This window comes from Ambystoma mexicanum, chromosome 8 (assembly GCF_040938575.1).
Source record: "Ambystoma mexicanum isolate Mex_15411 chromosome 8, UKY_AmexF1_1, whole genome shotgun sequence".
In the NCBI taxonomy this organism is placed as follows: Eukaryota; Metazoa; Chordata; class Amphibia; order Caudata; family Ambystomatidae; genus Ambystoma; species Ambystoma mexicanum.
This window is the reverse complement of record NC_090929.1, coordinates 1,085,673,724-1,085,745,812: the sequence shown is the minus strand read 5'-3', so window position 1 is coordinate 1,085,745,812 and position 72,089 is coordinate 1,085,673,724.

Sequence of the window (72,089 nt, the reverse complement as noted above, 5' to 3'; positions counted from 1 at the left end):
CTACACAACGCTTTAAATTTACCCCAGTGTCGCCCCAAGAAGTGCAGAAAATCATAGCCTCACTCAAACCATCCAATTGCAAGGTGATCCCTGCCCTGTCACCATCGTAAAGGAAGCTGCAAGCATACTAGCTACCTACATCTCTTCGCTAATCAATGCCTCCTTCCACACATGTACTGTACTTACTATCTTGAAGAATTCCTGGGTACTCCCTCTCTTAAAAAAACATCCCTGGACCCTAGCATATCTACCAATTTTAGGCCTATTACAACATACTTGCCAACATTCTGTGACCAAAAAGATGTAGGATTTTTGAAGTTTCAAAAATAATAATTCCCATAACAATGACATCACACGAAAATACAAAACATACTTTGTTGGTACCATTTGAAGCATTCTAAAATACACAACCCATCAAACAGCACAATATGGAAAGATGTTCAAATGTTAATGTATAATTCTGAATGGTAACCTAACACTAAATTCAATTACCTGACATCACAGAAGTTAATTACACAAAGCTGGTAGGCAACGTTTGCAACTGCTCTGTTCCAGCAGCCCAGGCAGTACATATTTATTGCAAGTTGAACACTGAATGACATGGTGACTGATACCCCCTTTAGTCTGATGATCAGATGCTGTGTGATGGTGTTACACTCTGCCACTTGCCTTCGAGTGCAGATCAGAGTCAAGTAGCTGTCAGGTCAGTGGATTGGTTTGATCCCCAATCAGAGTAATCACCTACCAGTCCACTGTACAGACCGACTAATTAATGTGTTGCATGCTTTGTCCTGGAGCCTGCCTACTTGGATCTGTCACTGAAATCTGTAGCCGGGAGGACTGCTTAAAGAGCAGTAGCCTACTGCCTAAATCTGTAGGGTTGGCAAGTATGTTACAACCGTACCCTTCTTACTAATGATTATCGACAAAGCCGCCTACAATCAGATACAAACTTACCTGGAAAATAAACTACTTGGACTTCGTCAATCTGGCTTCAGGCCCCAGCACAGCACTGAAACTGCCCTGATTGACCTAAACATCCAGATTTAAGATCTAAAAGATAAAGGGAAACCAGCCCTCTTGCTTCTGTTAGATCTGCCGGCTGCCTTTGATGTGGTTGATCATGAGGTGCTGTGTAAACACCTCCCTACCGCGGCACATTTCTCAACAGAAGCAACAACCTGGATTCAATCCTTCCTTAACAATAAATCCATGAGGGTCTTCTCCACATCAGCAGCAGCCGACCCTATCCCCATATCCTGTGGAGTCCCACAGGGTTCATGTGTACCCCCACTGTGTATAATGCATTTACTAAACCACTGTTTGACGATTTAGACCATCTGGGTGTCACCTACACGAATTATGCAGATGATACCCAGATCCTCATACCTCTAACTGGCGATTATGACAAAGACCTAGCCCTCATAAACAAAATCTACCTCATCATTCAGGCATGGATGGCAACTCATGGCTTGTGCTTGAATGATGACAAGACCGAACTTCTCCTTTTAGCGACTCCCTTCAACATGAAGAAACTGAATAATCAATACCGCTACATACCCTTAAGAAGCTCCAGATCTTGCAGAAAAATGCACTCAGAACCGCCCTGAGTATATACCTCACAGACAGCATATCTCTACAAAAAGATGCAACATCAACTGGCTCTCCATTAAGGAGAGAATACACCTTAAAACAGCACCCCTGACGCACAAATGTCTCTGCAATGCAGCCCTGCAATACCTTATTGAAAAATGTACCAAATATAACCATGCCCGAACTACAAGATCCTCCAACTCTGGGTGCCTCAAAGTACCGAGGTACAAACTCAAAAAAGCCGGCGGCAGCAGCTTCCCAGTTAGGCCGCTCAAATGTGGAACTCCTTACCCTCCACATTAAGAGATGCCCAGTCCTTCTACAAATTCAAGAAAGACATAAAAAATTGGCTCATTGCCAATGACACACCCTACTAGACCTACCCAGCACCCCTTAACCATATCCACGCATTTCCCTATGGTGGTACTCAATGATCCTGTTATGTTTAAGTTCATCTATTTCCTCTTGCATTTTATGCCCTGCCCATTTGTATATTGCCCATTATATAATTTTGCCTATTTTGTTAATATTGATTACTGTATGCTCATGTAATTATGTAAAGTATTCTCCCCTTCCTCACTGTACTTTTCCCCTGTGTGTAACGAAGATAATGCATATCCTTGTAATGCACCCAGTTACCCCCGGGTTGGGAGCGCAATATAAATAAATAAACAAACAAACAAACTGAAAAGCCCTAAGCAAAGACCTCCAATCCACCACCAATCATACACAGAAACATTTCAACATTGTCAAGTCCCTCTCCAAACCACGAGCCACACCTTCCACATCCAATTCAATTCAGTATGCAACTCCCTCATAGACTACTTCACTTCTAAAATACACAATATTAAACAAGTCCTCACTTCTGCTGTACCACTCCCACCCCCACTCCGCAACATACCAGCACACCGGATTACATGGGACCTTTCACCCCATTAACAGAGGCACCCTCATCACGCCCACTGCCAAGAAAAACCTTTGCACTTCCTTGATGGTGCATGCCCCCCTCAAGCCACATCCAATTGCATCACCACCCTCACTCCACAATGGCCCACCATCACCAACTTCTGAGTCTCACATGGTACTATCCCCTCCACACTCAAAACTGGACAAATCTCTGTCTCCCCAAAAACCATCCCTAGATCCCACACTCCCAGAAAACTACTGCCCCATCACCATCGCGCAATAGCGCAGCAGAATCATGGAACACTCTATCACAACCCAACTGCAACATCACAAAAAACCTCCTCAACCCCTTCCAATGTGGATTACGACCTGGACAAGCAAAACAAAAGAGGTGATGGCTGGAAAGTTCACAATTAATCTTAACCTATGGCAGCTCTGGGCAACCCTCCAGACTATTGTTCTTCACATGCCAAGCCATTACAGAAGGGGAACGACCATATGCAAATCAGGCATGGTCCCACCCCAAAAAGGGTAGTCCAGCCAGAACTGCTAGGCAGTGGTCAAAGTGGGTGGGAGCGGTCGGGGTCGGTGCTCCTCTACTTCTTTTAATTTATTCTTACTGTTCCTATACTTTTATTTAAAAAAGAAACCGTTCCGGAACAGTTTAGTTTTAAAATAAAAGTGGAGGAAGAAGTTGAAATTTGCACTTTCAGAGCAGGCACTTGTGTTTTTGGGGTTTTTATTGTGCATGGTAGGGGGCGCGGCGTTGGGGTCTGTGGGGAGCGGTGCAGGCCAGTAGGGAACATATAGTTCCACTACTTCTTTTCGTACACTTTGACCACTGCTGCCAGGTCAGCTCCCTTCGCACACTCTCTGATTCCAAGCCACGTCCCAGGAGAGTGGAATCTCTCCTGCTCGTTCTGCTGTCACCTCTCTGCAGCTGATTCTCATATTCATTTTTAAAGATCCCGCTCAGGTGCCTCTTAGCAAAACAACTAGACCACAGGTTTTTTCCAATGGTATTTCCAATCCTCATTGACTCTTGGGCCCTCTTCCTCGTTGCAGTACCCCAAGCATTATGGATCCTGAAGTCCCTAATGGGTTTAAGTCTTTTAGATTAATTTAAGATAGTAGTTACATTCATTTCTTTCACTTTGCAATATTCCATCATGGTTTCAGTGAAAATAAGGGAGTTAACAGAGATCATCAATTCCCCTTGATATGTGTCTCCTCCCATGTAACCCTCCCTCATACTACTACCCCCAGTGTCAGGATCAGGTAACAGCTGCCTTCCCCTGGCCACATGCGAGGAAGCCCATACCGGGTTCTCAGTGAGGATCTCACTAGATTCATCACACAACCCACACACATCCTACTCCACACCTGTAAAATCCCTTTGCTTCACCATCGATCCCAACCTTTCCTGCACAAACCACATAGCTGCTCTCATGAAAAAATGCACTTTACAACTGCACCTCCTGTTCAAGATAAGAAACATCCTTCCGCTGACGACTTCCACACTGCAGTCCTAGCACTGATTTTGTTCAAGTTGGACTATGTTAACACTCTCCTCAATGGACTCCCCAATATCACCCTTGGGCCCTTACAACCCATACAAAATGCAGCAGTGAGACTCATTCTCCACCTACCCAAACACACATTACCCCAGTTATTGCCCATCTCCACTGTGAGCCTTTACTTCAGATAATTTCCTTCAAAGAACTATGCATTGTATTCAAAGCCATCCACCCCAACACTCCATCTTACCTTCACGACAAACTGAAAGCCATCACCCACACAATCTCCAGAGAAGCAGGACAGCAACTTGTACATATTCCACTCTGCAAACTAAAATGCACACAAAAACAAGCATTTACCCAGTGGGCACTCAGAGCATGGAAAACCCTACCACTTCATTTCTGCACTGAACCCCCATCACAAGTTTCCAAAAAAGCCTCAAAACATACTTGTTTCCCCACACATAATCAAACCCCTCCAACTGCCCTGCTACCACTTGACTATCCTAATCTTCCTATCCTATCTTGAAACATTTTGTAACTTCTGTTTGACCTCCCACCTTTTGAACATTTGATGATTGTTAGGTGCACCGAGACCCAGTGGGTAGCGTTGTCACAGAACAAAAATGTAAATAAAATAATTAAAAATGACACTGGTAGTCGTGTTCTTTAATGTATCGCAATATTTGTCTAGGTCTTTAAATTCCATGATGGAAAAGTCAGTATTGCTCAGTTCAGTACAACTTTAGTAGGTAAAACATTCTCATTAAAGTACATTTAAAAAACAAGCAAACAGATCGTACAATGAAAGGTATATAAAATCATTTCATATGAATAAAATACCAACAAACGGTTAATTGATTATACATTTTCTAACTTTCCCAATCCAGGGTATATCCCTGCTCTGTTCCCTCCCCCATATATCTTTCAGAAACATCTGAGTTAAAACTCATCTTCTGTTGGAAATAAAAATTAAAAAACAAACTAACAGGGGCTAAAGTAATAAAGAACTTCAATATAATCCAAATGATTGGTTACACAGCCAGTTAGGCGATGAATCTGTCAATATGACAAAATAGAAAATAGGCACTAAAATGCAAGCTTGGCAAGCGCAAAGTCCAACTTATTTTTTTTTTCTTAATATGTATACAGTTCTCACGAACTTTTACATACATTAAATACCGTCATATGAAAGAAAATAACTCAATACATTATCTTACAATTCATTGCATCATAATACAGATAAAGAGAACATTCAATTATCATATAAACAAAATTTTTGCATACATTGAAATTCATTAAATAAGCACAGTATATTATGCTAAAAGATTATTAGTAAAAAAATAGTAAAAATACTGATGTTTCACGAAGCTGCTTATTTTTTAATCTAATTTCCTTGTACCCCTCACACCAGTCCAAACTTGATAAAGTGCTATATTCAGTTTTGTATTATCAGTATTTAGACAATAACACCGAAATGAGTCACTTTTTATGCTGTCTACGTTTGCTACAAAAGGACCTAGAAACCTGAGTTAAAGGGGACAATGCTGGCAACATTCTGTGAGAACGTGATGAGCTGATTCAATTTTCCCACCAATGCTACATAGGCGACAGATCCTGTGTCCCTTAGCGATGTTCATTTCAGGGCCAATAGACGTCAGGACTGGGAATTTGTTCAACCTAAGCAAAATAAGAAATCGGCACAATGTGGCCGATGGATATATTCTCTGGTAATTTTGTGGGCATTTATATTTATGTACAGGATTCGTCATGATGGAACTATAACTGCCCAACGTTGCCATGTGGGCGTAGCTTATGATCCAATCCCAGTGTTTAAGTTTTAATACAAAGTTATTTTTGAATGTAAAGTAATTTCGTTCCAGTCAGGCCACCGATCTATTTCCACAAAAGTCTTGTTCACTAAAGAAGTACATTTGTTGCCACTATTAGTGCCAGTTTCTTTCCTCAACTATTTTAATAATGGGCAAAGTGGGGCAGGTCTGGATTTAATGTACTTAAAGCCCCGCCTTTTGAAGACCATGGTAATGAGGTAAGGCCCATTTCCAGCCCGATTATTTCAATCGGAACACTGAGGCCCAATTAAAGCTAGTCTAGGGAGGATAGCTCAGGGGCAACATGCTCGTCTTGGAAGCAAGACAACGCAGAGCACCACAGGTTCGATCCCTAGGTCCGCGCTTAGATACCTCTGGGTATTAAGCACTTTATAAATAACCAATCATCATCATCAAACATTCTCCTACAGAATTTCCCCTCAATTGTTTTTATTCAGGTTAGGCCATCTAGACATAATGCTTCCAGCCCGTACAAAATAGATGGGCAAAAGCTTTTTTGTATAGAGCTAGGATTCCATGTAGGCTATAGCCAGAGGCTTCTTTAATGCACTTAGATATCATATAGGTCAAGGCGATTGCTTTACGCTTTTTTGCAGCAATTACAGCTGCGTAATTGCCTTCAGTCATTAATTCACATCCCAAGTATGTAAAGTGGTCAACATACTGAATATCTTCCTGCCATCTACATCCTAGGATTAGATGTGGGCGTGTCAATGAAGTGCATTAATTTAGTCTTATAATAATGTATTTTTAGCCCATGATCCTCGGAATAAATCTATAATGCATTCAATGATCTTTTTAGACCTGAAAAGATATGGTCACTTAAAATGAAATCGTCTGCATAAATCCGACAGATAATCTTTTCACCTACTATATTCGGGGAACAAGAGTTAACGCTATTCAGATAGGCCAGTCAAATAAATGTTAAAAAGTAGGGCGGCCAGCACACAGCCCTGTTTCACTCCCCTCCAAGTTTCAATTGGGTGGGTGATAGGCTCTCTACTATCCAGCCTGACCTGAACTGTAGTTCTCTTATACATACCCTCCAGAGCAGCCAACAAGTCTTTGGAGCAGCCAAAACATTCCATCTTAGCTCACAGTTTCTTTCTATAAAAGGTATTGAACGCAGCCTGAAAACCTATCCTAGCAATGTATAAGAACGGATAACCTTTGGTTTTAGCTGTCCTGATGAGAGTATCCATTAACCATAAACAACGAATCATACATGAGCCCTTCCTGAATCTCATCTGAAATGTGCCTAATAAATTTGTCGTATGTATCCACTTATCCAGAGCATACAATATCAGAGAGGCAAAGATTTTGCCCGAGACTTTCAGCATTGCTAATAGCCTCAAGTTCTCAGGCAAAGATCTCTTACCCTTCTTATAGATAGGAACTAAGATGGAGCTTCACCAGGAAGAGGGAATTTCCTCCTCTTCACATACTTTGGTATAAAGTATATACAGCAATTCTTCCCAGAAGTCGGGGGCACTTTTCAAGACAGCATTCGAAAGGCCATAGGGGCCCAGGGCTCTGGATTCCTTTAAGCTACACATTTTTGCTAAAATGTCATCATGATCGAAGTCTAAGTTAAATCTTACTTTAGAATGGTTTCCTTCTATCCTCGGATGTTTAGGAGCTGTAAATATTTCACCAATGTAGTTTATCCATGTGTGCTCCCCTATACCACAGGTGACTTGCTTAGCTTTAGGGGAATTAAATAAATGTCCTTAACAGGCTCCACATTTTCCTCAAGTCTTTAGTCCTAGCCACCAACAGCAGATACTGCCATTGGGCATTTCTGTGTGAGGACAGCCAACCCTTAACCCATCTCCTATACCTATTTTTTACCCACCTTATTGCCTGTCCTGCATCTTGTTTAGTCAGTTCTGTCTTCTTTATACAGTGTAGCATGGCTCTCATACCTCTTTTCCTATCACGTATGGTTTTATCATAGTGGTGATTAGAACTCGGCTTGGTCAGGAGAGTATAATATCCTTTCTGAATAATCAGTTTGGACAAATTTTTTCTTATCCATGCCTCTATTCCATCTGCGTTTATGCATACATTTGGTCGGGCAGCGTTGATAAATTCATGTTGGCAAACTGGCTTACTTTCTCTACGTATTTTTCAGTCCAGGAAATTCTATTTCTAGACGGATTTATTATGAGATCACCAACTGAATCTGCCTCGTTCCTGGGGGACCAACCAGCCAATGAGAGTCTAACAATAGCATGATCACTAAATTCATTTTCAATCACCTCTAGCTTCCTAAAAAAGGAGCCAGTAGTGACATATAGAAGAGATAATCCAGTCTAGCAACTTTAGACCCACTTTTCCAAGTTTTTCTGGCAGGCCTATCCGCCATTACGCGGCCACTAAGCATAAAACAATTCCAGTACGACAGTACCTCAGTCCGCAAATTACCCTTCTCAGTGGATGTATTGATGACCATTTTAGACCATTTTAGACAATTTTAGAGATACTATTCACATAATCGGTCTCCAATATTTCATATTTACAGCAAAATCGTGCATTCAGATCTCCACCCAATATGATAATGTGCTGGGCGTCCAGAGCTTCAATTTCACTGATGTTTTACACTAAAGATACCCTGATGGAGTTAGAACCTAACTGGCCTGGAGGATCATAAATGTTCATAATGATTATGTTTGAATTACTATTCGGGAGGCATACTCTCACAGCCAACGCATAGGGTCTCTCTCTCTCTTAGATCTAATTCTTTTGGCTTTTATGCAGTTTTTTTTATCACAATAAAAAGCCCCCATAAGGGCGGCCTCATGGCCCCTTTTCAGCCATAGTTTGAAATATTTGGTAGCCGTCTATGCTGAGCTCTGTGAGTAGCCAACATTCCTATAAAATAAATATATCATTTTGAAGCAACAATTTTAGTGAACCTTCCTAATATAGCAAGTGTTCAAACCCTCGCTTATTTCACATGCTCAAAGGCCAATTTCAGTTTTTAGACACAGTTATGTTTCCAAGAAATTGCCAGTGGTCTGCACATTTGTCAATCGTGGTGAACCACCTAAGGACGAGTTTAGGTGGTCTTAGATGTTTGTACCAAGAATTTGGCGGTTTCCGCTTTGACAAATGCATTCAAGCACCCTAGGTAAAAATGTCCTCTGCTATATTATATGGGAGTGAGCTGTGGGGAAAGACAAGATGTACCTCTTTGGGCCGAGTGCTTGTCATCTGTTTAAGAAAATTAATAGGGGTGATCCCTAGCACTCCATGAACTCCCCTTGCACTAGAGTTGGGGGTCCCCAGTATAGGGGTCCAGGCCGAATTTAGATTTTTAGAGTACTACCGTAAACTACATTTATCGGTATCTTGGAACCCTAAAATGCTAAATGTGAAAATTGAAATGGAAAAGGCAGAGGTGCATCTCTTATATCCCTCGCACAACGATTGTGCTAGTATGTGTCAGAAGTGGGGTATCAGGTTTGGTGAGTTGAGGTGGGGTACAATCACCAAACATCGTTTATTCATGAAAGCCAGACAGAGAAATTTTGTGATGGCAACAAACAGCATGGATAAACTAAGCTTGTTGGGGTTTCTAAGGCAGGCCCGTAGGATTTACTGTGAAAATGCTGCTCTTAGTGCTGTCCGTTCACCGACACAGAGAAAAATCATTGCTATGATTGACCTCACTGTTTTGTATATGTCGTAGCGGTTCTGAGGAAGCTTTAATTAATTTTTAATTTTTCTGCCCAAAATTGTAGGATTTTAGATGCTTATGGCTGAAAAACCATTTAAGGCTAAAAATATCATGCATGTTGCAGAGGCTATGAATTTTGTTCTATCATGCATAGATGTGCATTTTACAAACGACCTATGTAAATATGTTGCTGAAGCCTTTAAACGTTTGATCAGAGCATTTTAATCATGTTTTTACAAATATGTTGATTTTATGTGAAATTGTATTTATTGTTAATAGTGACATACCGCTTAAAGTGCATTACTACCATAGTTCTTTGATCACTATACTGGACCACCCAGTTCACTATTCGCAAAATGTTTTCCTGCAATGAGTTAAAATTGCTCTTAGTTCCTATTTTGTTGTTAACTAATTTGAAAGATTCACACAAGTTCTCCACAGACATAGACTCAGTGTCAGCGGGCAGAGGTAATCGCACTGCAGCATCTCATTCATATCCAAGATTGTGGTATCTGGATTTATATACTCTCACCAGATTTGCTGTTTCTATTGATGAACAATGTACTCTGCTGCATTGGTAGTGGCAGTTCTTAATCGGCTTCCTGCAAATCTAGGATTCTTAGAGGCAGAATTTTGCGAGTCAGCCCAGTTACCCCCGGGTTGGGAGTGCATTATAAATAAATAAACAAACAAACAAATAGTCAGATCTATTAATGTGAGGATTTAGTCTGGTTACTCCTTGCGTAATCCGTTTTATGGTAAACATAAGCTCGTTTCTGCTTGCCCTATCCTCGGTAAAGCCACTGTCAGCATTAGCAGTGATGAGGGCTTTTGTTTGTAACTGCCCTCCACTCGAGGGAACTATTACTTGAGGTAATAGTTCCCTCGAAGGCCCTTGCGCAACATTATCCGGAGGAGCAGGGTCAAGGATATTACTGATAACAATTGGATCATTTTCCGCACTCACATTTAAACTTTGATCGCTCACCAGACAGCTTCTTAGAATACCTTTTGATCTTATATACTTTTTCTTCCTTTTGTTTACCTTGTTATTGTTCTTCTTAATTAGGTCAGGTTCCACTAGGTTTACTTTCTTTTTTGCAACCGTTGTTTCTTGCACTTGAGGCTGGGCTTGTGCCTGACCATTTCAGCGTTCTTTTGCCTGCGCTCTTTCCTATTTAGGAAAATTGTAGAAGTTTCACTTACGGCATCTTCTCTGTCAATTTGTACCAGGCTTGCTAAACTAACGTCCTCATTTCTCCCGCCTGCCATGGCCAATTTGCCCTGTTGTTGTACTGGGCTGTATGCTTGCAATTCGGCAGCAACAATAAGTTCATCAAGGTCTTCATCTCCGTCCTCTGAGCTTATATTCATTTTGCTAATAGCTCGACGCACAACCTCATCCAAATTTCTAACACTCAGACGCAACAATACTTTCATTGAAAATTGGAGCACTGATAGCTGCGCTTGTACTTCACCATTATTTGGTTCCAAAATGGGAGCCGTAGTTAGTTTACTGATATCCTCATGAGATGATAGGTTATTTTTTATTTTTTTTATAAAGTATTTCATTAGCATTTGTGCAAATACATATGCTTTAATAATTAAAAGATATTAACGTAACAAACAAACAGATAACCAATGCAGTCTTCATGTTGCGGTGTGATGTTCTTGTCAATTTAAGTGAGGAGGGGGCAGGTGTCCAGCAAATCAGACGCCAGAAGGAGTTGGTTTCAAGGGGTTTCCATCTCTCGGGTGGTTCTTCGTCAAATTGCTGTTAGGGGTGCATTCTCAGGGGGGTTTATGGTCCGCGGCGTACTGTATGTCGCGCAGAAGAGCTTTCCATGATTCTAGGGTGTCATTAGCATTGTCGCCGCCTGCGTTGATTCCTTCCTGCCAGGCTCTGGTCTCAGCTTTCGTCCATCTTTCTAGGTCTTTAAGCCATCGTTCATGCCTCGGACCCCCTGGTGACTTCCAAGCCATTGCTATGGATCTCTTTGCGAGAATGCAGGCTAAGTCCATTAGTTTGAATAGGTGTGTGTACTTGCTCAGTCTGGGATGGGCCCCTAACAAGCATTCTTTTGGGTTCCACTCGTATCTGGTTAGCCCAGCGTTCATGCGTGTGTTTTTCACCATGGACCAGAATTTTGCCGTTTTGATGCAAGTCCAGAACATGTGGATCATGTCAGCTTTGTCGTTTCCGCACCAGGGGCATTCTGGAGATACCTGTTTGTTAAAGGTAGCCACTCTCAATGGGGTCATGCACGTTCTATATAAGACGTTCAGCTGGATCTGTTTGAATCTGGTGTTTCTTGACACCTCTTTGGCGTATAGTAATATTCCCTCCCATTCGTTATCTGATAGTGTGATTTCCAACTCGGTTTCCCATTTTTGTCTCAGTGATGTGCTTTTCGGGTTGGGTCTGTTGATCAGTTTGTTGTATAGGCGGGACACCGGTTTCCAGCCGTCAGCTAGGTCGTACATTTCCTGGAGGAGGGGATCTGGAGTGGGTTCCTCTGGCCACATTGTCCATTGTTTTTTGGCAGTTGTCTTAAGGCGATGGTACCACAGAAATTGGCCACTCGTGATTCCTTCGTTTGCTAGTTCTCTGAATGTGCCCTCATCATACATGTCGCCCCATGTGCAAATTCCGGCTCTTTCCCATTTTCTGGCTGTCGCGAGATCCGTCTGTGTTTTGCAGGCATCGGTCAGGATGGGATTGTTGGGAGTGTAGGGGTGTTTCAGTTGTCGGAGAAAGCAGGTTCTGGCCCATATCTGCCAGCCTAGGGTTACTATCATGAGGACGTCAGATGGTTGTTTCATCGGGTTCCAAAGTATCTCCTTGGGGAATAGCTTGGAGGATGATTGCCGCAGCAGTCCAAATTCGGCAGACGGATCATCGGAGAGCCATTTAGTCACATGACTGAGTTGTGCAGCTAGATAGTATCTTTGGAGGTCTGGTAGTTGTATCCCTCCTTCTTTGTACAGGAGCGTGAGTGTGGCTAAGGAGAGTTTATGTCTGGATGGCCCCCATATGAAGTCCTTGATTAAAGATTCAAGTTTTTTGAAGAAAGGAGGTCTGATGTAGTGGCAAACATTCACGAAGTAGTATAAGAGTCGGGGGAGGATTATCATTTTGACAATTGCTGCTCTGCCCATCATTGCGAGCGGAAGCTTCGACCAAAATTTTATGGATTTGCGGAGGCCTTTTATTGCTTTTTCCGTGTTATGTTCGTGTGTGAGCTTGGGGGTGTGGCTCATGTCGACACCTAGGTACCTTAATACCTCTGGTTGCCATTTCTGGTAAATCGGAATTGTCCAAGCTCCTGAGTCTTGCTAGTGGGAACGCACAGGATTTTGGCCTGCTGAATTCAATCCCGGAGTATCGGGCATAATTGTCTAGGATGTCTAGCACGACTTGTGCATTGAGCTGTGGGTCCCTCAGGTATAGGAGAACGTCATCTGCGTACAAGGATATTATGGAGTGATTTTTTCCCAGCCTGATACCTGCATCAAAGTGCTGTTTTCTGAAGTAAATGGCCACTGGTTCCAGGCCTAGGATGTATAACATCGGAGATAGCGGGCATCCTTGTCTAGTGCCCCGCTGTATTGCCCAAGATTCAGAGACCATTCCTCCAGTCTTTACTCTTGCTACCGGTGAGTTGTATAGCACCTCGACCCATCGCACAAAGCTTTCGCCAAAGCCAAACTCTCTTAACACCTCGATCAGCCATTCCCAGTAGATGGAATCGAAGGCTTTTATGGCATCGAGCGATAGCACCGCTAGGACTTCGTCTCTGTCGTAGGTCTCTGCCATAATGTGCTGAAGTCTCCTCAGGTTTGCTATGGTGTTGCGTCCTGGAACACAGCCATTCTGGTCTTCATGGATCAGGGTTCCCACCACCCTCGCCAGCCTCTTGGCCAGGATTGTAGTCAGGATCTTACTATCGTAGTTTAGCATTGCAATTGGGCGGCATGAATCGCACTTGTTGATACGTTTGTTAGGCTTAAGTATGGGAATGATTATTGTTTCTTTCATGGAGTTGGGTAAGATTCCATTTTCGTATGCCTCCATATACACCTTGTGCAGGATCGGTTGAGGGTAGCTTCATACGCTTTGTAGAATTCTGACGGAAGTCCGTCACTCCCTGGGGCCTTGCATGTAGCTAGCGATCTAATTGCCTCTGTTACGTCTTCCACTGTGATCTCTGCATCTAATAGTTCTCTTTGGTCTTCCGACAAACTTGGGAGCTCTATTTCCTCTAGGGTGGCTCTTATATCCTCCACTGGTGTTATTGTGTCGTGTGCGTACAGTTTAGAGTAGAAATCTGCAATGCACGATTGATATCGTGCTGGGTCCTATGGGTTACCCCCTTTTCATCTGTAATCTCGGTTGGGAGGTGTCTTGGGAACTTGCGTTTTCAAAGCCAGGCCAACATTCTGTCAGGCTTGTCCGCTTCTTTGTGTGCCTTAGCTGTGTAAGTCGTGTAGTCGAATTTAGACAATCTGTTCCAGGCGGAAAAGCATTCCTCCCGGGTTTCTTTTAGTTTTGTCCCAGTGTCTGGTGTCGCACCAATTTCAGATTCCAGATGCGTGATCTTAGTTTCCAGGTATTCTAGTTCCATTTTCAAATGTTTACGGATGCCTCCCGCTCCAGATATCACCTCTCCCCTTGTTACTACTTTCATGGCTTCCCATAGTGTGCCCCAACTTGTCACTGAGCCTTTATTAATGTCTAGGTAGTCTTCTAATTTGGTTCCAAGTTCCTCCTTGAATAAGTAATCTGTGAGTTCTGCCGCTGGCATTCTACATAGTGGGATTGGTGGTCTGGGTCCTCTGTGTGTCCATTGCATAACCAGCGGGGAGTGATCCGAGATGGATCTGCCTAGGTACATTATGGATTCCACCTGTTGTGCCAGCTCTCAGTATATTAGCAGATAATCTATCCTTGTGTGGATCTTGTGTGGGGCCGAGTAGTAGGAGTAGCTCCTCTCAGTGTGGTGTTGTTCCCTCCAGATGTCCACTAGGTCGAGGTGTTCTATTGTGCTGTTTAGTGCGTTGGCTGCGGTGTTGTTTAGGTGGTGGGAGGGTCCGATCTGTCCATAGTTCCGTTCCTGATGCAATTGAAATCGCCTCCCCATATGAAAGCTCCCTCTCTGCGGAGTATCATTTTAGCGCTTAACATTTTGAGGTGTGAGGTATTCTGTGTTGTGGTAGGTATGAGTTTACCAGGCATACGGACGTGCATTCGATAGTTCCCCACATTATTAGGTATCTGCCCTCTTTATCGGCTTCGTAGTCCAGTAGTTGGAATGGCACTGTTGGGTTTATCCACGTGAATACTCCTCTGGCGAACTTGGAATAAGGTGCCCCTCTACCGGTCCCTCCCCACCGTTCGGACAGTTTGGATGTGGATTCATCCATAAAATGGGTCTCTTGAAGCACTGCAATCGAGATCTTTTTTCTTCGCAGGTAGGAATGAAACCGGTTCCTTCTCAAGTATGTGCCCATTCCCCTCACATTCCACGTCATCACCCTGAGTTGAGATGCCATTGCGATGATAATTTGGTCTCTACAATCCGGTCACCCCAGATTTCCCAGGGTAGCTGTTGCACCTGGCTGTGAGGTTCCCTGCCCAGGTTCCGGTGATCCCTTGTCTCTGGTCTCTGAGGCTGACTGGCACATGCCTTTCCCTGGTGTTTTGAAGACTGAATAACTAACAAAACAGTTAACATAACTTGAACTGGTGCTCCCAGCAGCTACGAGTTCCTTTCGGTGCTCAGGCGCCCCGTGCCATCTAGACCCATCCGGGTGTTGGGCACGAGTAAGGTCGGTCAGGCAACTGGCCTGTCCTGAACTGTTCATGGGGGTGGGGCCCTGTGCCTGGCGTGGGGCTGAGCGAGGAACACATCTATATAGCTGACTGTTGTGTGGTTTTACATCCTTGGTTTTTGTTTGCCTTGCTCCAGTGTTGGCCTTGTGAGCCATGAGCCATTCCTTGTTTCGGTCGATTGCGAAGGGGGCTCCTTAGTCTTCCGAAGGTTGTGTGTCTTTACCCACTGCCAGGTTGTTGTCTTCCAGCCACATGTTGGCAGCTGCGGGGGTCTCTAGAAAAATCACACGGCCCTTGTGAATTACCTTCTCTCTTGAGGGGTATAACAGCATGTATTTCAAATTCAGGTGTCTGAGCCGCGCTTTAATCAGGACGAATGAGTTTCTCTCCCTCTGGACTTTCTGGGTGTAGTCGGGTAGATGGATATTTTAGAGCCTCCTCGTTCAATGGGTCCCTCTTCTCTGAAGTGCCGTAGGATGATTTCTCTGTCTTGAAAATTGAGTATTTTGGGAATTATAGGGCGTGGATGTGAGCCCGGCGGAGGTCTTTTTTGTAGGGATCTATGCGCCCTTTCGACCGAGAAACCTTGTGTTAGTCTTTCAGCGCCTATCTCTTGTTGTATCAGGGACTCTATGTAGGCCATCGGGTTCGAACCTTCGCTTCCTTCTGGGACCCCAAGTATTCTGACATTACTACGTCTAGCCCGGCCCTCAGCCTCCTCAGCTTTGGCCTCAAGCACGCCCACCTTCCTTTCCAGGTCGACAACCTTGGCTTTCAATTCCGTTGCATCGTCAGACGTTTCTTTTATGGTTGTCTCAGCGCTCGTCACTCTCTCGGTTAGGTTGCGGGCATCCTGGCGCATGAGTTGTATTTCGGATTTGAACTCACCAATTCTGGAGTCTATGAATGTCCGTAGGGATGCAATGGCTTCCAACACCTGGGTTTGGTTTTCAGAGGATTCAACTACTTTTGCTTGTACATGTTCGTGGGTGGAAGGACGTGGTTGCAGGGGGGACTTTGTTTTGGTGGATATATATGTGTCCATGGTAGCTATTTACCCCTTGTTTCTGGTGGACATGATGAGGGGTGTGCAAGTACTCTGCCCCTTCTGTTCCAGGGGTGGGAGCGCCTGCACACGGTAACGACCTGGAGGGGCAGCCATATGGTTGGGTGGGTGGACTTGGCTTGGTCCTCAGTGTGCGGGGACTATACACTGTGCTTTGCGCGGGTTGTTTCCAGGGTTCGGCTAGGTGACGATGAGTAGCATGAAGATGCTCCTGGAAAGGCCGCTCTGGCCTGGTGAAATTAGTTTCCCGGTCTGTTCTTGGGGGAGCGTTCGTAATTGTTCCAGTGGTGCGTAGCTATGGTCCCCTATAGTGGAAGTGTTCGGTGGCCTTGTTAATTACGAGCCCCCGGTTCTCCTCGCCTCGAGTTCTTTGGGCTCTCTGCTGTGGAGGCGGGACAGCACCGGGGTTGTGTAAGAGATGGGGTCCGTGCGTCTCCTCGCGGCATCGCTCCCTGGTGTTCTGGCTGCGCTGCTCTCCTGTAGGTCGTGGGCCAGCTACTTCTTGTCCCCCCGGCTGGTTGTAGTTCGCCGTGCGTCAGGGCCGGAGCCCCGTTGTCGTCGGCGTCGCTCTCCTGCAGGCCACGTGCCAGGGGGCTTCCCTGGCTATTTCAGGGGTCGGAGTTGGGGATCTGGATCCAGCTTCCCTGTGCGGGAGCTTCTACTTCTTGTCCCTCCCGGCTGGTTGTTTGTGTCCCCCCGTGAGTCAGGGCTACAGCGGCGTGTTGTGGTTCGCCGGCGATGACCGTGGTATCGTGCTGGAATGAGGCCGGGCTGGGGGACGGGGTCCTCTTTAATCGCGATCCGCCTCAGAAGCGCTCACCAGTTGTGGATTGGGGCCGCTGTAGGGGCGGCCGCTGTTTCTGTCAGTGCCGTTTTCAGTGGGTGGCCGCCATCTTGTATCCCGCCGAAGGTAGGGGGGATCGTTACGATGGCGATCCTGCTGGTTTGGAGGCTTCGATCCCAAAGAAAGTTGTGGGGTCGTGTCGGGAGCCGGTTCCGCTTCACTCGGTCCGCTTTTCTTTGTTGCAGGTGTGATTTGGGTCAGGCAAAAAGGATCAAGATGCGGCATCTCGGCCGGAGCACGGCGCCTCAGCTTGCCATGAGCTCCAGGCCACGCCCCCAGGTTATTTATAACATGCTTAAAATCCAGAGGTTTCTAAGCGCGGACCTGGGGATCGAACCTGTGTTGCTCCGTGTCATCTTGCTTCCAAGACAAGCACATTGCCGCTGAGCTATCCTCCCTAGATACAGGTTTGGCATAGTAGATAGTCTTTAAATGTTGCTAGTATTTACATATGGAGTAGGTGCTACCTCTGGTAATCCATACTTAATTGTACTTTGCACACTAATTATAGCTTTCTCATGCTTATCATTGCCAGGTTGATTACTTGCTGAAAGGGTGTCGCGCAGACAACAAATTGTTGTCAATGCCCGCAAGTGTGGAGTGAAATGTATTGGCTATATTATTACTCCCACCTCCTTCTTCCTGTACTAAATCCGAGGAGCCATTATGTGAAGCTGCTATATGCTGTATTACAGGTTCTGCTACACAATAAGCCATTATGGTGCCAGAACCCCTGTCTTCTCCCACTTTTTCGCAGGGAGCTAGTCACCTGAGTACTGGGTTTACAACCCTTCGAGCGGGTACGAGTGGTAGAACACGCTTGGTCTTTTTTGTTAGGGGCGTTATTCCGCAAATTGTAATTGTTCAATTTTGTGTGTAGTTTGCCCGGCATAGTTAAGTGAGGGAAGTCTGCGTCACTCCTTCTAACAGTGTGTTATCAACAGGCAACATTACAACCTCCTTACCGCTATCTCTGAAACCATAACACAGCCATTATACTCTGCTACCCAATGGAATTCATGATGTCTGCTCCTGTTACTAGACTCTCAGTTGCTTGTTTCGAGATCACCAATTACCCGTCCACTGAGAAACACTCCTGCCACACTCCGTGGCGCTCCACGAGGGAGACAGTGTTTTGCTGGCAGGCACCTCCTCTCACAGTCAAGAGGGTAGAAAGACTCTGCTCAGCCAGTACTTACACTTAAAAAACTCCTGCAGCACTCCCAAGTCCAACTAATATAGAATCAGCTGAAGTGCCATTTGCCTAATATCAGACCCGAGCCGTATTGCCATCACGTAAGCAAATTAAAATATGTATTAAAACATCAGAGATTCCCAGCTCAAGTAGCGTTGACCATAATAAGAATCTATCAACGACATCAAATGCAGAGGCCTTGTGCATATAATTACCATATAGTTTGCTCCTTCGTAGCTTATAGAGATTTGGCAGCTAGTAAATACACATTTAGGGCTTGGTGGGAGGCTACCATGCATTCTTGAAATCCCAAACAAAATTATTAGAAGAAACTGATTCTCTAATCTTAGTTCAAGGAATCTTTCCAAACAGTTTAAAAGAATGATCTTTTTAAAAATGGGAAATATAATAGCATTTTTACAGGACTGTAGGTATCTGCCAGTTTTAACCATGGCATTAACTATATTGCAAAAAAGAGGCACCCATATTTATGGTAATTGTTTATATATGTCAGATGGGGCCTGGACCTTTATTTAACTACGGCTGATTTGAAGAACTAGGGATAGCTCAGTGGCAACGCGCTGGTCTTGTAAACAATACTACGCTGAGCAGCACAGGTTCAGTACCCTGTCCCGTTATTCTGCTTAGAGATTGGAGTCCGACATGAAGCGCAATGTAAGGAACAGCTTTTAAAAATGAAAATCATTTTCATCTCCTTTTAAAGAAATAAATAATTTAGCAGAGTTCAGAACAGAGAAATGTGCACTGTCCCAATTGAATACTGGCACAATAGACTCAGTCATACAAGCATAAACATCACTAGAATGTTCCTTCATTTTTGGGCAAGAACATTTCTCTCTAGTAGGTTAGCCTTTAAATGTGATGGAACAGGAGCAACTAAATGCCAAAATGTCCTGTAGACCTGTTTTAAACCCTCTTTATAAAGAGAGCTTTTAGACTGAATCCCCGTTCGGTCTGCATTGGGGGTTTTCAATGTTTTAAGTAAATCTAGTTTGCCCTGTTTGTAGTCTTTATCCATACAAGAGATCCTATACTTACAGAAATTGGGGCTGGCACTGGTTCTAAGTGTTATCCCCAGGTTAATGGGCAGAATAACACACCTATTTAGAATCTCAGCAGGATTTAGTACAAGAGGTAAAGAATCCTTTATCAAAATCAAATTTGATTGGTAGCACTTAACTAACAAGTCCCGGTCCACAATCTTTTTCTAAAACAATTTATGCTGGTTCATTTTAAGCCCCCCATCTTCTAAAAGTATTACTGCCAAGAGGGTTTCCTTACCTAAAATCTTAGTTCTCAAGGATAAACGCAAGGATGCATGGTTGCGCAAGGCTTACAGGATGACCTTAAGATCCTGAATAAAATCCCAATAATTAATAGAATTAAAAAAATAATCAATAAGTGATGAACCCGATTCCCCAGGAAGTTTTTCTGACTACTTCAATCCTAAGGAAGTCTGTCATTTACCATACACAATCTCCAGTTACAAGTGAGTTTCAGCAATATTAACCCATTATTATCAGCACAAAGTTCTGATAAGATTGGGGAGCGGGATGATAAATACAGAATCCTCGTCCTGGTCAACAAATCAGATAAGATCAAAGCTCCAATCGTTGAACTAAAATCAACACACAACACAAATAAAGGGACATGAATTATCTCAGAAATATCCAGTTTGGAAAAAGCATTATGAATATTTTTAACAAAGGATGTCTCAGCAGTATCTAGTTTGGAAAAAGCATTATGAATATTTCAAAAGAAGGAGTTTTCCTTTATAGCCTTGGGTGAGGAATAACAATTCATTAACAGAATCTTTGTGACACTCTGCCCCCCTCCCAGGACAAGAACCCAGTTTCCAAGGATAACGCCGCCGGTAGAACAAGCAGATCAGGCGAGAAGCATGGACCTGCGAAGCCGGTTCCAAGGAACGATCGCAGTGAGCATACCCCTTCCAGTGGATCAGGTATTGGAGTCATCCACTGGAGTGATGGCCATCATATATAGCCTCAACTTCATACTCAAGATCATTCCCAACCAGGGTTGGATCAGGACATTGACAAGGGCGATCAAAAGCTTCCAAAGCACAGGGTTTGAAGAGAGACACATGGAAAACTGGGGGATGTGCCAGGTGGATGGAAGATCAAGGCGTTAAGCCAATGAAGACACCTTCTCACTAATGGCAAAAGGTTCCATGAAAGGAGGAGCAAACTTTGGAGGACAATTGCGTAAAGGTAGGTCATGGGTACTGAGCCACACCTTATCCCCAATGGAATGCAAGGGTGCCGGCGTCCGGCGTCGGTTAGCAATCTTTTACTCGCTTGCCTTGGTTGCTTCCAATGTGCTGAGACGATTTTATGGGCGTCCTGCAGTTTCCTGATCAGATTATCCACAGTGGGCACAGCAGTGGTAGGAACGGCTGAGATTGGCAGGAATTTGAGATGGATCCATGCAGAACAAAAAAAAGGACTACAGCATATGGCAGCGTGATAAGCGTTATTATATGCCACTTCTGCCGTATCCAGAACGGTCACCCAATTATCTTGTACTCTGTTGTTATAACAGTGTAGGTAGGCTTCCAGCGTTTGGTTGGTTCACTCAGTTTGTCCATTGGACTGCGGGTGATCCCCAGAACGTAATGATCTCTGTATTCCAAGAGCCTGACAAAGAGTAGACCAGAAACGGGTAAAAACGAATTGTGGGCCACAATCTGTTATGATCTTTTCCGGTAGGCCATGACAACGGTACGCATCATGAAGAAAGACCTTTGCTGTTTGAGATGCCGTGGGCAAAGTGAAGAATGGAATGAAATGTGTCATCTTACTGAAACAATCCACGACTACAAGGATACAAGTGAAACCCGGACACATAGGCATGTCCACTATAAAATCCATAGACACTGTGTGCCAAGAAAAAGGTGGATTTTGCTTGGCTGTAACAGGCCAACAGGCAGCTGGTGAGGAACCTTTTGCATGGCATACGTAGGACAGGATGATACATAGGATGAAATTTGTGTCCTCATGTTGGGCCTCCAAAAGTGATGCGATTTAAGGTCCATGGTTGCCATTTGACCACATTGTCCAGCGCTCTTAGAATCGTTAAACCTGTGCTGAAGTAAATGTTCCAGCTCAAGATTAGGGATATACAGCTTGTCTCAAAAGAACCCCAGACCTGCTTGGATACTGAAGTGCTGGGATTTCCATAGGATGGGTAACTGTGGGTCGAGGACATGTGCAGCTTTCACCTTTTCAAGAAAAGACTGAATGGCCATCAGAAAACACTGAGCAGGCAGGACAGGAGAAATGCTGCTGTGATTGGTCATGCTGTCAATGGATGTTCGAGATAACGCATCAGCTCTCACGTTCTGAGTTCCAGGTATATGGGGGATGGTGAACGTGAATTTAGAAAAAAACAGGGCCCAATGACCCTAGCGGCTATTTTTACAAGACATAGGGGATTGTTCCGAGTTGGGCGGTAGGGGGTTAATGGCACCGGTAAGGATGGCGGTGCCGTTAACCCCCTACCGCTCTATTCCGAGGTCCCTTAGCGGGTCCCACCAGGAACGGCTCGTCTGACCAGCCTTTCTTAGTGGGACCCGTTAAGGGACCTTGGAGCTAATAACGGGCCCGCAATTTGCAGGCCCATTATTATTAGCGCCTTCCCCATTCCCATTGAGCCCTATGGGGTCTCGAATGGGAATGGGGAATGGTAATTGGCATGGGGACTTACCGGGTCCGCATAGGTCGGAATGTCCTGGTAAATCCCCATTCCGCCTACCCGGACCCGAGTTTGGAGGCAGCCATGGTGCTAGAAGCACCAAACTTTGGCTGCCTCCAAACTTGGAATGACCCCCATAGTCTGCAAGTAGTACAGATTTTTATGATCTGTTCGTACTTCCACAAGGAACTGTCCTCTGAGAAGATTATGTCTCCATTTGGTAAAACTGTCCTTGATCGCAAGTAGCTCTTTTTCTATGATGGCATAATTACGTTCACTTGTAGTCAATTGATGCGAAAAGTAAGCGATGGGGTGATCAAGTTTGGTATCGGTATTCCATTGTAGCAACACAGACCCTACTGTATTTTCAGATGTATCAGTTTCAACGATAAAAGGGAGTTCATCTTTGGGATGTCGTAGGATAGGTGCTTTGATAAATCCAGCCTTGATGGCTTGAAACCCGTGTTCGGCTTGCTCAGCCCAACAACAGGGTATACCTTTTTGCAACAGACACGTAATTTGTGTGGTCTTGAAGGCAAAATCTGGGATAAAGCACCTATAAAAATCAGCAAATCCCAAAAACCATTGTACGGATTTGACATCCCGTGGACCTGTCCAGTGCATAATATATTTGATCTTCCTGGGATCCATCTGAATGCATCAACAACATAACCAAGAAGTTCGATCCTTTCTTTTTTTTTTTACTTCATTTAACTTACACAGACATAACAACGTTACTTAACGGTCCATTTGCTATGGTATCATCATTACATAAACAAAAATTGGGCACACATGGATACATCTTTACAGTGTTTCTGGGTCTATTTCTTTTGCACATTTATTAGCCAAGTATTGTCTGTATCTGCTCCATATGTCTCTGAGTCGACTGTAGCTAGACAGTAGGACTGAATATACCTCCTCACAGCCATTCGCCCATTTCATGTCCCTTTCCCAATCAGCTTCCGTAGGTGGTTCTTTAAATTTCCAGCGCATCAACACTGCCCTTTTTGCTAACACAAAGCCAAGGTTGAGCAACCTACGCCATCTGGGATTCATTTTATTCACAGTGCCAAGCATGCATATACCTGGATCCCACACCATCGGTTCATCTGCCATTGCGTCAAGCGCTTTGCACACTCCTGTCCAGTAATCAGACAGCCATGTGCATGCCCACAACATGTGAAATAACCGGCCTCCTCACTCCCGCACCTGGGACATTTTCCATCTGCCGTGGGGAATATTGTTTTGATCCTGGCAGGGGTGTAGTAAGTCCTGTGGAGGACCTTGTAGTGTATGAGGCGATAGCGTGAATTCTGTGAAATATTCCTCGTCAGTGTGCACAATTTAGCCCATTGATGCTCAGTTATGGTTTCGCCGAGGTCAATTTCCCATTCCTCCTTATCCTGTAAGAATAGAGTGCCTTGGGTGGATTGCGTAATTTTATATAATGTGGTGATAGAGGTTTTAGTGATATTAGCTGTGAACATGTATCCCAGTCCTGAATGTACCTGCGGCTCTTCAGGAAACTTAGCCCATACTTCTGCCATAGCCGAGCATAGCCTCAAGTACTGTAGTTTTTTAAGTGGATTGCCCCCTACGATCTAAGTGTGTATAAGAACACTTCTCTAATGCGCCAACCATAAAGTCATTTTGAGGACAAAAATATGTTCAGGTGAGTCCATTTTTTAAAGACAATGGGCCTCATTACGAGTTTGCCGGCAGCCATGGAGCTATTAGCTCCATGGCTGCCGCCAAACCGGGCTCCTTTACCGGGTTCCCAAAATGGGGAATTACCGGGCCATTCCGAGTATGGAGGGCCCGGTAATTCCTCCCTCTGGGAACCCTGCCCGGGTCTTCCCCATTCCCATCTTAGCCCCCATAGGGCTCAATGGGAATGGGAGAGGGAGCAAACAACGGGCCGATTACGAGCGTCCCATTGTTTGCTCCATCTTTCCCTCGCGGGACCCGGGTAGCCTGTGGTTGTGGCCATGATAAACCAGGTGTCCTGTGTATTCCGTTCGGAGGTGCCTCTGAAAGGAATACACAGGACACCTGGCTTATCCTAAATTGGAAACTTTATGAACCATTTCAAGCTACAATTTGAAATAAACCAAGGTTACTCTTTCTCTCCTGATGAACTATTCACACTAGAATGGGGAAACACGTGTCGAGAGAAAATTAGAACTGTATATGTTATAAGGACCGAACTTTAAGGGCACATCAAAATTGGATATATCACAAGGACTGATCTCTGGTGTGAAGCAACACCTGTGTAGCATAAATACTAATTAAGTATACTTGAACTGGATATATCACAAGGATTGAACTCTGGTTCCCGCGCCTGGTTTCACCAGGCGTCCTTACCGGGTCCCGCAAGGGGACCTCGTAATTTTGCGTAATGGGATTAACGGGTCCGCCTCCTTTAGTGGAGCCCGTTAACCCATTACGCAAAAGTCATAATGAGGCCCAATATGTTATCAGGCTAGTCAATTGTTGAAATGACAGGCTGATACAGTGTTTTGATTTCAAATGAGCTTGCCCTCTGTTTAAAGCTTTAATTTCATGATACTCTGGTGTTACTTCACACCAGAGTTCAATCCTTGTGATATATCCAGTTCAAGTATACTTAATTAGTATTTATGTTACACAGGTGTTGCTTCACACCAGAGATCAGTCCTTGTGATATATCCAATTTTGATTTACCCTTAAAGTTCGGTCCTTATAATATATACAGTTCTAATTTTCTTCTCGACACGTGTTTCCCCATTCTAGTGTGAATGGTTCATCAGGAGAGAAAGAGTAACTTTGTTTTTTGTCAAATTGTAGCTTGAAATGGTTCATAAAGTTTCCAATTTAGGAAGATAAGTAAAGTGATTTATCCCGGTAGATTTTTAATGGGATGTCTGGCTTAGAATTTCTGGTGGTTGTGGCCATGATAAACCAGGTGTCCTGTGTATTCCGTTCGGAGGTGCCTCTGAAAGGAATACAGAGGACACCTGGCTTATCCTAAATTGGAAACTTTATGAACCATTTCAAGCTACAATTTGACATAAACCAAGGTTACTCTTTCTCTCCTGATGAACTTTTCACACCAGAATGGGGAAACACGTGTCGAGAGAAAATTAGAACTGTATATATTATAAGGACCGAACTTTAAGGGCACATCAAAATTGGATATATCACAAGGACTGATCTCTGGTGTGAAGCAACACCTGTGTAGCATAAATACTAATTAAGTATACTTGAACTGGATATATCACAAGGATTCAACTCTGGTGTGAAGTAACACCAGAGTATTATGAAATAAAAGCTTTAAACAGAGGGCAAGCTCATTTGAAACCACAACATGTCAGCCTGTCATTTCAACAATTGACTAACCTGATAACATATTGGGCCTGATTATAAGGGTGGCACTCACGGAATGAAGGGGGCCGGTACGGGACCGGCCCCCTTCATTCCGTCAGGGCTGATCATGAGGTTCCCTTCGCGGGACCCGGATCGGACGCCTGGTAAAACCTGGCGTCCTTTCTGGGTCCCGCGAGGGGAAGAGGGAGGTAACAACGGGACACTCATAATGTGCCCGTTGTCACCTCCCTCCCCGTTCCCATTGAGCCCTATGGGGGCTCAAATGGGAATGGGGAATGGTTCCTGCAAGGAGGTCTTACCGGGTCCTCCTATGTCGGAGTAACCCGGTAAGTCCCCATTGCAGGAACCCGGTGAAGGAGGCCGGTTTGGAGACAGCCATGGAGCTAATAGCTCCATGGCTGCCTCCAAACTCGTAATGAGGCCCATTGTCTTTAAAAAATTGACTCACCTGAACATATTTTTGTCCTCAAAATTACTTTATGGTTGGCGCATTAGAGAAGTTTTCCTATACACACTACTTGCTACTAATTGACAGTGTGGCAGCCACACTGCTAGGGAAACATCTCTGCAAGACAACCAACCCCGGGATTTAACTGAGGAGTCGCCTAGTAACAGCTTCGTTTGGCTGCTATTTTGTATAAATCCCCCCATAGCATTGATAATCTCATCCCAGCTAATGAAGAGTTTATTGACAAATAGATCTCCGAACCGGAGTATTCCCTTATCCCTCCAGTGTGTGGCCAGAGTTTTGTCTAGCGTGGGCGGGAGGTAGTGGGGCGCCCATAACGGCATGTTTGGGTGATATAACGCCTTATGTATGGAGGGGCCGGTCATTCTGGTCCAGGCCGAGCAGGTCACCAGTGCTGGGTTAATTGTGTTATCGTGTCTGGATTTGGCCGCTGCCACCCTGTGCAGAGGCTTCAATGGGCCCAGTGTGTGTGTTTCAATTGCTTAATGCAGGGCCTGGGGGTTCCCTTCTATCCAGTATATGGTGTAATGAGCCTCTGCTGTGAGATAGTAAAGTCACCGTCCGGAGCGGAAAGGCCTCCCTATGAGTATGTTTGAGTAAGTCTGCCCCCGCTCACCCTAGGCTGCCCATTACAGACAAACGTAGTGCATGCTCCTCGAATTCTGGAGAAAAAGCTTTGCCTGGCCACAGAGGAATAGAGGTGGACAGATAAAACACTTTGGGTAAAATTATCATTTTTATCAGGGCAAATCTAACCATGAGTGAGATAGGGAGTGAGCGCCACCTCTCAATCTTAGCACAAAGTGTATTTGCAATAGTTGCATAGTTTAGAGAGCAGACGTTCTGTGCACTATGTGCTATATCTATGCCCAGATAGCGTGCCCGAGTGGGAGCCCATAAAAGCCCATGTAGCTCTGAGGGTTCATGGGTAACATCTGTCAGTGAGAAGATCTCTGACTTGGAAGCGTTTAGCTTTAGCCAAGAATATTCCACAAATTTCCTGACCAATTGTAGGGCCCTGCCAAGGGTGATCGCTGGGTTTCTTAAATACAACATAATGTCGTCAGCATATAGTTTGATGATCTCGATCCTGCCGGCTATCGGGATTCCCGGTCGTCCCACTGCGTGCTCTCAGAAGATCTGCCAAAGTACCAGTACAAACTGTAAAGGGGACAGTGGGCAGCCCTGTCTTGTACCACCGGCCAGCTCCAAGACAGCCGACAGGACCCCGCCAATACAGATCCTTGCGTAGGGTTTTGTATATAGTATCCAAACACCCATTTCACAAAGTTCGGGTCAAATCCATAATTGTCAAACACCCTAAACAGAAAGGGCCAGTAGACTGTGTGCATATCGAGTGTTAGCGCCACTCCCTGTGTGTCCTGGGGTATCGTCGTAAGGATGTTGAAGCAGCGACGGACATTAGTCGCCATGGACCTACCTAATACAAAGCCGGCTTAGTCCTCGTGGAACATGTATGTCATCAAGGGGTTCAATCGGGTGGCATGGATCTTAGTGAAAATCTTCGCATATGTATTTATTAATGAAAGGGGCCTGTAAGAGCCCATTCCTCAGGACACTTCCCCGGCTTCAGGAGTAAGGTAATAATTGCCTCTCGAGTCGTTTCGGGCAGGGCCCCTATTTCCATCGCCTCAGTCCAGACAGCTAGGAGACGAGGGACAAGTGTCATAGCAAATTCTTTATAAAATTCGGCCCCCAGCCCGTCAGACCCTGGTGCCTACCCGTTTGGTAGGAATTTTATGGCTGTGGCTATTTCTGTCCGGGTTAGTGGGCATTTTAGCGCCTCTCTTGCCTCTGGGGCGAGTAAGGTAGTGGGAATCCGTACTAGATAGCTATCTATTTCCTCTTCCGTGGTGACACTCTAAGGGGAGTATAGGGACGTGTAAAAGTCATAAAAGATTCCCCTTATGCCTTCCTGACCAGTGACTACCACCCCATCTGGCCTTGTAATACATGGTATATGAGAGTTGACGCGTTTCCCCCTAACCATCCTGGCTAAGAGTTTTCCTGGGCGTCCCTGTTCCCCATATCGCCTGGCAGCTGCTGGCCGGTCGAAGTAACGGATTTCTCGCTCTGCCGCTTCTTTGTACTTCTCTAATTGGGTTCTGATATCTAGTTTTGCCTGGGCAGATGGGCCTGAGGCGTATTGTGCTTGCAATCATGCTATATCCCCTTCCAGCCTTGTCAGTTCTCTGCGAATATCCCTGAGCACTCCCAACTCAGTTGACATGGCTATACCCCTGATATATACCTTAAAGGGCTACCATAGTGTCGCTTGGCTGTCCACTGTGCCCTCGTTTTTCTCAAAGTATTCATCAATGTGTTCGGTCAGATTGGCCTTGTAAACATGATCTAGCAGAGCGGCAGTTTTAAATCTCCAAGGGGGTCTACGTGGGGAGACCTTGGGTACGTGTAGGGTCTTAAGCACCGGTGAGTGGTATGACAAGGTCCTAGGTACTATAGTCATCTCTGACACCCATCTCAGTACTTCTTGAGTTGCCAGCCACATATCGATCCGCGAGTGCATGTCGTGCACTGATGAATAGAAAGTGTACGTGCGTCTCTCTCCATGCAGAGAGCGACAGATATTTGGCATGGCAAGATCTATCAGATGAGGTTGTATCGTGCATGCAGCTTGCGTGAGTGATCTGGAACTATCAGATGTGCGATCCAGTCGGGTATTTAGTATTGTGTTAAAATCCCCGCCCACAATCATGTGAGCAGTGGGGTACTTGGCACATTTCCCAAATATGTTGTTATAGTTATCAGGCTCGTCTGTATTGGGGCCATAAAGATTAATGAGGATTTCTTCCTTCTCTGCCAGTTTCCTGTGTGCAATTAAGTATCTCCCTTCGGAATTGCTCTCTGCCACCAGGTGCGTGTACGGAAGAGATTTGTCTACCAATGTGAGAACCCCCGTGCTCTGCTCGAATAGGACGTGTAAAAGCGGTGGCAGCCCCAGGCAGGAGCCACCTTGGCTGATTGGTGCCTCATTACATGCGTCTCCTGGAGAAATGCAATCTTTGCGCCGGATCTGTTTATATATGCCATACTTTTCTGTGTCTTAACTGGCATCCCCAACCCCCTCACATTCCAGCTTATTAATTTAATACCATCTTGGTCTTGTTTAGCCATTTGTTGCTTGTCGTTCAGTAGACATCATAATGATCCAGCGTCCCGCGCTACTCTCATGTAACCATCTCGTGTCTGTCTGTGTATTTTTAACTTTAACTCCCAATTCCCACTTGTTTCCCCCCTCCCACTCGCTCATAGTAAATTCAATCCTTTCTTGATGGAACTCGCACCTTTCTTCTTTAGCGAACAGGTGGTTTCCTCACAATCGCTGAAGCACCTATGATACATGGACCACATGTTCTTTAAGGGTTTGGGGAAAAATTAAGATATCATCCAAGTAAGTAGTGAGACCCAATAAGTCAGAAAAAAGAGAGTCCATGAACCGCTGGAAGACAGCTGGGGATTGCCAAATGGCATGACACAGTATTCATAATGCCCAAGAGGTGTCTTAAAGGCATTTGTCTCCCTGTTTGATTCTAACAAGGTGATAAGCGCCCCAGAGGTCAATATTGGTGAAAATGCGAGCGTCATGCAAGGTTTCAAGTATATCTTTTATTAAGGGCAGCAGGTATCGGTCCTTAATAGTGATGTCATTTCACAGACGGTAGTCAACACTGGGTCGAAGAGTGCCTTCCTTTTTAAGCACAGAAAATAAAGAGGCCCCAGCTGGAGACCGAGAAGGCTGGATATAGCCTTTTTCAAGACACTTGTGAGGTAGCGCTTCAGTTCTTCTCGCTCTTGTACAGTAAGGGAGTACACTCGACCATGTGGAATTGGCCCGTGTGGACGTAGTTTAGTCTCACAATCGAAGGGACATGATGGTGGTAACGGTATGTCTCCTGGGTAGGAAAACACTTTGTCAAATCCAGCATACTCTATAGGCCTCCTTTGGCAACAAAAAACAGACTGGACCAGGGTTGACGTAATGAGATTCATTTGGACCAAAGACGGGTGAGCAATCAAACAGCATTTTCGGGTACAATAATCGAAACAGAAAACCAGGGTTTGTGTGGCCTAATTCATGTGAGGATTATGGAGAACTAGCACACCAATGCCAATGGGTAGGAAGGTGTTTAGATAAAATCAAAAGCTAATGTCTCTTTGTGCTGGTTGACTGCAAGCATGATAGGTTCTGACTCTTGAGTTATGGGACCGGAAACCAATGGGGTTCCATCAATCCCTTTGGCAATTGCTGGGCATGGTTACTGCACTGACAATACCTTGTGGTGGGTACATAATCTGGCATACATATAGGTAGTTTGGGCTCCTGAGTCGATTAAAGACATTGGGGGGTCATTACGACCCTGGAGGTAGCCATGCCGCTATTTGCGGCATGGCTACCCCCATTCCGGGTACCGGGTCCGGGTTCCTGCAATGGGGAAATACCGGGCCATTCCGACCTTGGAGGGCCCAGTATTTCCCCATTCCAGGAACCCATCCCCATTCCCATTCGAGCCCCCATAGTGCTCAATGGGAATGGGGAGCATGCTAACAATGGGCCCGTTAATAACAGGCCCGTTGTAAGCATGCTGGTCTGCTCGCAGGACCCGCTAAGGACGCCTGGTAAAACCAGGCGTCCTTAGCGGGTCCCGCGAGGAGACCTCGTAATGAGGCGGTAGGGGGTTAATGGCTCTACCAGCCCAGTTAACCCCCTACCACTAATCTCGTAATGACCCCCATTGTATTAATTGTACGCTTACCTGCCTCCCAGGATATGGACACTTGCAAGACTAACAGTACATGAGGCGCATGGTATGTACAGCAGCTGGCAGCAAGGCCTGGTTGGGTAACTGGGCTCATTGTTTCCTTCCCAACTGACAAGTCCATTAGTTTCCCCCTTACTTAGCTGGTCGGACAGGGCAGCCCCTAAACAAAAATGACTTCCGCCTCCACAATAGACACACAGATTATTGATCCTACATCGTCTCTTTTCCGCCTCAGAGAAGGGTCCAGCTACTGCTCCCAGCTGCATTGGTTCTGGACCGGCCTCTGTGACAGAGGCGGGAATTCTGGTGGTCAAAGTTGCTAGCAGGGCCATATTGTAGCCGCCTCATTGCCGTTCTGCATGGCGTTCAGTTAAACGGTGGTCATTCTTGATCACTAGTTCGATCAATGATTGTATAGTCGCGGTTTCTGGGGCATGGACCAGTTTGTCTGTATATTCCTCATGCAAACCACAGCGGAATAGGGATTTCTGTGTTTCTTCCGGCCATTGAGACTCATTTGCTAACTTACAAAAACGGCTAACATAGAGGATAACATTTTGTGTCCCTTGCTTTATATCCAGTAAACAATTCTGGTCTGTGGCTGTAGTATTTGGTGTTTGGAAGGCCTCTAGAAACGCCTTTTCAAAATCCGAAAAGGAATCCAGAATTGGACTTCTTGCAGATACATACGGGGTGGCCCATGCCAATGTGTTTCTAGTGAGATTATTCAGAACAAATCCGATCTTCGCTCTATCATCAGCGAAGTGTACAGGTCGGAAGAAAAACTGGTCCCGGCAATAGTTACAAAATTCTCTCAGAGTCCATCATTTTTTATGAATGCAGTAGAGGCTAAGGTACTTTACGCAGGAGTTGCTGCTACAGTCCGTGATATGGCATATTTCAATTCTTGGTTTTCCTGTTTGGGGGCAGTCACTTCCTGACGGAGAGCCACCACATCGTCTCTTAACTCCTGTAGGGCCTCGATACCTGTGGACTCGGAAGGCAGGCATCTCAATCTGTCAAGCAGATCAGAGGACTGGCGTGCACCTGTGCGAGGAGTCAGTTAAACCGGGGTTGCCACATAGAATCACCACCGTAGCAGGAGAGGCCTTCCCACACCACAAGTAGGTGCCCCTGGATTAACGTGGTGCAGGAACAATACAAGCCACTAGACAGGCGCACCAAGATGGTAACAGTTGCAGGTCACTGGGCAAGAGGGACCAAGAGAACATAGTCAGGCACAGGAGGAGTAACCAAGCAAGGCAAAGCAGAGGAAGGCAAGGCAAAGGGCAAGGCAAAACAAGGAAACACCAAGAGCAGGTGCACAGATGAAAGGCAAGAACAAAGGGAGCGTGGACAACAAGAGAGTTGAGATGCACCATGACTCCGTCTCACTTTCTATTTATACCCTGGCATGAAAACGAGGATGTTTTACCTGGTTGCCTGGCAACCTAGCTCCGTAACCCACACAGAGCCGCCGTGCGTCTGTGACGTGACCGACATGGTGGGGAAAAGATGGTGGCTCCCTTTTGCCACAATGTTCCTGGGACCGGCCTCCCGAAATCACTGCTGCAAACCATATAAGGGCTCGAATGGGAATGGGGATGGGTTCCTGGAATGGGGAAATACCGGGCCCTTCAAGGTCGGAATGGCCGGCATTTCTCCATTCCAGGAACACAGACCCGGTACCCAGAATGGGTTAGCCATGCCGCAAATAGTGGCTTGGCTACCTCCAGGGTCATAATGACCCCATTGTCTTCTTGGTCAGCTAAAGTCTCATAGCGGTTGGCATGTTCTACTGAATCAAAGTATGAAAAACAGCTGGGAGCCACCAGGGGGCGCTGAGATGAGCTGAACTCCCTCAGCCAATCTCCTCCACGGGGCGGCCTATTTTTGCTTCTGGGTGCCCCCCTGCCCAGCATGAACGGTGCCTCGACCCCCCCTGGTGCTGTCTGAGGTGGTGGAGAGCGGGCTGAGCACGGACCCGGTGTTCTGCAGTGCCGGGAGTGTGGTGTTCGAGGCAGCACGAAGAGGAGGGGCTCCAGGCTGAGTCTGGAACCCGACGAGGGAACCGCGCAGGTTGGAGTGGGTTGGCAGTGGGGGAGGGGCTGAGGAGATCCCGGCGGGCCGTCTGCCCGATCTGTGCTCCCCCTGCTCGGGGTGAAGTGTGCCTCAGCCCTCCTGGGCACTGTGTAAAGCGGCGAAGAGGACTGCGAGGGAGGACCTGGTGCTCCGGAGTGCTGGGTGAGTCTGGCTCCGGACGGATCCGAGAGGAGGTGGCCGACGCTGGGTCTGACCCACGGTGGGGGAGCCGCGTGGCGTGCAGTGACTCGGTGGTGGGGGAGGGGCTGAAGAATAGCTGGGGCACCATCGAATGTGTCGGCGCACCCCCCCCCTTGTCTCGCCAGAGTGCTGCAATAATGAACGGAGGAAGCGTGCGACCGTGTGTGGTGGTCTGAAGGCAGAGGGAGCTGCAGTTTGAGACTCCCGACGGACGTTGCCCGAAGGCAGTGCTGAAGTGTGGCCTTCCGTATGAGGAGTGGCAAGTGTGTGAGGAGCGCTCTCCATGGTTACGCTCCCTGTTTTGGGCCCTGGGGAGGTGAAGATCGCGGATATTGTGGAGCACAGCTTCGAGGTGGATTGTGGCTTGTGGATTCCTCACAGTGGATCTCTCTGGAGCTCCTGTGTGAATTATTAGTGGTGCTTGTCTCCCTCTCACATTGTCCTGGTGATAGCCACAAGGGGGGCCTCATGTGGGGCTCTGGCTGAGGAGGAGTTGCTGTAGCCTGGAAGCTGGAGTGGAGCCCTAGTCCTTCCCTGGGAGGCATCTACTTTCCACCACTGTGACATTCCTCGTGTCCCTATATTGGGGCCTGCTTTCTTGTGGCTCCCCAGTATCAGAGTGCTCCGGTCCTGTGGACTCTGACTAAATTGGGCCGGAACTGAAGTGTGGGCCCCTCCGGGCCCCGGCCGGTGCCCTCTTACTCTCGCAGGGCGCGCTGACATGGTACGCAGAGGGTCTTCCTTGGTCCCTTTATTCCTTAATTCTCCTCCTTTTAGAATATTAGCGGTGCTCCCAGAGGGTCTGTGTTGAGCTGGATTAGCTTGTCAGTTACTGCCCCAGAGCCCGATTGTGGATGCACGGAGTGAGGGCGCTGCAACGATTCCGGAGGTCACCTCAGGGTTTAAGGGAGGACATCAAAATGCATGACTCTGGCCGACCTGATAATGTAGACACCCAAGATATGGGCCGCAGTATGGCAGCTCTCCTCGAGGAGATCCGAGGGTTTCGAGCGGACATAGGGAAGAGACTAGATTCCCTAGATAAAAAGGTGGATGATGTGGAGGACCGGGTCCAAACCCTTGAGGCTGACCAGTCCTCTGCGGATCTCTTTGAGACTCAGTTTGACCTACGGCTGGCGGAGCTGGAGAGAAAGGAGGAAGAAATTGCGCTCAAGCTAGACGATTTGGAGAACCGGGAGAGACGCTCTAACTTGAGGTTCCTTAACATACCGGAGCAGGAGGGAGAGGCACAGGCGGACATTGAGCGAAAGGTCAAAGACATTATAAGCCTTCTGTTTGGAGGAGAGAACACCAATGTCCCTACCATTGACAGGGCCCACAGAGCGGGGGGCCGTGCTGGGGGCCCTCGCTCCGTCCTGGTGAAGTTTCATTACTATGTGGAGAAGGCCAAGATATTGGAGCTGGCTCGCAAAAGAGGTTCGATTGACTGGAATGGCGCTAAGATCTCCATTTACCAGGACCTTTCTGCGTTCACGCTTGCACGCCGGAGGCTCTTTGGACCAGTAACGAAATGGTTGCAGACTAAAGGGGTGCGTTATAGGTGGGGGCACCCGTTCTCTCTCTCCTTTGAACTCGACGGAGATAGACATGTTCTCATCTCAGAAGCTGACATCAGGAGAGCGATGACTGAACTGCTGAGTGAACCCCCCAGGAACATGTCAAGTTGGATGACGATCCCGCTGGGGGTCCGCATAAAGATTCCTCGGAGTCTCTGGGACGGCGGCAAATTCGGGGCCATAGGAAGTACAGGAAAATAGCACCCCCGTCCCTGGGACAAGCAGAAACTTGAATGGGGGGTGGAACCTTCAGTGACCACCTTATGGTTCTGTTATTGGGATGGGTTTGGTGTACATGAAGTGAGTGTGAAGCCTGAGCTTAGTCTCTTCATGACTTGGTTGGTCGCTGAGGGAAACCGTTTTGTATCCTTTCTATCTTTTCTTCTGTGGGTTGGGGGGCCCAGAAAATGGTGTGTTTTTGAGAAGTTTTTCGCCCTGGTGGAGGCGATCCTTGGTGGTCTGAAGGCTCGACAGTTGGATGTCGCAGTCCCTTCGGGCGCTCAAGAGTTGGGCGGGGGGGGTCGGGTTGGGTGGAAAGTAGTTTTAGGGGGTTTGGAGCTACCATGATTGTTGGGTTCAACATGTTTTTTCTGATCTTACGGTGGGCACCATGGTCTGGGGGCAGGGTTTATATGTGGACTTAAGGCTGTCTTTATGAATGAGTTTGTTCATTCTCTATCTGTGGGGTCTCTAAATGGGCGAGGCTTGAACTCTCCGACGAAGAGGTTGTTGGTGCTCAGGGAGTTTCTCCGGTTAAAGCTACACTTTCTCTTTGTGCAGGAAGCCCATTGGGTTAAGGGGAGGGAGCCCGCCTTTAAATACAGGGCTATTCAGCACCTATTTCGGTCTTCATATGGGGCGAAGAAATGGGGGGTTATTCTTATGGTCTCTTCAGATGCGCATTTTTCTCCTAGGGCTCATAGAGCTGACCCGGAGGGGCGTTTCGTTATGGTTAAGGGGGAGGTGAAGGGTAGGTTGTTCACCTTTGTGGGAGTGTATGCACCGAATGAAGATCAAGATGTGTTTTGGCAGGAGATGGGTGGGAAAATCAGGGATTTTGCACAGGGGACGATAATTGTAGGGGGAGATTTTAATATGGTTTTGTGTCCGGATAGAGACAGGAAATCTCCTAGCTCGTGCCCTGACCTTAGATCCCAAAGGAGGTTGGCGGATTCTTTCCGAAAGGTGAATGAGGACTTGGGCCTTTTGGATGCTCACCCCGAGGTTGTTAATAGAGATCCTCTCTATACCTATTTTTCCTCCGTGCATCAATCGTTCTCTAGGATTGATTATGTGCTGGTTGACTCTTCGATTCATGAGTACATTTCAGACTTCAAGGTAGAGTCCATCCCATGGTCCGATCACGATCTGGTTTGTGTCAGTTTGGGGATTCCCCTGACGGGCCGGGGCAAGTCACGTGGATATGTAATGATTCTCTCTTACAGGATAGAGAACCACGGCAGTCTCTTCTAGATTCTATCGTTGAATTTTTCTCCTTAAATGACAATGGGGAGGTAGAGGTTAGGGGGGTGTGTGATGCATTCAAAACCACAATCAGGGGTGTTTTAATGGAGATGAGAGCTAGGAGGAAGAAGGACTGATCTAGGGAGGAAGGAAAATTGAGGGAGCAGATACAAGCTATCCAGCCAGGGGGTAAGCTGAGATCGCAGATGGATCCGGATAAGCGGGAAAAACTCCAACAGCTTAGAGCTAAGGGATCCGCCCTACTCGTGGGGCAGACGGAGAAGAAACTTGCGTTCCTGAAGCAGCAGTATATGGAGAAAGGGGAAAAAGCGGACAAGATCTTGGCTTGGAGACTCAGGGTACTTCGTAATAGTAGGCGAGTTAATTTTATATCTGGCCCGGGAGGTGAAAAGTTGCTTGGGGATGATCAAATTGCGGAACAGTATAAGTTGTACTACGAAAGCCTCTACGCTTCTGAGTATACCAGAGATGGGTCAGACGTGGATCAGTTCTTTGAGTAGCTTCCAATCCCGTGTCTACCGCGGGAAAGCTCAGCCTCCTTGGAGCTTCCAATCTATCCCCAAGAGGTTATCGATGCTATTGCATCTTTGAAGAATGGTACCGCTCCGGGAGATGACGGATTCACCGTCCACTTTTATAAAACATTTTGCTCCACGTTGGCCCCGCACTTATCTAAGGTGTATAACTTGGCCTTGGATACTAGCTGTCTTCCCCCTTCCATGATGTCGGCTCTCATTGTGGTCATCCCGAAGGAGGGGAAGGATCCTTCGTCATGTCAATCCTATAGGCCCATCTCATTGTTAAATGTCGATGTGAAATTATTGGCCAGAATCCTGGTGACCAGGTTATCTAGATTCATTCCCTCTTTGGTTCACGGAGACCAGGTGGGCTTTATTCCCGGGTGCCAGGGTTCTGACAATGTTAGAAAAACGGTGGACCTAATGTATGAGGTGTCCAAGCGGGAGTCCGAGGCTTATCTCCTCTCGTTGGACTCTGAAAAAGCTTTTGACCGCGTTGAGTGGTCCTATATGGGAAGGGTGCTCCGGAAGATGGGTATGGGTGACATGTTCTGCAGATGGGTTTCGGCACTGCACAATGCTCCCTCCGCATGGGTTCTGGTTAATGGCTTTACTTCCCTGAACTTTTCACTCTTTAGAGGAACTCGCCAGGGGTGCCCTCTATCTCCTCTTTTGTATGCTCTGGCTATGGAGCCTTTTGCCATCGCGGTCAGACGGGAGGAGGCGATTGTAGGAGTGCGATGTGGGGACTTTGACTTTAAATTGTCTCTTTTTGCAGATGACATCCTAGTGTATCTGTCTGGGATCAATGACTCACTACCCCGGTTGTTGGAGCTGATACGCGGTTTTGAAAAGTTCTCCAGACTCATGATCAATGTCTCTAAATCCTGTATTATGCCCATGGGTGAGTGTGACAGTGATATTCTTGGTAAAACAGAGGTGTTTGGGATGCGAATAGAGAGTGTCACTACTAGGTATCTTGGTGTCAATATTCCCAGGGACCTGAGTAAGATGTTTGAGTTGAATTTTCCCCCGTTGTTGGCTAAGGTTTACAACGACATGGATAGGTGGGCTCCCCTGACGCTCTCCTGGTTTGGGCGTATGGTTTCTGTGAAGATGAACGTGCTCCCCAGACTTCTCTATCTCTTCTCTTCCCTGCCGTGTATCGTTCCAGACTCCTTCTTTGTGTCTCTTCGAACGTGTCTCCTTCGCTTTGTGTGGGGTGGTAAGAGGGCTAGAATAAAGTTTGGTACCTTGACCCTCCCAAAGAAGTTCAGAGGATTTGGCCTGTCGGACTTTAAGCAGTATTGCAAGGCGGCTCAGCTGCGAGTAATGCTAGAGCATTTGTGGGATGACCTTAGGACTTATTGGACATACATTGAAGATGTGCAGGTTCACCCTCATAAGGTTAGGGACTTGCTCTGGGCCCCCCATCGTTCACTGCCTGCTGTAGCTTTATCCCATCCAATCCTATCTGTTCTTTGGGAGTTGTGGAGACCAAGTAGAGACAACAAGCCACTATCATCATGGCACTCCCCCCTGTCTTCCTTGTGGGGACCACTGCTCGATTTGGGGGCTAGAGGTTTTCGAGGGATGCAGGTATGGTCAGACCAGGGGATTGAGGGGGCTGCACAACTATTTGACCGGGGAGGCTTTATTGAATTCTCCCAGTTGTTGGAACTGCTTCTGGAGAGGCCTCCTTCCATTTTTGATTACTTGCGGATTAAGGGAATTCTTACTCAGGCAGGTTGGGTGGCCTCCCTATCTCGTCCTTTGACCTCCTTGGAGAAAGTCTTTGTAGAGGCCAATTCTAGAAAGGGGTCTCTCTCGAAAATCTATAACGTTTTAATTACGGTTGACTTAGAGGGTAGACAAGCATTTAGGGGTGCATGGGAAGAGAGACTAGGCATAACCCTGGATGAGCAGGCTTGGGACTCTGTTTGCCGCTCTGTCTTTGGGGGGAAGCTTTATACTGCAGCTATGGAGCATAACTTTAAAGTTCTCCACCTCTCTGTCTAAAATGTTCCCCGGAGTATCTCCAAGATGTCCTCGGGCTTGTGCTGGTATAGGAACCTGGTTCCAACCTGGTTCCACATGTGGTGGGAGTGTCCGGTCATTCACGTCTTCTGGGCGGAGTTGCTTAGTTGGATCAAAGACATCCTGGGGACCTGTCCTGCCCTTCATCCAATGGAGATTTTATTGGGCACCCCAGGGCCTGGGTGTGAGGAATTCCCTTCTTCCAGGGTGATGAGTGCGATGCTGAGGGCGGAGAGAATGGCTTTGGCCCAGAAGTGGAAAGGTTCTCAGGGTCCAACGAAGGCGGAATGGTTTCACAAACTTTTGTCAATCTTATGAGAAGCTCGCAGCTATTGTCAATGACAACATGTCCTCTTTTTTGCAGGATTGGACTATTGTGCTTTTGAGTACGGACTGTGCAGTTTTGAGACTTTAAGATCTTGGGCCCTGTATGGAGTTCGAGGATAAGATGGGGGGGGGGGGTGGGAATTGGTCTTCGAATGATTTGTGATGCCTGATGTTTGCTCTTTGTTTGGTACCATGCAGATGGAGGTATGGTGTTATACAGCCATTATTTGTATTGTGTCCTTGTCCCATTCACGGTGCACCTTTTGCTCTTGTTTTCTTGAACCCAGTGTAGCTCACTGTTTGGGAGGAGGGTTTGTTGGGAGGGGTAGGGGGTATGGGGTGTTCTATGTTGTCCAGGCTGGACCAGTTATAGGATTAAATGTGTGCTGTCATTGTTACTGAATGAACTCAATAAATACAGAGTGGAAAAAAAAAACTGCTGACTCCATAGAAAAGACCATTCTCTGAGTCATATTCGAGCAAACTGAATGATGATGTAATGTAATAGAATAAATTAACTTGAAGTGGTAAAACCTTAATACCATTCCCAGTTCCCAGTAAGCACTTGAGACAAGTTTGAAAACAAAATGCAGTTCAGAAACTGCTGATTTGCAAATGAAAGCACTACTCAATATCCAACCAGCATCCTTTTTGTTGGGCCTGTTCAAGAGACCCTTCTAGCCATGGGCAAATAATTACTTTTTCTGAGAAGGTAATCCTTGAGGGACAACCAAGTGGAAGGATTTAAAATTGGTCAGTTCTAAAAGTTTGTCAATCCTCATAACCTCATTCAATTTGTAGCACCACCCTCCCACGGTTTGAAGTTTATAACCCTTATTGATGACTTTGCTTGTTAGGTATCCTTCCAGTTTGTGTTTATCATAAATTCTTACATGAAGACTGCACTGACTAGAGCCCACCTTTTTTTTAGCCAGCGTATTCGTTTTGGGAACCTGGGTAGATGACTTCCCCGCGGCAGTGGCGTGAGAGAGCGCAGCGGCAGTTGAAACTGTAGAGTTACTGCACGTTCTATCTATTGTCATAAAAGCAGAACATGAGTTAGTTGCACTATTCGGACAATGCCTCAGCTCAATGTCCTGACTAACAGCGCCCATCTACGCATCTGCTTCACCAACAGCCATCCTCAGGAAGTTGTCCAGTCAGTGGGGCTTATTTTCGAATCCCCTGTATCAGAAGATGTAAGAGCAGAAGGTTAATTTATGTTTCCTCCATTCAGGTGATTGTTATAATTTTTTGCAGGATGTGTGGGCACGGAAGAGGAAATACATTCCCAATGTACAGTGTTCTGCCTGCTAAAAGCAGACTGATTCCATTGGAACCCATTTTAAATACCTTCCGCAATCAGTACTTGCTGGAGACAATCCCACTTTTAAGAAAACAAAGTGGAAACACATATATTAGCCTGGAACCGCAAGGTTTAATGACGCTTTTTTGCACTCGGTCTTAAAAACTGAAGACAATTTCACCGAGGAAATCCAGTCCCCCTGTGTGCAATTGACTCTTTATTTTAAAATGAGGCCCCTAGTTTTACGTACATTTGTCCTTCCTTTTTTTCTTTAAAAGTCCTTTCTCCCTTTCTGAGAGCTCACTTTACCTGCTTCTTCAGTGATGATGCGGCTTGTATTTTACTTGCCTTGACCACTCATATCCCTTGCTGGAGTAAGCTAGCACTGGCTGTTATACATTTGTGCTCACAGCTGACATCTACTCTACTCCACAAGTCTGGACGTTGCAGCAGCTCAAAATAACTGTCAAAAGCATTTCCTGCTTCTCTTTCAATTGTTAGCGACATCGCGTTAGGAGGGGCAATGAACGCATATGTGGCAACTCATCAATGCTTAGGCCTGTCCTGGTCCTGAACATGCGCGCTGCTCAGTGATAGTAATTAGTGACTGAGGGCCCGCTGTTGCATCCAGCCTCCGCGGCTCTGCGCTTGAGGAGACCAGACATTAGGAAGCAAGGCCGCGCGGCCTGTGTGTCGCAGCTCCGGTGGGAGCGAAAAGAATACGCAGCACTCAGGTCTCAGGTCGGCCCGGAACTGCCTCCCGTGCTCGGGGCGGGGCTTTTATTAGAGCGCCCTGCGTCACCGCGTAGCGGGACGCAGGGCAGATGTAACATTCCTCCTTTATTTCAAATGAGGTTAACATCAAACAAAACATATTGTGAACTCTGATTCAAACAGTTGAAACTACTAAACCTCCATGGATCCTTCTTACTCACAGTTCACAGGAGGCTGGCTACCACACATAGGGCCTCATCACGACTTGGGCTGTAACGGTAACGCTATTAGCGCGGGCGGTATTAGCCCTACCGCCGAACTCCCCGGCGCTAATAGCGCTGGATCACGAGTTTGGCGGTAATGTAAGCCCACATTCCCCACTGAGCCCATTCGGGAATGCCCCATTCCCCATTGGGCTAAATGGGGAATCTTCGCGCTAATACCGCTGGTGGATTTCCCGCCAGCGGTAATAGCGCGAATTTTCAGCGGATTTCCCCCCAGCTCAGAGCTGGGGCGAAATCCGCCAAAGCCCTGATTCGGCGGACCCTTAAATCCGGCGGTAATAGCGCTACCGCCGGATTTAAGGCTTACCCCCGAAGTCGTGATGAGGCCCTATGAGCCTGGCAGGCGGTCTAGTGGCAGTTCTTAAACTATATCGCTTGCCTCTGGGGCTGATCCCCACTGTCCCATTGCGTGTCTCACCTTCTCTGTCCGGCTCACTCATGTCCTGCTCACTCCCACGTCCTGTCACCCACTTCTACCTCGTCCTGGAGGTGAGCGGGTTCTCCTTCGTTGGACTGAGATTCTTCATCTTCATGGTGGCCTTCGCCATCGGTCCACAGGTTGCGTGCTACCGCCTTGAACCACGATGCATTTCGTGTCACCTGTAGGCGTCCTCTCGTTACTGTCACCATGGTCTCTTGCTTCCCACTGACGGTCCGTGGGAGCTCTTCGTATCTGTTGTCCAGTTTTGACCTTGTCAGATTTCGCAACATGACCACCTGGTCGCCCACCTGGTGGTCGGACGGTCTCACCCTCCTCTTGGCACTCACTCGTTCTCCTTCTCTCAGTGCGCTCCTTGTCGACTTCGTCCGGGGTCCTGCTGGGGGTGATGTGGGATAGAGGACTTTATTACGGTGCCATACATGAGGTCGGCTGGCGGGACACCCGTCGTGCTGTGGGGGGGGTGACCCGGTAGTTTCACAGAAAACGGTACATGTCAATTTTCCACGGGCTAGCGTTTGCCTTTGACACTCTAAGCACTTTGTTCAGGGTCATCATGAAACGTTCCACATCGCCGTTCGCCTGGGGCCATCTCGGCATGATGTGATGGTACTTAATGTTTAGTTCGTGCAGGTACTGTTTGAATTCCGCCTCTTGAAAGGGGGAACCATTGTCGCTTTTGATGGTGGTGGGTAGACCATGTGTTGCAAACATCTTCTCCATGGCAGGGATAACCACCTCTGCTGCTTTGGGGTATCGGGAGTGGTCGTCAATGGCCACCAGGAGGTAGAGGCCTTCTTGTAGAGAGCAGAAATCAATGCTGATTGCATTCCATCGACCACAACCATGACTGAATGGGTTCTGGTTCTGGTGGAGCCCCGGTTATCTGACAGGGTAGGCAGGTGTTTATCAGATTTTCAACCTTTCTCGTCGATCTGTGGGACCCACACCCGGTGCCTGATTCGAGCTATGGTCCGAGCCATCCCTTGGTGTCCTTCATGGGCTAGTGCCACTATTCTGTCCTGGAGGCTCGGTGGGATGACAATCCGATTGCCCAAGAGCAGCAGTCCGCTCTCCGTGATCGACAGGTCTTGTCTTATGGTGAATATCCCGGAGAGAAAAACCTTCGCTTCCACTGTCCTGTTGTGGCTGTTCTTCATGAAAGACTTCCAGTCGCCTGAGATGATGGCGTCCTTCACCAGGTTGCAACATGGGTCCTTGTGGGTCTCTGACTCAATGTCCCCGATGCTGAGAGCCTTTGGCCTCATGGCTCGCACCGCCTGGCATATGTGCTCCTCGGTCTCCTCGGCTACTTGGACTTCTTGTGGGGTTGCCGCTCGAGGGTGTCTTGAGTGGAAGTCCGCCGGGTTTCCACTTCCCGGCTGGTAGGCCAGTTCAAAATTGTACTGCTGGAGGTGCAACAGCCATTTGGTTATCCTTGCCGGCGGGTGTGAAGACGTGCCCATGAAGATGGGTAATAGAGGTTTGTGATCTGTAACTGCCGTAAATCTCCGTCCATAGAGGTATAGGTGAAAATGACGACACCCCCATAGTACGGCAATGGCCTCCTTCTCAATGTGGGAGTACCGTTGTTCTGTCATAGTGAGAGCTCTTGATGCGTATGCGATGGGCCTCTTCTCCCCTTCTTTGGTGACCTGCATGAGGATGGCCCCTCACCCTACGGGGCTCGCATCCACGAAGAACTCTGTCGGGAGCTTGGTGTCGTAGTACGCCATTTTTGTGTCGACGGACAGGGACTCCTTAATGTTCTCGAAGGCCTCCTGACACTCTTGCCCCCAATCCCATTTAGTGTTTAGTTTGGTCAGCTCACGTAGGGGTTCCGAGAGGGTGGCCAGATTGCGGATGAACCTCCCGCAGTAAATGGCCATGCCCAGGAAGCTGCGCACTTCAGTGGGTGTCATTGGCGGGCTTGAATGTCGGCGACCTTCTGGGGGTTAGGGGAAATGCCCGTGCTGCTAAATTTGTACCCAAAGAACGTGATTTCTGACTTGAAAAATGTGCATTTCTCTTTGTGTATTGTTAATCCAGCGTCTTCTAGCCTGCCCAACAGCGTTTGGAGCCTCTTGAGATGTTCTTCCCTGTCATGAGCGTGGATCAGGATATCGTCGCTCACATTGAGGACACTAGGTATGTCTCGGATGACCTCCTGAATTGTTTGTTGGAAGACTTCGGCCGCCGATGATATTCCGAAACTCAGGCGTTTGTATCTACGCAGCCCCAGATGTGTTGAGAAGGTTGTTATGTAGCGAGAGTCTATGTGAAGCTTTAGCTGGTGGTATCCTGCTTTCAGATCAACTTTGGAGAACACCCGCGACCCTGTAAGGTTGGCCACGATTTCGTCAAGCGTGGGTGTGATGTGCCGCTCCCGCTTGATGGCGGTGTTTGGAAGACGCATGTCTATGCAAATCCGGACTTTGCCGGGCTGTTTGGGCTTTCTTGTTACTACCATCGGGGAGACCCATAGTGTAGGCCCAGTCACTCCCTCTATTATTCCGGCTTCTTCCAACGCTTTGAGTTCTTTCTCCACTTGTTCTCGCATGTGGAACGCTGTCCTCCTGTGTCTCACTGCCTTCGGCTGTACCGATTCGTCAATGTGTAGCCTGATTGTCTTTCCTTTCAAACACCCTATCCCCTTTTGCAGGTTGGGGTAATGCTTCAAAATGTTCTCGACTTCTTGCACTTCATCCAGTTGGCAGATGAACTTGACCAACCCCAGATCTTCAGCCGCGTCCCCACTCAGAAGGCATTCAATCCCCGCCTTCACGACGTAGATTTTTGACAGTAGTCTGTTTTCACTGTGGCCGAGGGTGGTGCGGAATCTGCCGAGGACCGGTAGGGGCTTCCTGCTGCCATACGCAAACAGCAGTGTGTCTGTGTCCTTCAGATCTGGTTGTGGTTGCAACGTCTGGAACGTGCTTGTGGGCATGACGTTTATGGAGGCTCCCGTGTCGATGGTCATCCATACTTGTTGGTTTTGGAGGGTGACCAAACATTTGCGCCTCCAGAGATTCGTCCTCTGTGTTGTCTGCCCTTGATCCAACGCCGACACTAGGTAAACCTTCCTCCCTTTTCTCCATTGTTCCTTTCCAGATTCATGTGGCGCCCCTGAGACATCATCTCCTTCTTCCTCAGTCGATGAGTTGGCGGTTTCGACTCGCCTTGCGCTAGCCTGGTCCTTCTTCTTGGTCCCGCTCTTTTCTTGAGGGTTCTGCGGGGGCTGTGCCGGGGTGCCCGCTGATCGGCATACTTTCGCATAGTGGTCCTTTCTGCCACATGCCGCGCATGCTGTTCCTTGCGCGGGGCAGTTTCGCTGTCCATGTCATGGTCCACCACACCATCCACACTCCGTGGGGCCCGGGACACGTGGCTGCCACCTGTTTTGTGCATAGTTGCCACCAGCCTCGTCCCTCGTGAATTGTCTATTGGTGACATGGGACACCATGGCTGTCGTGAGGGCGGGCTGTAGTTTTTGTAGCGTTGCCCCCATGTTGGCGGCCCTGGTATGTGCCAGTTCTCTTTGTCGACCCAATTCGAGAATACGTGTGAGGGAGATGCCTTTCTCACCAAGTACCATCCGTCTCAGTTTTTCCGATTGGATGCCGTTGATGAGTTGCCTTCGGATTTCTTTTGTGACGTTTGTGAATTCACACAAAATTGCTAACTTCCTAAGCCGTGTGTGGGCCTACGCGTCCAAGGTTTCTTCTTCTGCCTGAATAGTGGTGCAGAATATGAAGGTTTCATAGTCCGGGTTTAGTTGTGGGAGAAAATGCGCCGTCAGGGCATCTTTTGCTTGTTGGTATATGTCCTGGCCATCATCAATGGTTAGCGAGTTAAAGATGCGTAGTACCTCGTCCCCCACGTTTATCAGCAGATGCGACCTCATCTTCCTGGCAGTGGTTATGTCCTTGCAGTCCATCGCCATTTCGGATTTCTGGATCTATAGCTGCCACCTGGGGCCAACTGATGACGGGTCTGTAAATGGGTCAAAAGTCTGGATCATTCCCGAGGAATTCCCCTGCGGGCGTGCCTGTGGTGATGACATCGATAGGTTTGCCGCCAATCTTGAAGGTGTGCCGGGTCTGTGGGTGGATGTGCCGGTTGCCATTGCTGGGGTTCACTTGCCTCACCTTGGTGCTGGTCCCTGGGCGATCCCTTTGTTTTTCCAGATGGACAGTAGTGTCAAATTCAGGCACTCACCACGTGCAGCCGTGCTGAATTCGTAGATGTGGGTCAGCAGTGGGCCTTCTCCGATGTTTCCTGGTGCCTCTGACACATGGGAGGCAGAGAGAGAGGGTCTTGGTGCTTCCACGTTTTGGTGGTATACCCTTTTGGTAGTTGGGCCAGGTTGATGCTGCTGAGGATTTGTTTCCCTCTGATGTTGTTTCTTTTTTTTTTTTTTTTTGTGGGTGGGGGGGTAAATGTGTGTGCCCCCCCCCCCCACCGGGAGTCCAAAGATTTGTTTTATATGGCCGTGGGCCATCCACAGCCTGTCGACCGCTGAGCGCGTGTGTCTCGTTTAGTTCTCCTCGTCGCCATTGTTGCATCCAGCCTCCGCGGCTCTGCGCGCGGGGAGACCAGACATTAGGAAGCAAGGCCGCGCAGCCTGTGTGTCGCAGCTCCGGCAGGAGCGAAAAGAATACGCAGCACACGAGGTCTCAGGTCGGCCCGGAACTGCCTCTCGTGCTCGGGGCGGGGCTTTTATGAGAGCGCCCTGCGTCACCGCGTAGCGGGACGCAGGGCGGATGTAGCACCTGCCATTTGGTGAGGTTGGTTCCTGTGAAATGTTTGCGTCAATGGCTGCCTGCTTCCTGGGTCTCTAGCTGGTTAATAATTACTGCCATACTACCTTACTGGCAGGTGATTCCTCAAACACTATAGCTAGCCATCAGATTAGAAATAGCGATGTGATGCTAGTTTCCAATTTGGCACGTGCAGAACATATTGTCAGGACGCCATTTTTTGCAACAGTAGCACAACAGTACACAAAAGAACGTCCTGCATGCGCGCGCACAAACACAGACACACCTACACACACACCATTGCACATACCCACACTCTAGTACACAAACAGGAAGACATGTCCGCAAGTCCACATGGGATTACAAAAGGGATCACAGTGGAGAAAAAGATCTGATGAGAATCTGGAAAACACTGCACCAGCCAAGCACAGATATGTATGGTTAAAAATGGGCTCTGGGATCAGGCATCTTCGGAACGTATTACTCATAGGCTACGGGGCATAGAGTCCTTTATTCCCAAACATCTGGGACTGTTCTCAGGCACTTATAATTAAATTGTCAGTGTTTATTTACTCATTGCGAACTATAATGCCGGCTGCTGACATCTAATTTGCTTGCTTTAGTTTGTTTTGTTCTTTTGCAAAGTTTGTCCTTATTTTACAGTCGGATCTAGTACTTCAAGAGGGATAGGAATCAATCGAGGGTGACGGGGAGGAGCTAAAAGATCACAAAATAACATTTGGGTGTGGGACTTACGAAGTGTATGGCATGGCCAAACAATCATACCTAGCTAAGGAATTTTTAAATGATGCGTGGCCTATGTAACGCAGTGGTAAAGTGTACGAAAAGAAGTAGTGGAACTATGTACCCTACTGGCCTGCACCGCTCCCACATACCCCATTGGCGTGCCCCCTCCCATGCACAACACGAAGCCCAAAACACATGCACCTACTGTTTAAGGGCACGTCCAAACTGAAAGTGCAAGTTTCAACTTCTTCCTATACTTTTATTTTAAAACGAAACCGTTCCGGAACGGTTAATTTTTAAAATAAAAGTATAGGAACGGTACGACTTATTTAAAAGAAGCAGAGGAGCACCGCTCCCGACCGCTCCCGCCCACTTCGACCACTGACTAACGGCCCCCGTAAAACCGAGGCCGCTTAGATAGACCCCGCACCTTCCGCCTGCTGCCCACTTGAGTTAGGAATCTGTGGCGCCAACGGAAGACCTTTTGGCAGTGTATTGCTGTTGTCTTTGTGTGCACAGCCAATCCCCAATCGCCTACACCGAACTGGGCCTCTCCAACGCATATCCTTCCTGCAGCAGTAGGGTACGCCATTTTGCGGTCTAGGTGTCATCTGACCCAGAACACCAAAGCTGCTTACACCACTCCACCCAGCCCCCTGTCTGCTTGAGAGGGGAATACACATCATCAGGAGCTACTCATCCCAACTGAGCAATGTGTGGGGGTTTATTGCTTTTGCCCATATGTGCGCTGCTAATCCCTTCTCCTTTGTACTGAACAGGATTTACCTACCCACACCCAGCCTGAACAGTGCTAGGGGCCACTGATTGGACAATGTATGCGGTCATGTGGCAAGCCCTCAACCTGAAACAAAAGTCTCCCAAGACAGCATCCCGTGAAGAGCCAAGGCAAAGGATGCCTCCTGTTTGCCTTTTTGGTGCCCAAGCTGAGCGACAACCCCTGAAGCAAGCTGACCTCCAAAAAGGTAAGGGACAATACTCTGCTTTGTACTACGCCTGCCTCCTCACCTTTACTCGGATCATAACCATCCCAGGTTTAAAAACACCCCTACTCCCCCATCTTGTATGCTTATGCAACAAAATTCCTTGTAGGCTTCCCAGAAAAAAAAGAAAACTGCACTGCATCCTATTATATTTTGCTACTAGCTTTCCCAGAATAAAGTGTACGATGTGATTTTCTACTGTATGTTGCTTCTAAATGTCCCAGAGGAAAATGTATAACATATCTCACTATGTGACGAATCAACTTCTGAGGCACCAGTGGTCCAGGGATGAATATCGGTTTCTAAACCATCAATCAGCCCCACACCTCTAGTACACCAGACAAGATCCGAACAGATTGGAAACACAAGCAAATTATAAACATCCTTGTCCAATTTTGGTAACGTGGACAGAATGGCAGGCTTATCTCTGCAAGGTCGTGGATCATTGGTTAGTTGCAACACAGAGAAAATACAATTATTAATCAATGATAAAAGGGACTGTCCAGTCAAGGTTGTATACACGTATCTACTTTATTATTATTACAACAGACAGTTCTAGCATATTACAACATACAGCCCACCCAGTAAAGGAACACAGAGGACAGACAGTTTCACAAAGTAAAGGGATGCACTCTGGGCACTGACAGGTGGGTAGTCGGTAAAGCAATCAGTCGTAACTGTTCGAGGTTATTTGGTTTCAGCACCAAGGGAGCAAGGGGTGGTAAATGGCACTAGGGGCCTCCGGAGAAGGACCATGGGACTGAACCACAATGTACCTGGTGCTTGAGATGATCTTGATGCCCGACAGCGTCGAGTCAGTTCCAGGACGTTTTGCAGCACCTGCAACAGAGTTCAAGATGGGAGACAGCTGCGGGTATCAGGCAGCAGGCAGTTCGGCAAGCAAGCCTTGATGGATGGCTGCAGGCTGGCCTTCACAGCGGTTCAGGGTCAAGAATACTTATCTATGTGCTGGTTGGCGGCACTGGAACTCTGGTGGAGGCGTCTTGGATGGCTTGGGTGACTGCAGCATGACAACAGTCAGTGGTGCAGCCGGTCACGGTTCGAGGGCTCGACTGCCTCAAAAATGTCCTTAAAAGATGGACGCTGGTTGCTGCTTGCTGTGGCACTCCTCCTAACTTCTTTGCAGGGCTTGTGTCATCCTTTAAGGCGGACGCCCCAAAGCTGAGTAGAGTGTATGCAGGCAACAGCCTTGTCCTTTGTTCAGAGACTCGCTGGCACTTCCCACATAGAAAGCTTGCTGGCAGAACCTTGCAGGGCACACTATGTGCTGGCTGGGTACCAGTTGTGGAGCTTCTGGATGGGTTCTCTGAGTCCAGTCTCTCCCTCTGTTCCCTGGGAGATGTTTAGGGGAGGGTTCTTGCGTCCCTCCTGGAAATCTTGGCCTGCCTTCACTGGCGTAACCTGTACGGCAGACTGTTTCTTCAGTCAGGTCCAAATGATTCCTTCTTCTTACTCCTTTCGAAGTTGTCGAATGATCTGCTAAGTGAGGGGCTCAGTCCTCTTTTAAAGCCAAATGGGCCCCAGTCATTGGTGCAGGTTGAGCCTAGCTTAATGAACCAATCCAGGGTCCCAACCAACAATCTTCTGTTATGCTTGAAGTCATAACCAGAGTGCTTTGCAGCAGGAAAGGTAGGGGGTGACAACATGTACTACTAAGTTCCACCCATCCTCCTGTATGTTGTGGATCAAAGTGTCTCTTTGGTTAATTGAGCTTTCTGTGACTCCTGATCAAAGCAATGGTCTCCCTTGAAGTTTGTGGCAAGAACAGACTTTCTGTCTCCATCAAATCACAAACTTCCTCCCTCTGAAAGGGGTTGCCTACTGTAAGCAGTTGTGCCACACATGACATGCACTGCCCTTCATACAGAGGAGGAGGTAGGGGGTGACAACATGTACTACTAAGTTCCACCCATCCTCCTGTATGTTGTGGATCAAAGTGTCTCTTTGGTTAATTGAGCTTTCTGTGACTCCTGATCAAAGCAATGGTCTCCCTTGAAGTTTGTGCCAAGAACTTTCTGTCTCCATCAAATCACACACTTCCTCCCTCTGAAAGGGGTTGCCTACTGTAAGCAGTTGTGCCACACATGACATGCACTGCCCTTCATACAGAGGATGGGAGCTAGCTTCAAGGTGACACATTGAATATCAAAGAGGTGTTAGTTTCCTGTCCCTTGTGTTAGTTCTCTGACCAAGCCTCTTCACTGGCCTGCTTTCATTTAACTCTCATCTGTATGCACTGCCACTACACAGAACTTAGACAATAGAACAGGGCGGATCCATAGAGCCTTTGATATTTAATTAGGCTGGCCATGGCAGTAGGAAGGAGTTGCCTTCTCGCATCCTTGGATGCTTTGATGTACCCATGGCTGTCACATTCCAGCTAAATGTTACAGGGAGGATGGCGCCTGTAGGCTGTGTGTCCCCCTGGAATACACTTGAGTGTTTGTTGTGTGGCGAGCATTAGGAAAATGTGTGCAGATTAGCCCCACACATTTTCTGAGTTTGATCTCCCATCATTCCAATTCTTTCAAAAAAAGCCCAGGCGAGTGCACCCTCCCCGTGAGGATGGTCGAATTCCTCACACACTGTATCTTTCATCTAGGTTTCCTATGATAATGTTTACCATACCATATCTAACTATATTTTCCTTCTAGGTTTCCCAGAGTAATGTGTATCATGCTATAGCCCACTGTTTTTCTTTCTAGAGGTTTACATGGTAAAGTGTATCATACATTATCTCGCTGTACCCTGGTTCTAGTTTTCCCATTGTAAAGTATATTATACCATATTCTACTATATATTGCTTCTAGGTTTCCTGAAGTAAAGTGTACCAAACCTTTTTGTTTCTACCTTTTTACAGGGTAAAGTGTGTCATAACCCATCCTCTGTATTTTGCTTCCATATTTCCAAGAATAGAGAGTACTGTGTTTTCCCTACAGGTTTCCGGGGCTGAAGTGTATCTTACTATATCCTACTGATTTTGCTCCTAGGTTTTACAGAGATCCCTCTATTTTTCGGTTCTGTGTTTTCCAGGTTTGGGAGTACTGTACCAATCCAATTGCGTATTCCCTACAGGTAACCGAGGGTAAAGCGCAGCATATTGATTTTAGGTTTTAGAGGGTAAACTGTGTCATAGCATATCCCACTGTATTTTTCTTTTAGGTTTCCCAGATCTATCTGAGCTAATATTGCACAGCTAGAATAATTTAATTTTTGCTGTCAGAAAGCACTATTTTTAACAGATATTTCATTGCATAGCCAAATGTTTACTCACTGCAGAGCGGTTTATTGCATTCTCTGCCCAATTTATTTTTCTGCCAGAAACTTCACTGCATTGCCAGACCAATTTATCTTGAAATTACAATACAGGTTAATAATCCAACATTTTACAGTGAAATTACTCAAGACCCGACTGCTTCCATTGCATCGTTAATTTATGTGGTTGCAATGAAAGCGTACATTATTGGTATAATTAGTGACAAAGAAAGAGCGTTTCTACAAAAACAAAATCCAGAGGTTTCAGCAATCTATTCACTCCCTAAAATTCATAAGAATGCAAATAATCCAGCCGGGAGACCTATTATTTCCAGTCTTAATTCTGTTCTTGAACCATTGTCCAGGTTTGTGGACCAGTTTCTGAAACCAGTTAGTTGAAGAGACCCTGAGATTTGTTCAAGACACTCTACACATGATAAAACGAATTGAGAACATGCCCAATGATATTACCATTGATTGGTTGGTTACCATGGATGTAGAAGCCTTGTATACTAACATACCAAAAAATGAATCCATAAAATCATTTCAAATAGCTCTAGACAAACGAGTAAGACCGCAAAGAGTTCCAACTGAGTTTCTAATAGAACTAGCCCAGTTGGTACTGACAAAAAACGTTTTCCTATTTAAGGATCAATATTTTTGGCAGATAAAAGGAACAGGTGTGGGCTCTACATTTGCCCCTAATATAGCCAATCTGTATATGTGTTGATTATGAAGAAAGATGGATATGTAATGACATCAATCCATATAAGAAGCATATTGTAAAATGGCATTGTTATATTGATGATCTATTTATCATATTGAAAGGGAAAATTGAGTCATTAACAGAATTTAGAAATTGGGTACGTGAACAGAATTGTCATATCAAGTTCACTATACAATTTTACAGACACCAGATACATTTCTTGGACCTAAACATAAAAAACTACAATGGTAAATTGTTCCAGATGTATGTATAAAAAACACAGATAGGAACACTCTGTTACAGTTCACCAGCTGCCATCCTATAAGCCTTAAAATACATTTTCTCTTAGGCCAATTTTTCAAAATTCGAGGTAATTGTTCATCAAAAGAAGATTTTGAATGTCATGCAACTGATTTAAAAACAAAGTTAAAAGCACACGAGTATCTAAGGAGAGCCATTAATCAAGCATATAGAAGAGCGTGAAACGCAAATTGTTTTTGTTTCTATTTAAATGTTTTGGCCTTGTCATAAAATTCAATTAGATTCAACATGAAAAACTTTGACAATGAACCAACATAGCAATATGCAACCCTGAATCTGAGATGAAAAAGAAAAGAGAGAAAACACAATAAAAAATGATAAAAACCCACCCCCTACATCAATTAAGCAATATATTTAAGAGAAAAAGAGAGGAAAATGTTTTTTTACAACAACAAGAACCCCAACAACTTCTCTTCCAGCTCTTCCATCCATGCTCCACCAAACAGGAGATCACTCCAATTCTGATTTAAGGAATTTACTTCAAATGTATTCAAAAGTCTTGCCCTTTTTCTGCATTCGTATTGCACCCTCTCAATGTTGCAAAGTGAGTACATTTCCTGCAACCCCATATCTCTAGTTGGAATGGCTGCTGATTTCCTAGAATAATCTATTTTGCAACCATGGAAGCCCTCAAGATCCAAGTTACTGTAGTAAAGCAGGTCCAGGCTTACTTAGGTTACATCTAAGAGGTTTATTAACAGTTCTTAAGTTATAGTTACATAAGACATAAGGATAGACAAACACTGGCTCCCATCACCCAGGCAGGAAGGATCTAACTGCCTCAACATGGAACCTTCACTATAAACATTCTCACATTCACACATCAACATTCCAAATGACATCACAAGCTACAGCAAACACAGACAGGCACTATCTAACACATCTCCCTCAGTTACTAATACACCCAGACACTGGCACATCACAGACAAACACATCTTAACACATCTCCCTCCTATATATATATATATATATATATATATATGTGTATATATATATATATATATATATATATATAACCATGGGCATACACAGAACATCTGCACCCATCACAGATTGTGCACCCACACTAGCATGCCACTTCCATTCAGTCTCCCTACAGGCATAGCAACCGGAAGCTACCCCTACACACTTCTGGATACCCCTTGCAAAATACGCAATTCTCCTTCTGTCTGTTCCTGCCACAAACAAACTATAGACTCTCACCCTAGAAACACACCTGCCCAGATCCAAGGCACTCAGAGCTACATTCCTACACCACCTCAAAACTACAGTTTCACCTTCTGCCCGCCCCCGCCACTGGCAGGCCTCCAGGCTGCCACCCTGAAGCACTACCCGACCTCAAAGAGGACAAATACGTCACCATACTTGCAAAGAAAGCGACACAATGGAAGTACGACAACGCCAGCTTACACCACCACCTGCATCACAGCCTACCACGCTGGGCCTACACAATTCTTTTGCATGCATCCCACTCACATAAACCCACTATGATCGACTCAGCCAATCGGGCACATACAACCAAACCAAAATATCTCACATACTCCAAACAATTTAAAGACGCTGGCCAGTCATCCTCAAATCCATCAACATCACATTTGGTGACCACCCACAACCCCGATGGCAGCTTCACACGAGTCAATATGCTAAACTGTGTACCTTCATGCAAAGAACAGGATCTAGATGCAAAGTCACAAAAAACTAATTTACAAGAACCAAACTCATCACCTTGAATACCATCCTACAATTCTCCACTATTAGGCAACCTAAAGGGCATCTCCTGCCAGTCACCTCTAACTAAGTTTGAAAACAAGAAATCCTGTCCCTTAGCGATGAGTCCTCTAAATAACATACCCACACTGCACTACCTCCTAACATACTTCTTAACATTACCGGAGGCGCTTCCTCCCTAACCTCCGTAGTAAACCACACACATACACAAACCACACTGCTGTCAGAGACATTACCTCCCAGCAAACTTATTAACATTACCGGAGACGCTACCCAAACCACACTGCTGTAAGTGGCGCCACCTCCCTAACCTTTGTGGTACACACTACACACCCAAACCACACTGCTGTGAGAGGCGCTACCTCCCAGCAAACTTCAGACCATTATCAGAGGCACTACATCCCTGACCTCTGTGGTACCCACCCACTTCATATTTGGTACTTACATTGTAGAAACTACCTCCAAATCACCATAGTGGCATACACCTGACCACCACTGGGATCACCATAACACATGATGGCATGACACTTTAACACATTACCCATACTTCTCACACTTTATGAAACTTTAAGCCATTCCCCATACTTCTTAAACTTAATGAACTTTAAAAGAAAACCTTTTCCAGTCTTTTAAAACTTAAAGCCATTACTTAAACTTCAACATTGTCTTTCCACAAATCCATTGCCATTTTGTGACCTTAATGCCTAAAAGTCCATGTTGTTGTGTAACAACCTAACTTCTACAAATCCTCAAAAAGTTATCACTACTTCATGCATACTTCATACCTCACACAGGTCATCCATTTACCAGACTTCAAAACATTAGACTTGTCCTCCCGCAAGTCCAAACCCCAGTAGACCATGTTGCTACATGGAGCATACTCTAAAAATCCTCAAAAGGTTATTCTAGACCATTCCCACGTTTAGGCTCTTCCTTCTTGCCCCTGCAGATTGACTACAAGCATTTCACTTTTCACACTACAAGCAATATCCATAATCTTATCTTGTCCATACTAGTCCAGTAACGCCTGTAATTCCTCAAAAGAGTTTACTCTAACTTCTAATATAATATCACCCTTTAATACATTTGTCACTCACTCCTACTCATCTTATATCACAGTAGCACTTCTAAAACAACTCTTGCCACTGCTAAATTTCTTTGAAATATGTTCTATTCCCTTTTACACAAAGGATACATATAATCCTCTTCTTCTTCACTCGGACTGTACTTTAAAGCAATATCGGCACTCCACACCGCTTCACCCTTCGGTGTAAGCCGTAAGGCCTCTTTACCGGCACCGTACTACGCAGTACCACCACACAGCACAGACCTCTGCACCTGCTGCGCAATCCACGGCTCCCCTGTGCCTCTCGGGACACATAAAACTTCTGGACTCCATTTGGACCACCACGCAACAAAGTCCGCTTCACCTGCCATATGGTCTGATGCGGGGCTCCCTTAGTCACCATGACTGACACAGAAACGTGCTTCCGTTGCATACAACTCTGTGACACTGTCTAACATCCTGACTTCCTGATCACGCCGGCACGTCGCAAGGTTCTTTTCTCAAACGTCTTCACCTTATGCTGCTGTTCCAACCAGCCAGACTGTAATGGCTATGGAGCCGCACTAGCGCGCTTCTTTCCATATATGGCAACATTCCACCGGATGGCCAGCTCGTGGCGTCATCACTTCCATCTGACCGCAACACCATACAGAGCTCTGCGCTTCCAACTGTCTAATGCTCCTGAGCCACACAAAGCCAGCCATCCAATCCCTGCACTGCTTGACTGGGTCACATTACATTGACTGGTGAGTCACATTGTACTTCAGCACTGTTCTGCTCCGATGCAAACCTATTCTGCCGGAGCACTGCTTTTACTTCACCAATGCTCTTTAAAGCTGTACTAGGGGATTTCTTTACCAAAACCCCTTTCCATACTGCTCCAAAGTGCCTCTTCTTCATCGCTAGCCCCCCCCGGACTGCGCTGGGGCTCCTTTCACTGGACTTCCCCCCGCACTATGCCCCTGCTTCAAACCTCTTCTTTTCTGTTACTTTTGGGGCTCTGACCACTTAAGTAGTATAACTTCACGTTCCTTCTGCTTCACTTCAAATCCTCGCCCCCTTCTTCAGTCTGTGGGACAGAGGTTCCCCCTCCAGCCCCTTGGACATAGCTCTCTCTAGCCCACTTGGGCAGCCACTCCCTCCTTCTGTGGGGCTTTCCTCCTCCCCCTTTATGCCGTGGGTGATTGGTCTTACTTGTCTTGGGGGCAGTGTTGTCCTTCTTCTTGTCCTTTTCTTTCCTGCACCCCCCCGCAGCAGGTTTCTTCAACTTTCTTTAGTTTCTTGCACACATAGGTTCTTCCTCTTGAGACCAACTCATCGCCAATGTAGTAAAGCAGGTTCCAGGCTTACTTAGGTTACATCTAAGAGGTTTATTAACAGTTCTTAAATTACAGTTACATGAGACATAAGGCCAGACAAACACTGGCTCCCATCACCCATCCTTACTGCCTCAACATGGAACCTTCACCATAAACTTTCTCACATTCACACATCAACATTCCACATGACATCACGAGCTACAGCAAACACAGACAGGCACTATATAACACATCTCCCTCTGTTACTAATACACTCATACACTGGCACATCACGGACAAGCATAACAGTTACCCAGAATCAGAGTTCCAAGTCATATTCTCTGTCCTCTCCAAGGACTGTATTCATTATACTTGTTTTATAGGCCCACAACGAACTGACTCAGTAGCATCCACATAACATATGTTCAAGTGTTCCTTTCGAATGACCACATCCCCAACATGCATCTGACTGGCTCAGGCCTTGCTTGCACATCCTTTCAGGAGTCCAAAAAACTCTATTCAGTAACTTCACTTGACGGGCTCTCTCTCTGACATTAATAGACGTACATGGAACATTTCTGCAAAGCGCATCCCATCTTGACCCTGTCATCTCTTCCTGAAGAGGCTCTGACCAAGTTTCCAGAAGCTTTGTGTTCCCCACTGAACCAGTACTCATATGTTTGTACATTGCTGATGCCATGTGATCCTGGCCTCCCAAATGGACAATCTAATCCACTATGTCCATTTTCGGGAGGATCATTACTGGAACTGTTGTCTTTAGGGCACGATATTCTCCATATGTGCAGTCCTCAAGGCCATTTTTAACTTTCAAGTCTTGGAACGAGAGCCGTGACCCCTCTTCAAAAGGTCTGACATCTTCTTCACTCCCCACAAATACCAATTTGGCCAAAATAGTACTTTGTTGTTTCTTTTATCAAAGGATTCAACCATATTGAAGCAGAACCCATCTCACCTGGGTCCATGTTCATTGACACTGCTACGTCTCTCCAGCAGGACTGCAAAAAATCTGTCAGATGAACCTTTCACTCCACCCTTTGCTTGTGGTGGAAAGCAAAGCTCCCCTTTCACTCTTTCACTCTGTAGCTGCAGTTTACAAAGCTTAAGCCTTCGTGGTATTTGCTCCCATGAAATGGACTGAGTCATACTGTCCAATTCTCTAATTATTGATTTAAGCGATTCGTGAAATGTTGTATTCTACTAAGCAAACTGAAACTGAAAACAGGTTCATCTGTGTAACCACATTCTTGCATTTAAGTAATCTGATTTAAAATGTATTCATTGAAATTGGCATTTGATTAATATACCTGGTCATCCATTACCAAAACCCTCATTCACTTTCAATAAAGGGTTGAGTGTTCAACAATATTTTGTGAAAACGTATCAGAGACACAAGAAAGAGATCATAGGACCATTTTCATGGGAACTGCAACCCCTGACTGGACACTATCCCTGTGGTCAATGCGTGAATACACACAAGTAACTAAGTTCTTCACTTATAACAATTTTAATTGGGAACGGAGAAACTTTTCGAATTGCCAGACCGAAAAAGTCATATGCCATGAACTGCCTGTGCTCTTGTTTATACATTAGGATGACCGTTTGAAAAATAACTACCAGAACAGGAGAACTGTGCTCCAATTTGCGTAGAAAAGATATCATGAAGCCTATGTGTAAAGACTGGGGTTCCATGTGTTGATTCCCCCACAAAAATATCGCGATGCAAAAATATCGCCATATTTTTGTGTCGAAATTCACACATGGATCCTGCGGGGGACACCCCCGCAACCCCTGCATCATTTTTTAATGTGAGGGGGACACGCACGCAACACCCGCTCCCACATAATATCCCCAAAAAATACTGCCTATGGCGAACCAAACGGCCACATCTACAGCAATATTTTGGGTGGGGAGGGGATATTATATAGGGATACCAAGACTGGAGGGGGTATATGTACTTCTGGCCTCTAAATGGTAGGATAAAGGCACAGAGGTTCTATGTTCTTTCATCGTCGGTAATTTAAAAGTCTGGCATTTAAACGTGTACATAATTACGAAAAAATGTTCATCGGATTTGTTTACCCCCAAACCTCCTATTTTATACCTATTCCCTACCCCTCCAACCCTTTATCTGCCCTTTCCCAACCCCCCAAAAATGTTGTTTAACATTTTCATAATTATGTACATATTTAAATTCCTGGCGTTTAAATTACCTGCGACGGAAGGACATCGTACCGGCACGAACACCCATAAAGGCTCTCAATTTGGTAACAGTGGACGAGCAGCCAGGCTTAAGCTTTCAGGAGGTGATGCAGGTAGGTTCTTCAGTACAGTGTTTCCCAAAGCCCCAAAAAGGAATGTCCACACACTATGTTAGGTGATAACAGAGCTTCTTTTATATAAAACAAGGTTTGCTACGTATACCAAATATATATATATATATAATAACACTTTGTACTTGGGATTCAAGGAATGGCAAATATATACACTCTATGTGGTACCATACATTACTTAAATTCAGGATTAGATGCACTAACTGAAGACAGTTTTAAATAAGCAGGTGGATTCTTAAGTTAGGTGTCACAGCATAGAACAGGAAAGAAAGGCAGGTTAGGTATGAACAGTGGCAGAATGCTTTCTTTAGACTAGACAAGTATTTCTGAGTGAGGATTCCCCCACCTCGACAACCTGTAATAGAAATGTTAGGGAGTAACTTATGTTGTCTTTTACAGCCAAGTCAAAACTGTTCAATAACCTTGTGTTTTCTTCTGAAAGGTTTTACCACCCCAAAGTACCTGAGAGGCCACAGTAGAATACGATCCAAGATGACTCTGGGACCCCTGGATGACTCCTGAGGCTAGAACATGCTCTTTCTGATCACAGTACCTTTGGTGCCTTGGCAGGTGAAGAAGCAAAGTTTCTCGGCTTTACTCGACGATTCCCTCCGAGGATGGACCCCTTTGGAAGAAGGAGCCACTGGGATGCGGAATCCAAGAAAGGAACCAAAGTCTTTCTGAAGTGCAGCAGTTTTACTCTTCGCGGTGCTCTCCTTTGGACAATGATTTCTCTGACTGTAGAAGTCCTGTGAAGATGAAACTTGCTCTGGGCTCCTTAAAGGCTTGTCAGATGAAAGCAAGACCTCTGGATGGCTTCTGGTGACCTGGACTCGACCACTCGAGTGGACCTCGGACCCTCACAAAGTCTGGACCCTTGGGACATCTTTGTTAGCTTCTGGTGGCGGGAAACCCACCAACAGACCTTTCTCTGCACCCAACGACTCCGGGATCACTCCGGCAAGAAAAAGTGGTCAGGGGTGACTGCAAGGATGTCCTTTCAAATGTTCTTAGGCAGTTTGGAACTTTTTCAGCTCCGGGTGTCCAGCAGCACTATGCCAGGGTACACCCTCTTCTGGGCAATAGACAGCAATGGCTTCCAGCAGTGACTGAACGCACCTCTGGACTCTGGGTGGCATCAATGGACTTCTCTGGCTCAAGATGTCTGGCACTCCTCTTTTGAACTTTGAAGATACCTTCTCCGGACGGCAGGCACACAGGACTGGCTTCCAGGATACTTCGATGAAGAGTAGCAGTTTGCACAATGGTCCCTCATAGCTCAGGGAGAGGTTTTCTTTGCAGGTCCTCTCTGAATGAGTCCTTTGGAGACACAACAGCATTTGCATTACTTGAAGGAATTGCAGCACCATACTTCTCCTCTAGCGGGGCTTCAAGGAACAGCTTCTTCTTGCTTCAGCTTCTAAACAAATTGGTAAGTGAGAGGTCCCCAGATATACACATCCGCCCCTCATTCACTCTGGCTGAGTGAGGCACAGTCAGCCAATCACACAGAAGGGAATTATTCATGCAGGCAGGCAGTCAATCAGGCTCATAGGCATTCATGCCATTCACTCCACCCACACACCCATAACAAATAATGTGGATTCGGGCAAGTACCCATCCTTTCGGCACACTACAATGCATTCATGTCAGCTTCAGTCAGGGCTGTCTCATTAATTGTGTCACCTACACAGAAACTAGACACCCACAACAGAGAATGTGAGTTGACTCCCAGCTTCATTCACACAGATTGCATCGTTAGGGTGTACCCACAACACCTGGAAAGGCTCCAGACAATCTAAGAGGAGGCAGCCCCAGGGCCATACATGGTATTTCCACCCAACAGCCAGTCAGGGGGAAAGGGAACAACAGAGAGACATGTATGGTGTTTCCACCCAACAGCCGTTGAGGATGAAGGGACAGAGTCAGGGCTTCACAGGACTTTGAGAAACAAGGTAAAATGCAATAGAAACCAAGAGGCCACAGGGGTCATCTTGCATTCTATCAGGAATCCATTGATTCCTATGGCAGGGCCTGGGTGTCCCAAAAATGGAGGCGACCCAGAACCACTGCCAAGTCAGCATGTAGCTGCCTCAGCCCATACCCTGCTCTGTGGGGAAGACACAGGTGCCCAAAAACACACAAGACATGTTATGATCTCTAGGGAAGCTAAGGACAGGTTGTACGGCTGTTCCCCATCCAAATCCACCTCACAGGTGGTAGGCAGAATTGTCCTAAGGAATGACAGCGTGGGTTGAGAGCAAACATTTTAAACAGATTTCCTGGAATGTGGCTGTGTTAAACAGCAAAATGATTGACGAGGAATGGGTCACTTTTATCTCTGTTTTGATATCATCTGCCTACAGGAAACATGGGTTAAGGCTGTTGCGACACTTAGAAATTATGTTAGCATTGCACTAGAGGCAAAAGGTGTAGGTAGAGGGAGGAGTAGCGGGGGGATGCTTACTTACATTAGGACATCCCCACTCTGGTTAGCTGTAAGGGTGGTGGTTGGCAATCAGTTCATGGTGATTGTTCTGTTGAAACCAGGCCAAGTATAATGGAACTGCTGGTGGTGAATATGTACATACCACGTATGGAGCGTGAAATCCTATGTAATGTTCTTATTGTGGGCGGCTTCAACACCAAACTGGGATTACCAGCCAGCGACAGTTGTCATCTGGAGTTAGAGCATGGGATACCGGCCAGATGTCAGTTGAACACAAGAGAAGACAGCCAGGTAAAGATGTAAGTGCTTTTATGAAGGAATACCACCTGGTTAAATGGGAGATGCAACAGAGGCAGCCCCTCAAAGCATACCTGGAGTCAGGGCAAACATGGGCTGTTATAGACTACTGTTTTGTAGACGTCTATTCCTTTGCAATTATTATCGCATTTGAGGTGGTAGCCCGCGTGGACAGTGACCATTTTCCTCTGGTTATGGCTATGGAGTTTTCTGGACAGGCCCTTGCTTTGGGGAGGAAAATGGTATGTGTAATATAATAGTGTATTATAAAATTACACACAGCCAGGAAAAGGTCATGCATCTTCATACACTCACACAGATAAGATAAACACTATCATTGAAAAGCTCGCAGCTGCAATAACACCACTGCCTGTAAATCATATCCTTCTATTTTATTACCCCCACCTTCACAAATGCATACATTCCATGCTTTTCTATACAGTGTCTGCCATTTACCTTATAAAAATTGCAAAATAATTATATCATCATTTCTTCTTTCTCCTAACATTCTATAACACAGCTTTAAAAAAACCAAGTGAGTTTCATACACTTAATATTCTACTCATTTGCAAAGCATGTTGAACTGATATATTGTAAATAAAATATAAAGGCTGCACATAGTCAAATGAAACTGCATGCATACACTATGTTCAGATATCAAACAAGAATACTACTACAAAAACATAAAAATCAACGTCTAAATTAACATCAGTGCTATAAACACACAAATTTACTAACTTCTTTCTTTTACAATTGCAGTGAAGACCACTCTCCTGAAAAGCAGCAGCATCTGAACTACAGACAACAACTCAGAAGAAACCTGCTCAATCCACAAAAAATGAGTAAGCACAATACTACCATAATATTCTTACTGTTACTCAAACACACTGTGCAGTTGATTCATGTACTTTGTGCACCAAAGAAACGGAGATTTGTGCACCATTTTCCCCACAAATACCCATTTATTAAACAGGGATTAGCAGGCAGAATGGCACACAAATCCCAATTTTTTGGAACACAAATAATATAACTCAGCCCCTAGAATGTTAGTATTACAAAACAAAGAACTGTTTTAATTTATACCATTAGATTTACTATTAGTGCTTCTCATCACCACTAGCTCACTTTCTACTGTTATCTGAACCACAGTATAGTGACACACAAATAGAAGACTAGCCTTCCCAATTAATTGTATCTGCCCAATGCACAATCACACACCACCACATACATCTTTACCATCATACTCAGACATTCATGCACACAGCACACATACATTGCAGAACAGTCCAACCGATACCTTCTTTTTTCACAGACCCCAAAGAATGCCTACCAAAAAGCAAGTCCATAGAAAGCAACGCAGAAATAGAGCAAATGAAAATAAATGTGTCCAAAATAAGCATCCATCTGTAGCAGAGTTTCTACAAAAAGTTCAAACAAAACAGCTAATACAGTCATTTAGCGAAACAAAACAAGCTTCCAGTACAGAAACTTTGCCTCCTCTATCAAAATGTAAAATGAAACAGAAAGTGATTAACAAGAATTCAGCTACCACTACTTCTAACACTGCTCCTATAAATCTTGATAAAGTGCCAAGTAACCATACCAAAAAAAGTATTTTAGCAAAAATGTTCCGCCACAGAGTCCTTCAGAATCTTATAAAAACAGGAGACAAATCATGCACAACCCTTAAAACCTACCGTAGAAAATTAATCTTAGAAGCTTTGATAGACAGTGCAATCCTTCTCAAAAGAAAGTTATTTATTTTAGTGTTAAACAGAATGAAACCACTAACAAAACTAACTACTAAATTACAAAAAAGACTTCTCAATAAACGGAATATCAACAAAAATAACTTCTTAAATATCTGTGGAGGTGAATGGAGTCACACCACGAGCATAGATCCATATTTTAATGAAGAAGCATACAAATAAATGCAAATAAACACAATTGCCATACATAGCAGTGGATGAGGGTATGAAAAACGTAATAATACCATAATGCAACAAGAAACGCTGCTCACAAAAATATCCCCAGAAAACTCAATATCACCACTCCATTCGACTGAACCAGAACGTCCAGTATACAAATGGCCATGCACGCCAAGGTGTAACATTGCCAAAAAATCTTTTAATCTTTACGCCAGTTCCTCATCAGTATGTGAAAGACAAAGAGAAAATCAAAATGAAACTGCTGTAAAATATGGATACCTGACCAGTACACGAATACACAGGACTACAAGGACATTCATTAGCCTGCATTTCAGGACCTATTTTCAAAAGCACCTTCCATCATATCAAAATTATATCAACACATCATTCAACTATAAGAAATCTAGTCTATAAAGTGTACTATGCTAAAGGTCCTGCTTTAGCACTGGCCAATTTAAATAACAATCTTCTACATGGTACAGCCAAAGACCTACTCGAAGAAATAGAGCATATCCAGAAAAAATATTTTGGAAGTGAAAGCCACTTACAAAATGCAGTAGCTTTACAACAGACTAGCAACAATTGTACAGATGGCAACCTTCTACTACACACATACAAAAAAAGAAATACTAAAATTTAAAAGTACATCCGCTGAAGTACCAAAACATGTGTGTGTGTGTTGCCGCAGAACCTTTTATAAAAGTAACACAAAAACTATAGACGTAACATACAAAATATAAAACAATGAAGATTCCAAATGGTTTGAATTAGCTCTCTACCTTATAGCAGAAACCAAATACGAAATAACGGACCCCTTAATACTTTGCAGTTACTGCACTACAAAACTTGACAACAACAAACTCCTTCACGTGCTATCACAAATAATTTGGAATTATTCCCACTACCAAAACCCCTGCAAAAACTCAATTTATATGAGAGCATCATAATTCAAACAGTGTACCAATTTCAAGCAATAATACGCCTTCAACCAAAAACAGCAAAATTACCTCCCTCTGAATTGGTGAAAGGCATTTGTGGCAAAGTAGTTTATTTACCATTAGATCTAAAAGAATATGTGCACACCCTGGGAGTGCAACGTCCAATAGATCAATCTTTAATTGTCTTAGTAAATGGTGTACCTACAAAAGACAAAAAAATTGGCAACAACTCGTAGACTTACAGAAAGTTAGACAAGCCTTGCAATATCTAAAAGACAATAATGAATACTAGAAAGAAATGAATATTGAAGAAAACGTAAGGGAAACAACTGAAATAATCCAAGAGTCACCAGAAACTGGTCAATTTCAACTTCTAGATCCTGCTGCAGTATACAATATTTTAGACCATTATACAATTCATCCATTACACTCTAATGACACCATAGATGATGCACTAGAAACGTACCAAATTCGACAAACCAACGGATCACCAATCAGCATATGGGAAAAAAGTATAGAAGCACATGCTTTTCCTCTACTCTTTCCTACTGGGAAGGAGGAAGGTACGATGATAGACCTATTCAGATAACAGCATCAGAATACCGCTCATTATGAATGTATTCTGAAGATCCACATTTTTTCTAAATCTGGGAATACATATTCCACCTACTCTTTGAAAGTGAACTAGCAACTCTATGTTACAGAGTTGCACACACATTGAACTCAGTAACCCACTTTCAAAATATGTCAGCTACACAATTACTACAAAAAGTTCAAGAAAAAGATGAGGTTTTACAATCAAGCATTACAAGTCTGTTAGCAAGCATGCATGGTACTAAAGAGTACTGGTTCCGACATCACGGAGATGTACGTTGTATGATAGGAAACCTTGCCCACCCACTTAGTTTGTTACCTTAAGTTGTGCAGAATATGCATGGGAAGATTTACATGATTTCCTATGCATATCAAACAAAAACAAAACAAACATAGATATACTAATAACCTGGAGAACTTTGCTCTCTGGATCCTGTTAATGTTTTAAGATATTTCCATCATCGTTTCATTGCTATGCTACACTTTATTTGTAATAAAGCTGTTCCTCCCCTCGGAGAAGTGCAGCACTTCTTTGGGAGAAAAGAATACCAAGCCAGAGGTGCACCACATATCCACATGCGTTTATGGATTAAAGATGCTCCTAAATTTGGTCAAGACAGTGATGCCACTGTTTTACAGTTTATCAAAAAATATGTCACTTGTGAAATTCCATCAGAAGCAACAAATAGTGATCTTCATGTACAAATTGTACAATTTCAAAGACACAAATGTGGAAAATATTGTCGTCGCAAATACAAAAACAAAGGGAAATACTACACCAAATGCCGATTTGGTTTCCCTAGACCAGTTACAGAAACAGGTGAAGTAAACAACTTCATGTCAGTTAGACATAGAGTTAAAGGTAAATTACCTAAGAACACATATTACATAAAAAGAACAGAAGAAGCAAAATATATCAATGATTACAATGCAATAATTTCCCTCTTATGGAATGCAAACATAGATGTGCAGTACATTGCAGACAATTGCACTGCAGTTGCACGAAATGTTACAGCTTACTTAACAAAAGCAGAAAAAACAGAGCTTCAAGACCTCTGTAAAGACCTATCATCAGACAAAACACTGTCTCAGAAATTGTACAGCTTAGGCATAAAAATGCTCTCTCATAGAGAATGTGGCTGCTATGAAGCTGCAGATCGTTTAACCGGTACTGCTTTGTATGGAAAATCTGAAAATATAGTATGGCTAAGTCTTGGTCCTGCTAAATCTAGAAAAAGCGTTCTAAAATCATACGACGACATAGAAACAATAGCCAAAAATTATCCCAACAGCCAAGACATTTGGAAAAACAATTTACTAGACACATACTACCCAAACAGGAGTACCACTTTGGAAAACATGTGTCTATACCACATAGCCCAAAACTTCACATACAAAATAATATAAAACCGGATGGAAAAAAAGGTAGATACAGAGTGACAAATTGTGAAGGCAGTTTAGTGAAACTTACCAAACCAAGCTTAATGAATAATTTCAAATTGTTATTAAAAACTCCTCAACATAAAGAACTATATTACATGTCTCTGCTACAACTTTTTAAACCATGGAGAAAAGTAGAAGAGATACTAGATTAATATGACTCCTATGAAGATGCTTGCAAAGCAAATGAAAGCACTATCACTGATGTAAACTTTACACAGCACAAAACAATGTTACACAATGAACAGCAACACAAAGAAGAACTCCAGGCCCAACTAGATAAGGACACTCCCGACAGTAGTCAACCTTCTGTAACAGGAAGCCAAGAACCAATGGGTCAGCCACTAATAGCAAATGAGGCCGAATTAGCTATGACAAAAGTAGAAAACACCATGTGTCACTATGAAGAAGATACAGAAGACTTAACTGTACTACAATCAAAACTGAACAAAGTGCAGCGTACCATTTTTCAAGAAGTAGCAAAAGAAATAGCACATGGTGTACAACATGAAAATAAAGAATGTACCTGCCAAAATTACAAACCTATACTACTATACGTCAGTGGTGAAGCTGGTTCAGGCAAAACATTCTTAATCAAAATCATCAGCAAGTGTCACGACCCTCAGCCCTGATCCCCACTGGCAAGCCCATTGGCCAGGTGGAATCAGAACTTGGATCGCAAACAAGGCCTGGCATCCGCTTCTCAGGCCCTCTTGGGGCCAGTCCTGGTGCCTTTGGCGACAGGCTCATAAACAGGGAACTACTTTATTTAGGCTGTCATCCAACATGGAGGCATCCACATAGCTTCATTCCTAGAACCAAGCTATGCGGTATAGTGTTTTGAGTGTGGTGGCCTAGGGACTACTTTACCTGGACTACTTTGCAGAGGCTATTTAAACCACACCCGAACAAGACAACACGCTTCGCGTTACTTTGCTACTAGCAACGTGACGCTCACCGTGTCCAGCTTTCTCACGAGCCTGGCAAAAGGACATCGTTAGCAGCAGTATATTACCTGCAATCTCCATCCTTCACTGCTCGCAGCTCCTGGGCAGCTCCGTTGGAAGGGTTCACCGCCCGGATCGAAGGACCTGAGAAAGGAAGAAAGACATCATTAAAGGAGATAGTAGAGACATTACAACCACAAATTGCTAAGATACTTACCTGGCTGGTTGTTTTTCGACCGGCATAGCTCCGGAACTCCACCCGCGCTGGGAGCACACTGCGACCTACAAAAAAGAGAAAACACAGTTCAGTGAAGACAAGACATCGCTGCGCTGCACAAAGCGCCCACTTACCGCATCATAGCGCTATTGTGCGCCATCATTTACCGGCGAGAACCAGCCTACCCAGTTCACAAAACGGACGCTCTGCGCACCTAAGGGAGATAAAAAGAGACATTATCGAACAGAGAAAAGGCATGCATGAATAACAACACCATAAACAGCAATAAGACCTACCTGAAAGACATTACCTGGGCCGCTGTCAGTGAAGTAACTGGACCGCACGCGCCCACGAAATACAACGCGCCCCTGCCCAGAAAGCAGGACAGAGAGCCCACCAACTTCAATAACAAGGTGAGAAGAGAACCCGGAGGGGCTGAAATCACAAGGGAGGTGGGGGAAAACTTACCTTGGTCGTCCAGTCCTAAACATATTCTTCATTTCCAGGCGGAATTCCACCGAGAACCACACCAGGGAGTCATTGAGAAGGGCACCAGCGACCAACTGGCTGGGTGGCATCCCCGTGGATACCAGGTGAGCGTAACAGCAAGTTCCTTCAACAATTGACAAACAACAAACTGTCAGCTGTTCTAACTGCCCCCACAGGTTTAGCTGCCTACAACATAGGCAGTGTCACTTTACACCGATTACTACTCTTTCCAGTAGAACACCAAAACAAATTAGAATATTACAAACTTTCTACAGAAGCTGCAATGGAACTACGCAGAGTGTTAAAACAAATGGAAATGCTACTAATAGATGAAGTGAGCATGGTCTCCAACCTAATGTTGGCTTTGATTCACCTCAGATTACAAGAAGTACTTAAAACAAACTTCAAAGAGCTCTTTGGAGGAAAACACATTATTGTTTTCGGAGATCTTCAATTGGCACCAGTGAAAGGTGAATCTATTTTTAAAACCTTAGGACACAAGCTCTGCCATAAAACTGTTGGCAGCATAGGAAATGTCAACCTTTGGCAACTTTTCCAGTACAGAGAATTAACAGAAAATATGCGGCAATCTGTAGACCTCACATACTCCAACATTTTAAAAAGTATTAGAGTTGGTGTACTATCTCAAGAAGCACAAGCAATATTAAAAACCCGGCACATCCATGCACTTTATGGCCATAACTCATGTGCTACTGATGCCATGGAACAATTAACACACAAAAATGTCAATTGTATGTCCTTGATGCCAACTCTTGCAAGCTGTTCCAAATTCAATGAAACAATGTTGAAAAAAGAAATGCAACCAATAATTGAAATTTGATCCACAGACAAACTGGATGTACATGGTATGACACTAGCCATGTGTCAACAAGCCACAACAAGAATAAATACCTTAGAAAATTCTATCTCCAACACAGCTGGTTTAGAGAATATATTAAAATTATCTTTAAACTGTAGAGTAATGCTTAAACGTAACCTTGACGTGGAGCAAGGACTAGTTAATGGAGCACTGGGTACAGTTCGTGGCTTTCAAAATACCCACGTGACAACAACATTCAGTTTGTCAATATTCTCTTTGACAAACTTTCAGAAGTAAAAAGGATAGGGCGCTCAACAGCTCGATTCCTTCTTTTCAAAGACATGTATGTACGCAGAGAACAATTTTCTCTAACTCTAGCATACGCAGTCACCATTCACAAATCACAAGGTCTTACCCTAGATAAAGCATTGATAGATATTGGGAACACAGTCTTTAAAGAAGGCATGAGCTATGTAGCACTATCACGCTTACGTAAACTTGACGGTCTATTTCTAATCAACTTTGATGCAAGTAAAATAAACGCTGATATTCCTTGGATTTTAGAATACAATAGGCTACGTTCACTGTAGACCACCACCATCTAAAAACCTATCCTGTTCCACAGAAAGGAAAACATTGTAAATGAAAACTACTTCAAACAGAAATGCAACAGGATCTCACTGCAAATCCTCCAAAGAGAGTAAAAGAGAGTAATACTTCATCAATTACTACAACCAAAGAAGAATCTACTACTCAAAGTAACTCAGGTACTTCTTCAAAGAAGCAACACACACTCCGAAGAAATGACTTGGACACAGAACTATCTGGTCCATTCAAATTTTCAAATACAACTGGTGTACATTGCTATGCAAATGTAGCAATAAATATTCTATTCCAATTGCCACCAATTATTGAAAACATTTACTTACACAGTACAGACCAATTGTGTTTGCAAATGTTAGTCCTTCATAGAAATGTAAGCAACAATCCTGACAACACATATAGTGTTCATGGAATAAGACAAGAACTGGACTACTGTGCTGGAATGGTGAAATTCACTGTGAACTATTTACTATAAAAGAAGATCCACAAGAATTTCTAATGTACTTACTACAAGTACTGGAAAACAAAAACATACCTATAAATGAAATCTTCCAGATTTCATACATGTGGAAACATACATGCACTCTGTGCAACAATATGGCACAGGAGCAAATCCCTAATGAACGTTTTGTGTATGTATCCATACCTAAATGTGAATCCGTTCCATTTCAGAAACTTGTACAAAATGTAAACCATGGCAGATTATGTACTACCTGCAATTCAGATAATCGCTCCACCTTACAAATACAAACACATAGTAAATACGTAATACTAATGCTTTTACGTTACAATGCAGATGTTACCAAAAACAACTGCAAGCTGATTGTATTCACACATGGTCAAGTATCACATGGTAAGACAACCTTCTAAACAATAGGTATAATCTACCACGCAAGAGCCACAACCAATGCAGGTCACTACTCTGCATATATAAAAAAGAATTGTGGATGGTTTGAATGTAATGATAGTACCATTACTCTAAAGCAAAGATTACCAGCAAATCTTATAAACGCTTATTTAATATTCTCAAAACCAAAATGTATTAACTAATCTGTGCATAAACATTAATACAACTTCAATTACAAACCTATAAACAGTTAGAATATGTCAACAGGTATCTAACTGCCCCAAGATTTTGCAACAACCAAACATATAAATCAATACCACTGAAAAATAACAAGAAATAAACAGTTAGAATACGCCAACAGGTATCTAACTGCCCTAAGATTTTGCAACAACCAAACAGATAGATTAGCAACTTGAGAATATGAATAAAAAACAATAACCAGTTACAATTCAACAACAAGTATCTAACAATCTGCAACAAGCCAACAGATGGAACATTAGCCAGAAACAACAAGAAACCACTGAAAACACAGAAATAAATCTACTGTACTAAAACAAAAAAAGTGGGGTTTTAATCCAACATGGATTTTTTTTCCACAGACCCACTGATTTAAACAACAAACACAGAAACTGAGCAAATTGCACAGTACACTGGTTTGTAATCTACTAAATATGAGGGTCGAAATGAATCAGAAATGTCTATTATTCAATGTTATAAGTCTTTATAAACTACCGACACTAACATTATCTTTTCTTTTATCACAGAAATTGACAAAGAATATATGTGCTCCAGTTACCAAACCAAACAGTAAGTATATTATAATAAATACAACTCATAAATACTGCTCCATAACGCAACCATTGAAGCAAACATGTAACACCACAATACAAAATGTTTACTTCCATGGATATGTTATACTGCAGTGCTTGTTACCAAACTCTACAATCTTAATGACATGATGTAGCCAAAACACTCACATACAAACTATACAATCAAAACAATACATAAACTGTAGATTTGCAAATATTTCATAGATATTCAATTCTATGGATGTGATCTATGGGTGTGATATGCTGCGGTGGTTGTGGCCAGGGCCTAGAGTCTTGGGTGCATGGCCTACGGCCTACGGCCTTCGGCCATGCACCCAAGACTCTAGGTCTTGGCCACAACCACCTCAGCATATCACACCCATACATCATACACATAGAATCAAACGCCCATGCACCCAAATACTCTATGCCCTGGCCACCACTACCTCATCATATCACACCAATAGATCATACACATAGAATGAAACAGCCATGCACCCAAGACTCTAGGCCCTGGCCACAACCACTGCAGCATATCACACCCATAGAATCAAACATTTTAACTGGCTATATGAGCTACCGCATTCATTTTTTTATGTCCGCGGACAACACAGCTGTTCGCGGAC